This window comes from Lolium perenne, chromosome 7, assembly GCF_019359855.2.
Source record: "Lolium perenne isolate Kyuss_39 chromosome 7, Kyuss_2.0, whole genome shotgun sequence".
NCBI classification, from domain to species: domain Eukaryota; kingdom Viridiplantae; phylum Streptophyta; class Magnoliopsida; order Poales; family Poaceae; genus Lolium; species Lolium perenne.
This window is the reverse complement of record NC_067250.2, coordinates 133,721,072-133,792,521: the sequence shown is the minus strand read 5'-3', so window position 1 is coordinate 133,792,521 and position 71,450 is coordinate 133,721,072. Positions and strand designations below refer to the sequence as shown.

Genomic DNA, 71,450 nt, shown 5'->3' with positions numbered 1-71,450 from the left:
ACATGGAGTAATAACCAGAGTAATAGAATTATGAGCAGAATTGATAGGATTTTTTGTAATACTGGTTTTGAGGCTCTGTTTCCTTTAGGGAATGCAAGAGCTCTACCTAGATTGGGTAGTGATCATACTCCCATAATCTGGGATTCTGGAGAAAGTGTAGTTCCTAAGAAGAGTAGCTTTAAATTTGAGAAATGGTGGAGTACTAGAGTAGATTTTCAAGAAGTATTTATTAAAGCTTGGTCCATCCAGGTATATAGTAGTAATCCTCTTGATATTTGGCAAGCCAAAGTAAGATGTTTTAGGAGCTCTGCTAAAGGGTGGAGTGCAAACATAGATGCTAAGATTAGGAAGAAAAAGAAATACCTTATGGAGGAATATGATAGGTTAGATATTAAAGCTGAAACTCAAGAACTTTTAGATGAGGAGGCTGAAAGATTTAAACAAATCCTTGAAGAGCTGAGTTCATTTAGGCTCATTGAGGAAATAAAAGCTAAACATCGTTCTAGAGATAAAGATGTGTGTGAAGGGGATAGGAATACTGCTTATTTTCATGCTTTAGCTAATCAAAGAAGAAGGAAGAAAATGATTCCTGTGTTAGATGGTCCTGATGGTCCTGTTACTGAAACAAAAGATATGTTAGAGATTGCTAAACAATATTATAAGGATTTATTTGGTGCTGAAGAGAGACCTGACATTAGGCTGCTAGATAATTTTTTCCTTCCTGAAGAAAAAGTGACTGTAGAAGAAAATGATATGTTAGGGAGTCGTTTTACTCTAGAAGAGGTAAAAGAGGCTGTTTTTGGCTCTTATGCTGATGGTGCACCTGGGCCTGATGGCTTATCTTTCTTCTTTTATCAAAAGTATTGGGATATTATTGCTCAAGATCTGATGAATCTCTTTGATGCTTGGTTTGAAGATAATCTAGATATTTTTAGGCTAAATTTTGCTATGATTACTTTGATACCAAAAGAAAATGATACTAGGACTATGAAGAAGTTTAGACCTATAAGTTTACTGAACTATAGCTTTAAGATTTTCTGTAAAGTCTTGACAAATAGGTTGGCTAAGATAATAGGAAGGCTGATCTCCCATAATCAATCTGCTTTTATTAAAGGTAGGTATATTTTAGAGAGTGTTGTCACTGCACATGAAATTGTGCATGAGGTGCATAGGAGGAAAAAAGAGGGGTTTGTCTTTAAAATTTACTATGAAAAAGCCTATGATAGGGTTAACTTAGATTTCCTTTATGAGGTCTTGCATCTTAGAAGTTTTAGTCCTTTCTGGATTAGGCTGATTAAACAGTTAACTACTGGTGGATCAGTGGGTGTGAAGATTAATGAGGTTGAAAGTGATTTTTTCCTTACTGGCAAAGGTTTAAGGCAAGGGGACCCCTTGTCTCCTGGTCTTTTTAATTTTGTAGTGGATGTCTTTTCAAAAATCTCCTCAAAGGGGGTAATGAGGGGCTGGTTAGAGGGCTTTGCCCTGAATTTGTTCCTGGAGGAGTTGTGTGCCTTCAATATGCTGATGATACTCTACTTTTCTTAGAAAAGAGCAATAGAATTGCAACTAATCTGAAGTGGATTTTAACTTGCTTTGAACAAATCTCTGGGATGCGTATCAGTTATCATAAGAGTGAGCTGATTCCTATCAATGTTGAGATAGAAGAATGCAATTCTTTCCTGGAAACCTTTGGGTGTGTTTTGGGATCTTTTCCAATTAAGTACTTAGGGATTCCTTTGCATTATGACAAACTAAAAAGGGAGGATCTGTTATCACCAGAATTTGACCGGATCAGAGGTGGGCCGCGATCAAGATTGGGCTTGAAGAATATACACGGAAAATATACGTGAATCGGCCTTGGACACGAAGTTTGGGCTAGTTTGCCCGTGTATCTGTAAATATAGTAGGATACGTGTCGGTTAGTTAGAATTTGGCTCGTGCACGGTTGGGATTATTCCCACGTTAGAAAGTCTACGGACTATAAATATGTATCTAGGGTTATTGAGAAAGACAACAATCACGTTCATCACAAACCAATCTAGACGCATCGCCAACCCCTTGTTTCGAGGGTTTCTTCCGGGTAAGCATCATGCTGCCTAGATCGCATCTTGCGATCTAGGCAGTACACGTTTATTCGTTGTTCATGCGTTGCTCGTGCTGAAGCCTTGTTGATGGCGAGCAACGTAGTTATCATAGATGTGTTAGGGTTAGCATTGTTTCATCATGTCACATGCTTTTGTCCATGCAACCCTTAGACGTCTAGCCGCCCTTACACCTATCTTAGGTGTAGGGGCGGCACCTTGCTTGATTGTTATTTAGTAGATCTGATCCGTTATGATTGCTCCTTGTTCTTCAAGGATTAGTTTAATATCTGCATAGTTAGGCCTTGCAAACGGGTTGAAGGATCCAGTAGCACGTAGGGTGTAGTTTGCTAGCCCTAGATAAGATGTTCCGGGGATCAACTTCATGTTGGTTTTTAGGCCTTGTCTAGGGTTGGTTTATTATCACCGTGCGTGGCTGCCAGGCTCAATCACGCGTAGGATGTTCCGATTATGTGGTGAAAACCCTAAATCGTCGTAGGTCGCTTTAGCTTTATATCGATCAAGCAGGACCACCATGTGATCGTAGACCTCATATGAACCATGGGTGGATCGGCTCCTTGAGCCGATTCACAGGATAACCTGAGAGCCGATCGAGGCTCGTATTTAATGTTTACGTGTATGCCATGCAGGAAACTAAGCGAAGCAAATCCATCACCTTCCTGACCAGGTATAGGTCAGGTGGCACGCCCTTGCACCAGCATCGGGACGTTCGTACCGGGGAGCTTTGCGGGCCGTCGCTCGGAGGGACCAGGGCCAGCCGCAGCTCTAGGTTGTTCCCGGCTCTTCGTGTTGCCAGCCGTTGCTCGCCGGTGGGTTTCGGACGCCAACACATTCTGGCATGCCCGGTGGGACAGTCTTCGACATCCACTGCATCGCCATCTACATCTGAGATGGCGGAAGGTACTCCAGTCACGTACGAGGATCTGACCGAGGAGCTCAAGAAGAAGTATGACGAGGTCAAAGCTATCCTCGAAGCCGACCTCATCGGCTCGTTCCAGAGGACCCGCTCACACGGCATCAGGTGGAAAGGGTTCTCGCCTGAAGGCGCGCTCGATGGAGTGGACCTGTCTACCCCTTCAGAAGAACGCACCAGGTCTCTGCGTCAGAAGATTAATTTCATGGTAGCGCATTCGCTACACCGCCATTCTGAGAACCTGGTGAACACTTTGGAGCGTGTCGCCCTTCGGGTGATCCAGGAAATCATGAAGCATCAGTACTCTCCGTCAGGACCTGCTCTAGGGACTCACCAAGGAGAGATACCACTCCAGTCCCGACCACCGCTGCCGTTCGCGCTGGCAGCACCAGAAGTGCCGAGTTCACCGGCATTTGTCGTCCACAAGATCGGTGGGGACCCTAGTGATTACCAGTTCCTGTATGAGGCGCCTAAGGAGATCCCTCACGGATACACGTGCACATACGTGCCAGACTGCAGTAATTGGGCACTCACGAATCAGACTACAACAGCAGGGACTTCTGGAACAACAGGGGGAGCTTCTGGCTCAGATCTTGAGAAGCAGACATGGCTAGCTAAGTATGCCACTCCGACGAACCTCCAGAACTCAACTCCTGCAGCTGGCTCAGATCGTGAGAAGCAGACGTGGCTAGCTAAGTATGCCACTCCAACAAACCTCCAAAGCTCAACTCCTGCAGTTGGCTCAGAGCTTGAGAAGCAAGCGTGGCTGGCTAAATACGCCACTCCAGCGAATCTTCAGAGCTCGACTCCTGCAGCCAGCACCGCGGATCAGATCAGTACAATCTTGAGAGACCAGTTCGGCATGGTGCCGAAAAGGAGGGCAATCGGCTATTCCAAGCCGTACCCCAACGAGTACGATTTGATCCCACTACCACCCAAATATCGGCTCCCTGAATTCTCCAAGTTTAGTGGGTCAGATGGCTCCAGTTCAATCGAGCATGTGAGCCGATATTTGGCGCAGCTGGGCACGATCTCAGCATCAGATGAACTACGTGTGAGGTTCTTCGCACAGTCCCTCACAGGATCGGCTTTCGGTTGGTACACCTCGCTGCCACCAGATTCAATCCGGACTTGGAAGCAGATGGAAGAGTAGTTCCACATGCAGTATCACTCAGAGGCTTCCGAGGCTGGCATTGCCGATCTAGCACAAGTACGGCAGAAGCGCAGAGAAACAGTGTCAGAATACATCCAGCGCTTCAGGGCCATCAGGAACCGATGCTATTCGGCTCGTTTGACTGAAAAAGAAGCAGTCGAGTTGGCGGTGGTGGGTCTCGCATCGCCGATCAAGGACATGGCTTCCCAAGCAGATTACCCTTCACTGGCGCATATGGTTCAGAAACTGTCATTATATGAACAGCGCCACCCAGAGTTGTACCAGGACAAATTCAAACGTGCGGTAGTCCTGGTTGAGACAGAAGAAGATGAAGGCTCTGCGGGAGATCAAGAGGTAGCAGTGGCTGAATGGACTCGGGGGGCAAGCCCCGTGTCCTGCAAGTGGGTTAAGCCACAAGGGCCTCCAAGAGGGTTTGACTTCGACGTGACCAAAGCTGAGCAAATTTTCGACCTCTTGCTCAAGGAGAAGCTGCTAAAGTTACCCGAAGGCCTCAAAATCCCCACAGCACAAGAGTTGAACGGAAAGCCATACTGCAAATGGCATAACACGTTCACCCATACCACCAACGACTGCAGGGTGTGGCGTCAGCAGATCCAAATGGCGATAGAGCAAGGGCGTCTAATCTTTAACCAGTACGCCATGAAAGTCGACACGCACCCCTTCCCCGCCGTTAACATGGTGGAGTGCACTTACCCTGGGAGGTGCCAGCCAGGTTTCTCGTTCAGCATCAACATGGTAGAACCTGGGCACTACTCTGGTAAGGACAGACACGAGGGCAGCCACTCCCGTAGCAAGGACAAAGAGGAAGCTGGTCCACACGATCGGCTCCGACACGATGGCAAGCGCTACATCACAGAGGGAGAAGTGAATAATGTGCGATATCAACGACCTCTCTCTGATCATCTCCTCAACAAATATGTGAGTCAGTACGACCAGCGCCGACGATACGACGACAGTGACGAAAGAGGTCGTCTGACTAGCAGGGACGCCAGGAGACATCGTCGGCACGATCGAGACGAGGAAAGATATGAGCGCCATGCCAAGGACAAGTCAAGAGAGCAAGACGACGTGGACAAGCACTGGGACTGTCCCTTCTTCAAACACTGCTGGGATTCAGGAATGAGCCGATTGCCTACAATCGGCAACTGCCCAGAATGTAGACCGAAGAAGAAGGGTGCAGGAGACGTGTCAGTGTTCAAACGTCTAGGGCCTCTCCCATCTCGGAACAAGCAGGCTGAGTCCTTTCGAGTGGAAGATCTCGAGGAGTTAGAAGATGACGGTGAAGAAGAAGAATATAGATACCACCGGCCAAGGTGGTGCCCTGATGGACTCAGCCGTTCCCAAAATCGTAGGGTTCAGCGACTACGCGGCCTGGAGGAAGCCGAAAGGTTATACCTGCACACGTTAAGGAAGGCGCGGCCCGATCTGGCCGCGAAAATTCAGCGAACCCTGGACGAAGAGGGTCGACCACAAAAGATGGAGTGGCGCCTCAAGCAAAGGAAAGCCAATGATGAGACATCGGCTGGTACAAACATGGTGTTCATCCTTCCAGCGGAGTTTTGTGCTCCAGGATTAGACGAAGCACCTGTGGCACAACTTGACTGCGGCCCACGGCCAGTTATCTTCGAGAAGCCACGAGAAAGAAGCTACAGGCACCTGAAGGCCCTGTACGTACGAGGTTACATCAATGGGCAGCCTGTCAACAAGATGTTGGTGGACACCGGAGCGGCAGTCAACATCATGCCATACTCCATGCTACGTCGGTTGGGACGCTCTAGCTCGGATCTGATCAAGACCAATGTTACACTGAGCGATTTCAACGGCCAAGCGTCTGAAGCATAAGGTGTTCTGAACGTGGATCTGACCGTAGGGAGGAAAACCATCCCTACGACATTCTTCATTGTCGATAGCAAGAGCACCTATGCTGTCCTGCTAGGGAGAGATTGGATCCACGCCAACTGTTGCATTCCATCCACGATGCATCAATGCTTAATACAATGGGATGGAGATGAAGTAGAGGTCGTCCACGCAGATGACTCAGCCGAGATTTCAATGGCTGGCATGAACGTTTGGGAGACGGCAGGCCAAGAGCCACTCTCAGGCATCACTTTGGATGACTGCGAGCGCATCGACGTGACAAAAAACGGGGTGAGGCTGGTCTTATCCACCGGCCTGACCGTGTAACAAGAGCAAAGGCTAAGGATGTACGTGGCAAGGCCGATCCTTGTGATCGGCCCCCAAAAATAAAAAGTGATGATCTTGTCTCAAGCATGTCACGTAGTCATAGTAAGGCACGAACACGATGTAAACCTTCATTGAGCAATGCAATCAAAATGGGGGCCGATTCCAGCAATCGGCCCGTATTATCCTTACCACACGTTTTCCCTGTGTTCAGTGACGATCTAACAGGTGACGGAAAGCTAGGGTATGGGTTTACATCGGCTGATGAGCTAGAAGAAGTCGACATTGGTCCTGGGGATAAGCCACGACCAACTTTCATCAGCAAAAAGTTAGATCCACATCTCAGGAGCCAGATGATAGCTCTGTTAAAAGAGTACTCGGATTGCTTTGCATGGGATTACACAGAGATGCCTGGGTTAGACAGGAGCATCATTGAGCATCGGCTCCCGCTCAAGAAGGGATTTCGGCCATTCCAACAACGAGCACGTCAGATGAAGGCCGAAATTCTGGAAGAAGTCAAGAAGGAGATCGAGAAAATGTTGGCCGCCGGGTTCATCAGGCCATGCAGGTATGCTGAATGGATCTCCAGTATCGTACCTGTAGAGAAAAAGGACGGCCGATGCCGTGTGGCCATAGATTTCCGAGATCTCAACAGAGCCACTCCAAAGGATGAATACCCAATGCCTGTGGCAGAAACATTGATCAATGCAGCTGCTGGCCACAAGGTGTTGAGTTTCATGGATGGCAATGCCGGCTACAACCAGATCTTCATGGCTCCAGAAGATATACACAAGACTGCATTCAGAGTACCAGGGTCAGTGGGCTTGTTTGAATATGTGGTCATGACTTTTGGGCTGAAGAATGCCGGTGCAACGTACCAACGAGCTATGAATTATATTTTTCATGATCTGGTCGACAAGTTGGTGGAAATCTACATCGATGACGTGGTGGTCAAGTCTGTCTCCATGGAGGGACACTTGGATGATCTGCGACGCATCCTAGACCGAACTCGGAAATTCGGACTGAGAATGAATCCAAAGAAGTGTGCCTTTGGTGTGACGGTCGGTCAGTTCCTAGGTTTTTTGGTTCATGAACGAGGAATTGATATCGGCCTGAAAAGTCAAGAGGCGGTACGTACCATGCAGCCGCCTACCACAAAGAAGGAGCTCCAACGTCTTATCGGCAAGATTAACTTCGTCCGACGATTCATCTCTAACCTGTCAGGACGAATCGAGCCATTCATGGCGTTGGTGAAGATTAAATCTGATGACGAGTTTCACTGGGGGGCAGAACAGCAGCAGGCGTTTGACGAGATTAAGCGGTATCTGACAACGCCGCCTGTGCTAGTTCCACCTCAGCAAGACATGCCATTCTATATCTACTTATCAGTAGCTGACACGTCCATTGCTTCAGTGGTGGTGCAACTCTACGAGGGTGTTGAGAAGGTCGTATTCTACCTCAGCCGGAGGATGTTGGATGCAGAGACAAGGTATCCTGAGGTCGAGAAGTTGTGCCTCTGCCTGTTCTTCACCTGCACCAAGCTTCATCACATCCTTTTGACGGCAGAAATCATCGTCATATGCAAGTCAGACGTTGTCAAGCACATGCTGTCGGCTCCTGTTTTAAAAGGCCGACTTGGTAAGTGGATGTTTGCGTTATCAGAATTCGATCTCCGGTATCAGCCTGCGAAAGCAGTCAAGGGACAGGCGTTGGCCGATCTCATAGCTGAGCGGATTAATACTAATATAGCAGCACTATCTGTATGTGCATGGGCTATGTTCTTCGATGGATCGGCTTGTGACGACGGTTGTGGCATCGGCATTTTGCTCGTGTCGCCTCGGGGGGCAAATTATTCTTTCTCCATCAGGCTATCTACCCCTTGCACTAACAATGTCGCTGAGTATGAGGCAGTACGCAAGGGAATGGAGTTTCTTTTGGAAGCCGGGGCAGAAGCGGTGGAACTTTTTGGAGACTCGAAGTTGGTGATCTCCCAGCTCACGGATGAGTACAAGTGCGAGAGTGAGTCACTCTTCCCATATTGGATGGAATGCCGCGAGCTGATGACACAATTTCGGTACATCAACTTCAATTGGGTCCCAAGATCTCAAAATACCGAGGCCAACGATCTCGCACAGATGGCGTCAGGCTACAAGGACATACCAGACGGGTCAGAAGTTCAGGTGCAGTTCCTAGAACAGGATGACTGGAGAGCCGATATCTTCAATTACTTGAAGGATTCGGCTCGGGGGGCACCTAAACGGATAAGATACAAGGCCATGAAATATGTCCTTATAGGAGATGACATGTTCTACAGGACGTTGGAAGGGTTACTGCTCAAGTGCATGGGACCAACTGAGTCTAATCGGCTCCTACATGAGGTGCATGAAGGCGCCTGTGGAACTCACCAATCGGCAAAATTGGACAAGAAGACAAAATTAATAGAGGAATATTTTCTTCATTAATAAGAGGATTTCTTACAAAGAAAGAGCCGATTGCTCAAGGGAGGAAGAACAAAAGGAAGGTCTATTGACCAATCTGCTACTACTACTAGGCCTATACTAGTCGGTCCTAGTCTACGGGCCGTCGCTGCCCTCGTCATCGTCATCGGAGCTCTCGTCGGCGCTGCTGCCGGCGGGCTCCTCGTCACTGCTCCAGCGGCCCCCATTGGGGGCTTCCTCATCTTCGTCATCGTCGTCGTCGTCGTCGTCTGACCCGGCGCGGAACCGCTTCGCCGGCGGGTAATCCTCGAGGGAGTCGTCGTCGTCGTCTTCCTCCTCCTCTTCCTCGGAGGAGGTGTAATCGTCCCAGGAGAACGAGTCGTCCTCGCTCTCCGATTCCAGTTCCCCATCGGCGAGGGACTGGAGTTCTTCTTCTCCGCTGGTCAAGGACTTGTCGTCCTCGGACCAGACGGAGGAGGCGTGGTCCTCCTGGTCCCACTCCTTTGGGGCGCGCTCGTCGTGCGCCGACATCTGAGCCGCCATCGGATCCCACTCTGGCGTGGGTTCGCGGGAGGAGGAGGAGGAGGAGAAGGACTGGGAGGAGAGATCCGACGAGGCGGAGGAGGAAGAGGAGGAAGACATGGCTCTGAGATTGGGGTTTTTTGGTGCCGATGGCCAGAACAGAGCAAGGGGGTGAAGTGGCGAAATTGTTTGGAGTGGTTAAATAAAAGGGGATATAGTGGAGATTCAATGCCACAGCAGTTTCCGAGGAAGTGGTGTCCAAAGAAGAAAAAAAAACAACGGTCAAATCACGCGGAGAAGTTGAGAAGGCAAGGCATCATGATGAAGGATACTGCGACGGTTTTGCCCTGCCACGACATGACCCGACGAAGAAAAAGCAGAGTGATTTTGGAATTATCAATTCCAAAACCAGGGGGCATGTGTTATCCCCAGAATTTGACCGGATCAGAGGTGGGCCGCGATCAAGATTGGGCTTGAAGAATATACACGGAAAATATACGTGAATCGGCCTTGGACACGAAGTTTGGGCTAGTTTGCCCGTGTATCTGTAAATATAGTAGGATACGTGTCGGTTAGTTAGAATTTGGCTCGTGCACGGTTGGGATTATTCCCACGTTAGAAGGTCTACGGACTATAAATATGTATCTAGGGTTATTGAGAAAGACAACAATCACGTTCATCACAAACCAATCTAGGCGCATCGCCAACCCCTTGTTTCGAGGGTTTCTTCCGGGTAAGCATCATGCTGCCTAGATCGCATCTTGCGATCTAGGCAGTACACGATTATTCGTTGTTCATGCGTTGCTCGTGCTGAAGTCTTGTTGATGGCGAGCAACGTAGTTATCATAGATGTGTTAGGGTTAGCATTGTTTCATCGTGTCACATGCTTTTGTCCATGCAACCCTTAGACGTCTAGCCGCCCTTACACCTATCTTAGGTGTAGGGGCGGCACCTTGCTTGATCATTATTTAGTAGATCCGATCCGTTATGATTGCTCCTTGTTCTTCAAGGATTAGTTTAATATCTGCATAGTTAGGCCTTGCAAACGGGTTGAAGGATCCAGTAGCACGTAGGGTGTAGTTTGCTAGCCCTAGATAAGATGTTCCGGGGATCAACTTCATGTTGGTTTTTAGGCCTTGTCTAGGGTTGGTTTATTATCACCGTGCGTGGCTGCCAGGCTCAATCACGCGTAGGATGTTCCGATTATGTGGTGAAAACCCTAAATCGTCGTAGGTCGCTTTAGCTTTATATCGATCAAGCAGGACCACCATGTGATCGTAGACCTCATACGAACCATGGGTGGCTCGGCTCCTTGAGCCGATTCACAGGATAACCTGAGAGCCGATCGAGGCTCGTATTTAATGTTTACGTATATGCCATGCAGGAAACTAAGCGAAGCAAATCCATCACCTTCCTGACCAGGTATAGGTCAGGTGGCACGCCCTTGCACCAGCATCGGGACGTGTGTACCAGGAGCTTTGCGGGCCGTCGCTCGGAGGGACCAGGGCCAGCCGCAGCTCTAGGTTGTTCCCGGCTCTTCGTGTTGCCAGCCGTTGCTCGCCGGTGGGTTTCGGACGCCAACAGGATCTACAACCCTTAATTGATTCTCTCTTGAGTAGATTAGCAGGTTGGAGGGGAAAACTTCTGTCCTCTGCAGCCAAAAGGGAACTAGTTAGGTCAGTTTTAGCTAGCATTCCCATTTATTTGCTCTCTTTCTTCAAATTCCCTAAATGGGCTCTGAAACTGATAAATACACAATTGGCTAATTGCATGTGGAATGATGAGGAGTGAAATAATAAAATTCATCTAGCAAATTGTTCCTCTGTGTGTATGAGAAAATAGTTTGGTGGCATGGGTATTCCAAATTTGCAGGATCTAAATCTATGCCTCCTAGGGTCTTGGATTAAGAGGTATATACAAGGGGAAGGAACTTTGTGGAGGAAAGTTGTTGATAGTAAATATAATACTAGAGATCCAAACATCCTCTGTTGCCATGATGCTCATCCTTCTACCTTCTGGAAAGGGGTAATGGGGGCTGCAGAGGCTGTTAGGTTTGGATATAAGTGGAAAATAGGGAATGGTAGGAGTGTTAGGTTTTGGGAAGACATTTGGTTTGGTAATTCTAACCTAGCTACCCAATTTTGGGACATTTATTTTGTGTGTAATCAACAAACTAAAACTGATAGAGATGTATGGGATGGTGCAAATTTGAGATGTGATTTTAGGAGGACTTTCTCTGATGACATGATGTCCCAATGGCAAGAAGTGCTAGCCATTGCTGAGACTATAGTGCTTAGTGAGGATGAGGATCAACTGATATGGTCCTATGAAACTAATGGGGTCTACTCTTCAAAATCTATGTATGCTATAGTTAATTTTAGGGGAGTGACTCCAATCTACTTGCCTGCTGTTTGGGAACTAAAAATTCCTCCAAGAATACAGATCTTCCTTTGGTTGTTGTCACAAAATAAAATCATGACTAGAGATAATCTGAGAAAGAGAGGTATTCCAAAACCTATAGAATGCTCTTTCTGTAAAGAGTTTGAAAATGTTCATCGTCTCTTTTTTGATTGTATTGTGGCAAAACAAATCTGGGGTCTGGTTGAGTAGGTTTTTAGATATGAAGTGAAAGAATGCTTAGACATTGCTAGTAAATGGCTTTGCAATAAGAAATTTCTGCAATTTCATTTCATTTCCTCTGCTATTCTTTGGGGGATTTGGAATTCTAGGAATAGCTTAGTTTTCAATAGACTTACTTGGTTGAATTTAAAGCAGGTGTGGAGTGTGATCCTGTCTTACCTAAGGAATTGGAAGGTTCCTTTCAAGGATCAGGTGTGGAAAGAAGTGGATCTGTTCATGGATCTCTTGGTGAGCAAAATCAAGGCTCCGCTGAGGCTTACACAAACCTGAAGTGTTCTTCCTTCGACTGGATTACTTCCTGGGCTCCTGCTTCCAAGCTGTCACATGGAGGGAGAGCCTCGCTTGAATACCTGAAGGAGCATCCGGAGGAAGAAGCTTCGGTGCATGTGGTGCTGTGAAAAATCGCCAAGGCATGCAGTGTTGTTGGTGTAGGACGTGGTGGTTTCTCTTGGCTGTTGCTGAGCTTTTGCTGTGTAGTTAGAAACGGTGGTAGATTTTGTGGTTGTGCTTTTGTCTGCGCTGAGCTGTAAGTTGGTTCGGCTGCTCCTGGAGGGAGGTGATGTCTGTGTGTTCCAAAACTTGTTTTCTGCTTAGGTTGTAAGCAGTAGTATTTTGGGTGCGTTTTTCGTTTCTCTGTAACCTGAAGACATTGGTTTCATTTTGAATGAATGGAACCGGGGAGGATGTCTCCCTGAGAATCTAAAAAAAATAGTCGGGACGGCAGTGACGCCTGCGTCGACGAGGCCTTTGACGCCAGCCTAGGTCTCGTCGAAGGCCAAGAGCTCTTGGAAACGATCCAACTCAGAGGCCATTGGAATCACAACGCTAGTACAACGCTGAGTGCTAGCTGCTTGTAACGGCCCCGGGTAGTACCCCTATTAGATTTGTTTGTTCTTTTCTTTTTGTGCATCATCATGGCATCATGCATATATTTTCAACCTCATAAATATTTTATTAAACCCTATTTTATTTTTATTATAACCCCTTCTCTTAGTTCAAACTATACCTCTTCTTTCTCTGTTTATTTTTCATTGCTAAAACCTATTTAGAAATGGTTTTGAAATAAACAGGAAACAAATAAAAGAAAACAGTTTTAAATAAAAAAAGGGAGAAGACCTCCCACCGGCCAGGCCAAAAACCAGGCCCAGCCTGCTCTCCTTCCCCCCGGCCACCAAGCCCACCGAGCCCACCCAGGGCAAACCCTAACCGACCCTAGCCCTTTTGCAGAAACCCGCTCCCGCCGCCGTTCTTTTACGCCATCAGGTCCTCCCACCTCTCTCCTCTCGCTCCCGCACGCGAGCCACCGCCTGGTTCGTCCCGACCCCGAGCCGCTTCCACTCCCTCGAGCCCGAGCCCCACGCCTCCCCTCGCTCCCTCTCCGCGCAAGCGTAGAGCCGGCCGCCGCGCCCGTCCCCGGCCACGCCGGCAACCACCGCACGCGCCGCTGCAGCCGCCCCATCCTGCCGCCTCTCGTCGTCACGAACGCCGCCGCTGCGAGCACGCGCCCGCGGCCTCCTCCCTCCTCTCCGCGTCCCGGCTCGGCCCCGTCGCGCCCTGCCTTTTTTCTGCTGCAGACCGTCGTGCCTACCGCACTGCTCCTCCTTGATACGTCTCCGACGTATCGATAATTTCTTATGTTCCATGCCACATTATTGATGATATCTACATGTTTTATGCACACTTTATGTCATATTCGTGCATTTTCTGGAACTAACCTATTAACAAGATGCCGAAGTGCCAGTTGCTGTTTTCTGCTGTTTTTGGTTTCAGAAATCCTAGTAAAGAAATATTCTCGGAATTGGACGAAATCAACGCCCAGGGTCCTATTTTGCCACGAAGCTTCCAGAAGACCGAAGAGGAGACGAAGTGGGGCCACGAGGCAGCCAGAGCATAGGGCGGCGCGGCCCAAGCCCTGGCCGCGCCGACCTATGGTGTGGGCCCCTCGTGACGCCCCTTGACCTGCCCTTCCGCCTACAAATAGCCTTCGTCGCGAAACCCCCAGTACCGAGAGCCACGATACGGAAAACCTTACTGAGACGACGCCGCCGCCGCCAATCCCATCTCGGGGGATTCAGGAGATCGCCTCCGGCACCCTGCCGGAGAGGGGAATCATCTCCCGGAGGACTCTACGCCGCCATGGTCGCCTCCGGAGTGATGTGTGAGTAGTCTACCCCTGGACTATGGGTCCATAGCAGTAGCTAGATGGTTGTCTTCTCCCCATTATGCTTAATTGTCGGGTCTTGTGAGCTGCCGAATATGATCAAGATCATCTATCTGTAATTCTATATGTTGTGTTTGTTGGGATCCGATGAATAGAGAATACTATGTTATGTTGATTATCAATTTATATCTATGTGTTGTTTATGATCTTGCATGCTCTCCGTTACTAGTAGATGCTCTGGCCAAGTAGATGCTTGTAACTCCAAGAGGGAGTATTTATGCTCGATAGTGGGTTCATGTCTCCGTGAATCTGGGGGAGTGATAGAAACCTCTAAGATTATGGATGTGCTGTTGCCACTAGGGATAAAACATTGGTGCTATGTTGGAGGATGTAGTTACTGATTACATTACGCGCAATACTTAATGCAATTGTCTGTTGTTAGCAACTTAATACTGGAGGGGGTTCGGATGATAACCTGAAGGTGGACTTTTTAGGCATATATGCATGCTGGATAGCGGTCTATGTACTTTGTCGTAATGCCCAATTAAATCTCACTATACTCATCATAATATGTATGTGCATGGTCATGCCCTCTTTATTTGTCAATTGCCCAACTGTAATTTGTTCACCCAACATGTTGTTTATCTTATGGGAGAGACACCTCTAGTGAACTGTGGACCCCGGTCCAATTCTCTATACTGAAATACAATTGTCGTGGTATCATCACGGCATATGCCATAGGGTGGCTAACGAAGGTGGTTCCTAAGAGATCTCAAGGCGGTATCCGGATGCGGGTATGGGGACGAGCGACACGGCGACGTACCCAGGTTCGAGGCCCTCCAATGGAGGTAACACCTCTACTCCTGCTAGAGTGTATATGATGATCACACAATACAAGGTTGCTCCTTGAGCTGTGTCCGGCTGCTCCTGGGGGGCTAAGGAAGACAAGAGTCTCTCTCTCAGGGCAGCGCTAAGGGTGGAAATGAAGTGAGAATGATCGATCCCCTGCACGAGAGGGGGTAGTGCGGCTTATATAGGCACCGGCACTTTACATATAAGACCCTATAGTCTACTGGCCGGCTTGGCCGGCTCCGTCTTCCGCTCCTTCCCGAGGTAATGACGTCAGGAGCCGTTGAGGCCTCATGGCCTGTCCCATCCGGCTGCCAAGGTCAGCGGTATGGAGAGGAGGTGTCCCTGTCGCCATCAGCCACTGTAGCCAGTACGGATCGACGTAGACCATGATGGCCTGTCCGGCGCGTGGCACTATTGCTCCACAGTGCTCCGCGCTTTACGGAGGATGAAGTCAGCGTGGACTTTGGGAACCCGGACCACCAACCCGGTTCCTTCTAGTGCAAGACTCGCCAGCCTCGAGTCGGTCTGAGGTACAAACCCCCAGTCGGATATGGCTTGTAGAAGCCGGCCCAGCTACAGCATTGGCGGCCGTAGCTAAGCCGACTAGGACCTAGAGCCAGCCGGCTTCCGGACCAGCCGGCCACGGCGCCAGCCGGCTGCTCCTCAGCCGGCCTTTGCCGCGAGCCGGCCAGTGGCCAGCCGGCTGCTCCGCGTCCATTGCCCTACCCGGGGTCTTCCCCCCGACATTAGCCCCCGAAGCTGGCAAGGTCCTGCGTTTAGAAGGACCTAGGCAGGTTTTCCTGGCTTCTTGAACATACCTGACGGCACTTGGAGGGGCCGACTGAGAATTTCCATTCAGCCGGCTGCGCCCTCACCCGGCTCGTTGCCGACTGAGAATTTCCATTCAGCCGGCTGCGCCCTCACCCGGCTCGTTCCGGCCGGCTGCTCCTAGCCGGCCACTATTTATACTTATGCAGCTTTTGCTTTCTCGCAAATTTTGGTGATGTCTCCGCCTTGCTGGATAAATTTTGGGCCGAGGTGAACTTAATGTCCGGCTCCGGCTTGTGGCGCGCCGGAGTCTCCGCCGCCTCGGGTCCTGCACCCGACTTGACCGGTCTGACATCAGGGCTCTGCCGCCGGTTCGTCTGGTCACATCACTGTCTCCTCCGGATCCGGTGCAGCTGTGGGCGACGTGGTGTGGCAGTTTCCGGTAACCGCAGCGATCGTGGGGGGAGTTACTGCGCAGAAGATCCGGGCGACGTGGCCACGTACGCCACTTGGAGCCCAACCGTCCGCCCCGGGCGGCCATAAATGCTGCACGGGGGGGATCGAGGCGGCACGCCCACACTTCATCTTCTTCCTCGCGCCCGCGCCCTGCTCCGCTGCGCTCGAGCTCTTCGTTGTTTTCTTCGCGCCCTCGCTCCTTGCGGTTCCGGCGAAGGTTCTCACTGGCGAGCTCCGGCGAACGCGTCTCCGTCAAGCCGCCGCCGCCACTCCGTCGAGCCGGCGCCACGGGGCCCCGAGTTTCAACCGTGCGCCCTCCGCCGCCGTCATCGCCGCCGCCGTCGCGAGGTTCCTCCTCTCCGTTCCATCTCTCGTGGTCCTCTTCTTCTTCTTCTTCGTCGATGGCCTCCGCCAGCGGATCTTGGAGGGGGTCGTACATGAGGGACGATGACATCGAGCGGCTGGTGCGCCTCCGCCGGATCCCGTCGACGGTGGCCACGAGGGCGCCCGGCGCTGAGGTGGAGCCCAATCCGGAGCCCGGCGAGCGCGTCGTCTTCGGCGCGCACCTCGACCGCGGGTTGGGCCTGCCGGCGTCCAACTTCTTCCGCCAATTCCTCGACTATTTCGGCTTGCAGCCGCACCACCTGCCGGCCAACGCCTGTGTCCTCCTCAGCTGCTACGTGGCCTTCATGGAGGCGTGTGCCGGCTTGTGGCCAGACATAGATTTCTGGAGCCGGCTCTTCTACCTCAAGGCGCAGACCACCGACGGCCACCTGCGGACCTGCGGCGCCGCCTCGATCTACACTCGACCGGGTACGCCCTTCCCCAAGATTCCAACCGTTGACTCGGTGAAGAATTGGCAGATGTCATTCTTCTACGTGTGCAACGAGGGCCAGCTGGTCGACCGGATCAATCTGCCGGAGTTCAACCCGGCTCCTCCAGTCAGCCGGACCAACTGGGGCTACAACGCCCGCACGACGGACCCGGATGCGGAGGTGAGCCAACTCTGGGATTTCCTGGGGGCGGCCGTCGAGAACGGGCTGACCGCCGAGGACCTCCTCTGCACCATCGCCGAGCGCCGGGTGCTGCCGCTCCAAATGCGCACCCACAAGATTGGGCACATGTCCGGCCGGTTCGACCCGAACCGGACGTCCAAGGCGCTGCTCTCCAAGGCCCAGGTGGCCCGCCGGGTGAATAACATCACCAAGGCGAACATGCCGGACGAGTGGAACTACGGGCTGGCGCCCCGCAACAGGGACCTGCCGCCCGAGCTGGTAAGCTTTATGTTCTGGCCGACTTCCAGCTTGCGGCTGCGAGGCCGACTTCCCTTTCTTTCTGCCGACTTCCGGCTTGCTGTTTGCTCATGTCTTCTGTTTTTCTAGCTCTTCGACCGCCAGAACGTCCAGGACGGCGACCTGGCGACAAGGAGGTGGACGCCGGATCACGCCGATCCGGCTGACCAAGCCGGCGACCAGGCCGGCGACGATGACCTGCTGCAGGCGCTTGACCTAGGCGGCCAGGGGGAGCACAATCCGCCCCCTTCACCGGAGCAGCAGGAGGACGAGGAGCCGGCGACGTCCGCCACGGGGCCAATCCCCGCCGTGCCCCTGCGCGCGAGGCCGCCAAGCGCCACGGCGACTTCGGCGCCCAAGGGGAAGAAGCGGGTCGGCGACCCCCGCTCCACCGTCGCCTTGGAGGCGAAGGCGAAAAAGCTCCACCGGCAGCAGCCGAAGAAGGTTCCGGAGCAGGCCGGGTGAGCTCTCTTTTTCTCTTGTTTGATTCCTTTTCTTTCCTTACTCTTTGTGTTTATCTTTTTCTTATTTGTTCGGCTAGGGCCCCCATCAAGTTCGCTCAGGGCGGCGGCTCCCGGCAAGCCCCGCGTGTCGTGTCGCCGTTTCCGCGATAGAGGAGGGAGTCGACGCCACAACCTCCGTCGCGCGCGCCTACGCCGCCGCCGCCTGCGGGTACTCCGCCTCCCGCAGGGGCGCCTTCCTTCGCTGTGCCACTGGCTTCAGCGCCAGGCCGCGGCACGCGGGCCGAGCCGACGCGCCGGCCGACGCCGGACGACATGTTCCCGCGCCGTGCTCGTCTTCTAGACCCAGCCGCTGGGCCGGCCGGGGCATGCCGCCTTCGGCGGAGCCGGAGCCAGCAGGGCTGCGCCACCCGCGACCGGAGCCGGAGCCGGGCCAAGCGTGGTGGTGTTGGTGGAGAGCCCGAAGGGGGCGCCTCCAGCGCCGGAGATGGCTGCGCCGACTGGGCCAGCTGCTTCGCCCGGAGCGCCGCCACCGCCGGAGCTGACAAGGGAGGAGCCGGCCAGGCGGGAGCCGGCAAGGGATGAGCCGGCGCGCATGGAGGACGCCGACTCGCGCGCGCTGGTGAGGACGGAAGCCCCGTCGGCGCCGCAGCAGGGCCTGCACGTGGCCAAGGGCGCTCGGCTTCTGCATGTGCCGTCCGCCTCCGACTCCAGCCTTGGCTCGGCTGGCACTATGGAGCAGGCGTGGCTCCGCGCGGACTCCTACGAGGTGACCAGCCGGGAGGGGAACCCAGGCCAAGCGTCGGTGGAGATGTTCTTCTCCGGCTTGCAGGCCAACCTCAAGGCCAGGGCTGCCGAGGCCGCGGCCAACGTCGCCAAGGTGGAGGAAGCCAGCAAGGTAAGCGCTTCATCTGTTTTTTAGTTTGGTTATTATCCTGGTAGCCCTCCGAGGCATGGGCCGGCTGCTCGAAGCCGGTCCGGGTTTCGTCTAGTTGGCTGATTTTCTTTCTCCTTAGGCTGTGGCGGAGCGGCGCACCAACTTGTACAACCGCGCCGTGACCCACTACCACAAGGCCAAGCTGGACCGGGCCGACTTGGCTCGCGAGCTAGAGGCCGTCAAGGGTAAGATCTTTTTCCTTCCGACCCGATGTCTTCTTTCTTTTTAGTCTTGGTTTGCTGACGCTTCTTTCCGGCTGCCTTGCAGCTGAAGCCGCCAAAGTCCCGCGGCTGGAGGCGGATCTTCGGGCTGCTCGCGCTCAGTGTGCCGAGAGCGAGGAGGCGGGCCGATCTGCCGCCGCCAAGCTCAAGGTGGCTGAGCTGGAGCTAACGCGGCTGCGCCGGCTTGAGGAGAACCACCTCAAGGAGCTTGCCCTCCTCAGGACGGCTGAGAAGGAGAAGGTGGAGGACCTGAGCCGGCGGCTGACCGAGGTGGAGAAGCAACGGCTTGCGCTTCAGGAGGAGGTCACCACCAAGACCACGGAGCTGTCGGCCACCGCCAAGCGCTGGGTGGACGAGATTGGCGCGCTCGACCGTGGCTTGTCGGGTGAGTGCATTTCTTTGTTCCTTTCCCTTTGCCGGCTTTCGGCTGTCGGCTGCCGGCTTTCGTTGGCAGCCGGCGGCAGAAACTCTGATTTTTTCGCTATCTCCATCTTCGGGCTGGGGGCAGTCGGTTCTTGCCGGCTGCCGCCAGGCTTTTCCTTTTATCCTTCGGAATTTCCATCTTCGGACTGGGGGCAATCGGCTCTTGCCGGCTGCCGCCTGGCCTACTTTAGGACTTCAAAAATTTGCATTTTTCAGCTTATTTCGGCTTTGACGATTTCTGACGTGCTTCTTCTTGCAGCGGCCTTCCTGGAAACGCAGGATGCGGCATTAGCAGCCGTTGGCGTTGCGCGCGAGACTAGGAGGCGGGCGACTGGCGAGGGCAGCTCGGAGTACTTCACCATGGAGGATTATATGGCATCCATGGCTGCCCGCGTCGAGCCCATCACCAAGCTTGGCTGGGAGCTCCGGAAGGCGGCTGAGGAGCTGGTCCCGATGCTGTGGCCCGCGGAGGCGGTGCCGCAAGATATCTCCAACCTCATCTCCTTGATGGAGCGGGCGCCGGATCGCTTCCTCAACTGGAAGGAGTCTGCCACGCGCGCTGGAGCCGACATGGCGCTGTCCTTTGTCCTCTCCTGGTACAACGAGGTGGACCTGGGGCAGCTCGAGTACCGGCGAGCCGGCGTGGAGGACAAGCTCCCGGCCGAACACAAGACTGCCCGGCTTGCCCGAGCCAGCGCCATCGCCGACTTCGTCGACAAGGGCCTCTTCATCGCGGACCCGAACCCTCAGTCTGAGGATGAGTACGAGATGGAAGATGAGGAGGCGGAAGACGCGCCTGAAGACGACCCGGCAGCCGGCTCCGCTGACGCTCCTTCGGCTGGTCCTCCTCCAGCCGGTGCTTAGTTTACCTGTCTTTGTTGTTGCTTTTGCCAAGACAATTTGTTAAATCCCCGGGATGCCGGGTGCATATGTATGAATATTATCGTCCTTTTATTATGTCACACTTTAATGTGTTTGTTAATCATTTATGTGCCGAGTTGCTTTCTTTCGACTTGTTCGCTTTTTCCCATCCGCCTCACTCTTTGGCTGTGCTCTTGCCGGTCGTACGTCCGACTTGCGATCCGTCGCCGGATCAAGAGCGGGCCGCTAGGTGAGGCCGACAGTATTTCAGTCGAACGAGCCGAGTTCGGCAATCCGGCACTTTTATGAAAAGTTGCAAGTCAACTCGCTTTTACTCTTTCCCTTAGTCTTCTTTCGCGTGCCGGCTCCCTAGGCCTTACTCCCGCCAGCCGGACAGCCGGGTTGCGGTCTGTAGCTGGATCAGAAGCCGGCTGTCGGAAACCGGATCACGTTACTGAGCCGGCCGCGTGAGAGGGTTTAAGCCAATTGGCGAAACGAAGTAGAGTACGCGAAAAACTTGTCGGAAACGGTGCTCTTGGCGCATGCTTTTTCATAGCTTACAAAAGGGATACAAGGGATACATACATTCCTGATCTCAAGTGTAAAATGGGCGGAGCAAGTTGACATTCCAGGGACGTTTAGTCTCCTCGTCAGCCTTGTCCGGCTTGTTTTCTCTAGCCTCTTGGGCATCTATGAGATAGTAGAAATCATTGCCTACTGCCTTGCTCACGATGAAGGGACCCTCCCATGGGGATGACAGTTTATGCTGTCCGGCTGTCCGCTGGATCAGCCAGAGCACTAGGTCTCCTTCTCGGAATGCTAAGGGCTGGACCTTCCGGCTGTGATAGCGTCGGAGGCTCTGCTGGTAGATAGTGGACCTGGACGCGGCCAGCAGCCGGGCCTCTTCGACCAGGTCGACTCCATCTTCGCGAGCTTCTTTGGCTTCGGCTTCAGTGTAGAGCTTGATCCTTGGCGCGTCGTGCTCGATATCAGTCGGCAGGACGGCTTCGGCCCCGTATACGAGGAAGAAAGGTGTGAAGCCGACTGAGCGGTTTGTCGTTGTGCGCAGGCTCCACAGCACATTGGGCAGCTCTTCAATCCAGCAGCCGGCTGCTCGCTCGAGCGGCTCCACCAGCCGGGGCCGGATGCCGGCTAGGACCAAGCCGTTAGCCTTCTCCACTTGTCCGTTGGACTCCGGGTGCGCCACAGAGGCTAGGGCCATCCGGATCCCCATTTCCCCGCAATAGCGAGAGAAGATGCCTTGGGAGAAATTGCTGCCGTTGTCGGTGATGATGCTGTGAGGGTAGCCGAACCTCACGATGATTTCCTTGAGGAATGTGACGGCTGTGGAGCCGTCCAGCTTCTTGATTGGCTTGGCTTCGATCCACTTGGTGAATTTGTCAATCATCACCAAGAGATGTGTCATGCCGCCTCGCGCTGTTCTGAACGGGCCCACCATATCCAAACCCCATACGGCGAACGGCCATGTGATGGGGATGGTTTTCAAGGCGGAAGCCGGCTGGTGTCTCTTCTTTGCAAAGCGCTGACAGCCGTTGCACTTCTTCACCAATTCTTCTGCGTCTCTGAGCGCAGTCGGCCAGTAAAAACCATGCCAGAAAGCTTTGGCCACTATGGCTCTAGATGAGGCGTGATGTCCGCACTCTCCTTGATGGATTTCCCGTAGGAGTTCAATCCCTTCAGCCGGCTCGACGCACCGCTGGAACACCCCACTTACGCTGCGTTTGTACAGCTGGTGGTTGATGATTGTATAGGCCTTGGCCCTTCTCTCAATCTGCCTGGCCTGGACTCTATCATCAGGCAACACACCGTCGGTGAGGTAGGAGAGGAATTCTTGTGCCCATGAAGGTACGCATCTTATCTCGAATACGCTGACCAACAGGGCCTCCTACGTGGGAGCTTCCGGATTCGACTGCATGGTCGCCGGGTTCGGCTTGCTAGCCGGCGGGTTCGGCTTGCTAGCCCCCGAGTTTGGCGATGAAGCCCCTGGGTTGGACTGAGAAGTCCCCGGGTTCGGCGTGGAAGCCGGCGGGTTTAGCTTGTTAGCCCCCGACTTGGGCGATGAAGCCCCCGGGATCGGCTGAGCAGCCCCCGGGTCAGCCGGCACGAATATTGAATCCGAGTCCGGTGACGGTATGATGGATGGCTTCTTGAGAACTGCCAAGGCGATGCCCGGCGGAATGGCTTGCCGGGTTGAGCCAATCTTGGACAAGGCGTCAGCCGCCTCGTTGTTTGCTCGTGGCACATGGTGGAATTCGCAGCCGTCGAAGAAGCCGGATATCTGCTGGACATGGAAGCGGTATGAGGCCATGTTGGCGTCCTTCGCGTCCCAGTCGCCAGATGCTTGTTGTATGACCAAGTCGGAGTCGCCGAAGCAGAGTATGCGACGCACGCCAATCTCCTTGGCCAGCTTCAGCCCATGAATGAGCGCTTCATACTCCGCCACATTGTTTGATGCGGCGAAGTGGATCTGCAGGACGTAGTCCAGCCGGTCTCCCTTGGGAGAGGTGATGACGATGCCGGCTCCCAAGCCGTTGCGCATCTTCGAGCCGTCAAAGTGCATCTTCCAATGCGTGGAATCCGGCACAGGCGGCAGGTACTGCATCTCGGCCCAGTCGATGAAGAAGTCCGCGAGGATCTGCGACTTGATGGCTGTGCGCGGCTCGTAGAGGATGGTGTGGGCGGCTAGCTCCAGAGCCCACTTGGCAACCCGGCCGTTGGCGTCTTTGCTGCCAATGATTTCTGCCAAGGGCGCTGTGGCAACCACCTTGATGGGGTGCTCTTGGAAGTAATGCTTGAGCTTCTTGGCCGCCATGTATACGCCGTAGGTGACCTTCTGGTAGTGGGGGCAGTTTTGCTTCGACTGGGAGAGCACTTCGCTGAGGTAGTAGACTGGGCGCTGGACCAGCTGCTCCCTGCCGGCTTCTTTGCGCTCCACCACCAGGACAACGCTAACCACTCGATTGGTGGCTGCGATGTACAACAGCATCGGCTCCATTGAAGCCGGCATTGCGAGGATTGGCGCGGTTGAGAGCACGCGCTTCAAGTCACGGAAGGCTTCATCCGCCTGCGGTAACCAGACGAACTTGTCCGCCTTCTTCATCAATTGGTATAGGGGCAGTGCCTTCTCCCCCAGCAGGCTGACGAAGCGACTCAAGGAGGCCAGGCAGCCAGCGAACTTCTGGACGTCCTTGAGGCACTGCGGCAGTTCCATCTTCTCCAGGGCACGGATCTTCTCCGGGTTGGCTTCGATCCCTCGCTGAGAAACGAGGTAGCCAAGGAGCTGGCCAGACGGCACGCCGAATGTGCACTTGGCCGGGTTGAGCTTCATCCGGAATCTTCTCAGATTGGTGAAGGTTTCTCTCAGGTCATCAAGGAGGGTAGTCGTCTCCTTGTTCTTTACAACGACATCATCCACATATGCGTGAACGTTTCTGCCGATTTGATCCTGCAAGCATTTTTGCATGCACCTTTGGTAGGTGGCGCCTGCATTTTTCAAGCCAAACGGCATAGTCGTGTAGCAATAAGCCCCGTACGGGGTAATGAACGAAGTCTTTATTTGATCATCTGGATTCAAAGGAATCTGGTGGTAGCCTGAATAGGCATCTAGAAAAGACAACAGTTCACAGCCGGCAGTCGAGTCTATGACTTGATCTATGCGCGGCAGGGGGAAGGGATCCTTCGGGCACGCCTTGTTCAGGCTGGTGTAGTTGATACACATGCGCCAGGAGCCGTTCTTCTTCAAAACCAGGACCGGGTTCGCCAACCAGTCCGGGTGCAGCACTTCCATGATGAAGCCGGCTGCCAGCAGCCGGGCGATTTCTTCACCGATGGCCTTCCTTCTTTCTTCGGCGAAGCGCCTGAGAGGCTGCTTCACCGGCTTGGCTTCAGGCCGGACGTGGAGGTGGTGCTCAGCCAACTCCCTCGGCACACCCGGCATGTCTCTTGGAGTCCATGCGAAGATGTCCCGATTCTCACGGAGGAAGCTGGTGAGCTCGCTTTCCTATTTCCTGCTCAAGCCGGCACCGATGGTGACGTACTTGTCCAGCTGCGCCGGGTCCAGCAGGATCTTCTTGGTGTTGTCGGCCGGCTGGAAGTGAGTCATCCCAGCCAGGTTGCCTGCAGCCGGCATGTCTGTCTGCGCAGCCTTGGCGAGGGCGACGGCGTCGTGGATGAGCTGCTTCTCGGTGGCGATGACCAGCGTCTGGGCCATCTTGGAGCTCTGCGTGGCGCAGTCCATGGAGCGACGATAGTCGCTGGCTAGGGTGATGACCCCTTGGGGCCAGGCAGCTTCATCTTCAGGTACCCATAGTGGGGCACCGCCATGAACTTGGTCAGGGCCGGCCTGCCCAGGAGCGCGTGGTAGGGACTCACGAGGTCCACCACCTCGAACTCGATCTTCTCGGTGCGGAAGTGATCCGGCTTCCCGAACATCACCTCCAGCGTGATCCGGCCAATCGGCTGGCAGCAATGGCCCGGCACGATGCCATGGAAGACGGTGGGGGTGGGACGCAGCTCGGCTTCCTGGATGCCTAGCTTGCGGGCGGTGTCGCGGTAGAGGATGTTGATGCTGCTGCCGCCATCGATGAGGACGCGCGAAAAATGCACGCTGCGCCGAGTCGTGCCAATGGTGGGGTCAAGGACCATGGCGTAGCTGCCCGGCTTCGGCAGGACAGCCGGTGTGTCGCGGCGATCAAAGGTGATGGCCTGCTCTGACCAGTTTAGGTACTGGGGGACCGGCGGTATGACCACGTTGACCTCGAGGGAACGGCTCAGCTGGCTCGTCTTGTCCTCGGGCTCGGAGGTGAAGATGATGTAGGTAGCATCTTCGGCCAGATATCGGCCATGGTGCACTTGGTTAGCCTCGTGGTGCTCGAGGTTGGCGTTCTCCGCGCCGGCTGCGCCACCCGGCCCGCCGGCTGGAGGTGGCGGGGGTGGAGGCGGGAGAGGTTCACCGCTTGTTAGCCGCTTCATGAAGTGGCAGTCGCGGGTGGTGTGGTTGGAGGGGTTCTTGCCGCTGTGGTACTTGCACGGCGAGTCGAGCATCTGCTCGAAGGTGTACTTCGGCTTCCACTGCCGGTCTTGCTTCTGGCGGCGGCTGCCGCCTGCCGCGTTGTCTGCCACGGCGGCTACGTGGGCGGAGCCATACCGGCGGTCCGGCTGGTCGCTGTGACGCTTGCCGCGGTAGTTGTCCCGCCGGCTGCCATGAGAGGCGCCGTCTGCCGGCTTGTGCTCAGCCGACTTGTGGTGGTCCCGCCTGGAGGGAGCCGGCGCTGGGTCAGCCATCGCCTTGCCGGCTTCTTCAGCCAGTGCGTACTTGCGGCAATGGCCATGAGGGCGGCCATGGACTTGGGCTCGCTGCGGCGCAGCTTGTGCCACAGCATGGTGTTGGGCCGGCAGCCGCCCATGAAGAAGCTGATGGCCTGGATCTCGTGCACACCCTCGCAGGAGTTGCGCATCTCGCACCAGCGCGTCAGGTACGCGCGATCCGTCTCGTCCGGGCCCTGCTTGCACATCTCGAGCTGTTGGGGGCGACCCGGCCGGCGATAGGTGCCGGTGAAGTTGCTGATGAAGGCCTCCTCGAAATCAAGCCAGCCATTGATGCTGCCGGCTGGCAAGTTGTTGAGCCAGGTGCGGGCGGAGCCGACCAGCATCAGGGGGGAGTAGCGCACCGCCCAGCGCTTGTTGCCTCTGGAGATGCCGACTGCGGTGGAGTAGTCCTGCAGCCAGTCCTCCGGCTTGGCGGTGCCGTCGTACTTGGGCGTGTCGCGGGGGAGCTGGAAGCCGTCGAGCATGGGCTCGTTGGCGATGCGGGGCCCGAAGCACTTGGGGCAAGCCGGCGCCTCCTCTTCCGCGATGCGAGATTCGACCAGCCGATCGAGGCGGTCTCTGGCGTCGACGGGCTCGATGCGGGGGCCCAGCCGAGAACGTGCCGGCTGCCGGGTGCCGGTTCGCTCTGGAGCCGGCCTGTGTTGGCGCCTTGGCGCCGCCAGCTCGGAGTCATGCTCCTCGTTCCGGTTTGGTGGCGGGCGGCTGCGGCCGCTGTGGCCGCCGTCCAGCCGGCTTGTCCGGCTTGAACCTGCGCGGGTGTCGCGGGAGTCTCTGTGCCGGCTTGGTGCGGGCGAGGCGGACTCGGTCGTGTCTCTGTGGGGGTCCTTGCTGGTGCCTGCAGCAGCGCGGACGGGAGGAGCTTTCGAAGCACCATACATGGGGTCCTTGGTCTGCTCAGCTGCAGCCCGGCACAGGTCAGCTACGCGCTGCGTCTGGCGGCGCAGCTCTTCTCCTTCGAGGAGGGCTAGCTCCTTCGAAGCCGCTTCGGCTGCGAGGATGTTCTTGTCGGGGGTGTTGTAGACGGGCAGCTCCGCGGACGGAGCCGGCGCTTCCGCGCCGTCGCGGTCGATCTCAGCGCCTAAGCCGCCCCCGCGCTTGCGGATCATGCCGGCTCGGCTGGGGTTGTTGCCGCCTGGCGTGAAGCCGTGGGCGTGCTCGAACTCACGCTGGGTGATGGCCAGCTGGCGCTTGGCCGCATCCAGCTCTTCGGCCTGCTGGAGGAGGAGCTAGCGATGTGCCTCCAGGTCCGCCTCGACGGAGGCGGCGTCGCCGCCTGCGGTGAGCGGGGAGCTCAACTTCGTCCGGACTTCGTCCAGCCGGGATGGAGGTGGAGGCGCCTTTGGGCCCGAGCCGGAGGCGTTGGGGTCGACGTTGCGCTCCAGGTTGGGGCCGCGGGTGCGCGGGTTCTTGGTGGGGAGCTCCTCGCCAGCCATCATGACTTGCACGACGGCGGGGCTGGCGGGAGCGCTGCTGCCGGCTCGCGGAGGAGGGCTTGCGCAGCGCAGCACCTGCCGCGGGTAGCGCGGCGGTGCGACGGTGGCGACGTAGACGTCGTGGCCGCCGAAGGAGATGACGCTGCCGCCGGCTGGGAAGGGCCGGTCGGCGAAGCAGCCAGCGTTGTCGCTGACGCAGTCGAGGGAGCCGAATCTCCAGATCAAGCCTGAAGCGACTCGCTCGCCGGTGGTGATGGTGAGGCCCGTCCGGATGAAGACACCGGCCGAGGATGCTGAAGGCCCCACGGTGGGCGCCAAATGTCGTGGTATCGTCACGGCATATGCCATAGGGTGGCTAACGAAGGTGGTTCCTAAGAGATCTCAAGGCGGTATCCGGATGCGGGTATGGGGACGAGCGACACGGCGACGTACCCAGGTTCGAGGCCCTCCAATGGAGGTAACACCTCTACTCCTGCTAGAGTGTATATGATGATCACACAATACAAGGTTGCTCCTTGAGCTGTGTCCGGCTGCTCCTGGGGGGCTAAGGAAGACAAGAGTCTCTCTCTCAGGGCAGCGCTAAGGGTGGAAATGAAGTGAGAATGATCGATCCCCTGCACGAGAGGGGGTAGTGCGGCTTATATAGGCACCGACACTTTACATATAAGACCCTATAGTCTACTGGCCGGCTTGGCCGGCTCCGTCTTCTGCTCCTTCCCGAGGTAATGACGTCAGGAGCCGTTGAGGCCTCATGGCCTGTCCCATCCGGCTGCCAAGGTCAGCGGTATGGAGAGGAGGTGTCCCTGTCGCCATCAGCCACTGTAGCCAGTACGGATCGACGTAGACCATGATGGCCTATCCGGCGCGTGGCACTATTGCTCCACAGTGCTCTGCGCTTTACGGAGGATGAAGTCAGCGTGGACTTTGGGAACCCGGACCACCAACCCGGTTCCTTCTAGTGCAAGACTCGCCAGCCTCGAGTCGGTCTGAGGTACAAACCCCCAGTCGGATATGGCTTGTAGAAGCCGGCCCAGCTACAGCATTGGCGGCCGTAGCTAAGCCGACTAGGACCTAGAGCCAGCCGGCTTCCGGACCAGCCGGCCACGGCGCCAGCCGGCTGCTCCTCAGCCGGCCTTTGCCGCGAGCCGGCCAGTGGCCAGCCGGCTGCTCCGCGTCCATTGCCCTACCCGGGGTCTTCCCCCCGACAACAATCTACTGCAATATTGCTCTACTGTTTTCTGCAAACAATCATCATCCACACTATACATCTAATCCTTTGTTACAGCAAGCCGGTGAGATTGACAACCTCGCTGTTTCGTTGGGGCAAAGTACTTGGTTTGTGTTGTGCAGGTTCCACGTTGGCGCCGGAATCCCTGGTGTTGCGCCGCACTACATCTCGCCGCCATCAACCTTCAACGTGCTTCTTGACTCCTACTGGTTCGATAAACCTTGGTTTCTAACTGAGGGAAACTTACTGCTGTACGCATCACACCTTCCACTTGGGGTTCCCAACGGTCGCGTGCTGTACGCGTGTCAAGCTAAATTTCTGGCGCCGTTGCCGGGGAGATCAAGACACGCTGCAAGGGGAGTCTCCACATCCCAATCTCTTTACTTTGTTTTTGTCTTGCTTAGTTTTATTTACTACTTTGTTTGCTGCACTATATCAAAATACAAAAAAAATAGTTGCTAGTTTTACTTTATTCGCTATCTTGTTTGCTATATCAAAAACACAAAAAAATTAGTTACTTGCATTTACTTTATCTAGTTTGCCTTATTTACTACTGCTAAAATGGGTACTCCTGAAAATACTAAGTTGTGTGACTTCACAACCACAAATAATAATGATTTCTTATGCACACCTATTGCTCCACCTGCTACTACAGCAGAATTCTTTGAAATTAAACCTGCTTTACTGAATCTTGTTATGCGAGAGCAATTTCTGGTGTTAGTTCTGATGATGCTGCTGCCCATCTCAATAATTTTGTTGAATTGTGTGAAATGCAAAAATATAAAGATGTAGATGGTGACATTATAAAATTAAAATTGTTCCCTTTCTCATTAAGAGGAAGAGCTAAAGATTGGTTGCTATCTCTGCCTAAGAATAGTATTGATTAATGGACTAAATGCAAGGATGCTTTTATTGGTAGATATTATCCCCCTGCTAAAATTATATCTTTGAGGAGTAGCATAATGAATTTTAAACAATTGGATACTGAGCATGTTGCACAAGCATGGGAAAGAATGAAATCTTTGGTTAAAAATTGCCCAACCCATGGACTGACTACTTGGATGATCATCCAAACCTTTTATGCAGGACTGAATTTTTCTTCGCGGAACCTATTGGATTCAGCTGCTGGAGGTACCTTTATGTCCATCACTCTTGGTGAAGCAACAAAACTTCTTGATAATATGATGATCAACTACTCTGAATGGCACACGGAAAGAGCTTCACAAGGTAAGAAGGTAAATTCTGTCGAAGAAACCTCTTCCTTGAGTGATAAGATTGATACTATTATGTCTATGCTTGTAAATGATAGGACAAATGTTGATCCTAATAATGTTCCGTTAGCTTCATTGGTTGCACAAGAAGAACATGTTGATGTAAACTTCATTAAAAATAATAATTTCAACAACAATGCTTACCGGAACAATTCTAGTAACAACTATAGGCCATATCCTTATAATAATGGCAACGGCTATGGTAATTCTTATGGGAATTCTTACAACAATAATAGGAACACACCCCCTGGACTTGAAGCCATGCTTAAAGAATTTATTAGTACACAAACTGCTTTTAACAAATCTGTTGAAGAAAAGCTTGGGAAAATTGATATACTTGCTTCTAAAGTCGATAGTCTTGCTGTTGATGTTGATCTCTTGAAATCGAAAGTTATGCCTAATGAAAATCTTAGTAATAAAATTGTTACTACAGCAAATGCCATCCAAGTTAGAATTAATGAGAATATAAGATTGATGGCCGAATTGCGTGCTAGGTGGGAAAGAGAAGAAAATGAAAAAGAAGATAATATAGCTAAAGTTTGGACTATTACCACCACTAGTAATGCTAATGCTACACAAGTTGCTGCACCTCCTACTATTAATGGTAAAGTAATTGGTGTTGGCAATGTTTCCACTTCTAATGCAAAGCGCGAAAAACTGCCTAAAACTGCTAAAACTGCTGAAACTGCCTGTGATAAAACTGCTGAAATTTTTTCCAACATTGGGGATGATGATCCCATTGCTTTAGATTATAATGGTTTGAATTTTGATGATTGCCACATCTCTGAAGTTATAAAGTTCTTACAAAAGCTTGCTAAAAGTCCTAATGCTAGTGCTATAAATTTGGCTTTCACGCAACATATTACAAATGCTCTCATAAAAGCTAGAGAAGAGAAACTAGAGCGCGAAGCCTCCATTCCTAGAAAGTTAGAGGATGGTTGGGAGCCCATCATTAAGATGAAGGTTAAAGATTTTGATTGTAATGCTTTATGTGATCTTGGTGCAAGTATTTCTGTTATGCCTAAGAAAATTTATAATATGCTTGACTTGCCACCGCTGAAAAATTGTTATTTGGATGTTAATCTTGCTGATCATTCTACAAAGAAACCTTTGGGGAAAGTTGATAATGTTCGCATTACCGTTAACAATAACCTTGTCCCCGTTGATTTTGTTGTCTTGGATATTGAATGCAATGCATCTTGTCCCATCATATTGGGAAGACCTTTTCTTCGAATTGTTGGTGCTATCATTGATATGAAGGAAGGTAATATAAAATATCAATTTCCTCTCAAGAAAGGTATGGAACACTTCCCTAGAAAGAGAATGAAGTTACCTTTTGATTCTATTATTAGAACAAATTATGATGTTGACACTTCGTCTCTTGATAATACTTGATGCACACTTTCTGCGCCTAGCTGAAAGGCGTTAAAGAAAAGCGCTTATGGGAGACAACCCATGTTTTTTTTACTACAGTACTTTGTTTTTATTTTGTGTCTTGGAAGTTGTTTACTACTGTAGCAACCTCTCCTTATCTTAGTTTAGTGTTTTATTGTGCCAAGTAAAGTCGTTGATAGAAAAGTTCATACTAGATTTGGATTACTGCGCAGAAACAGATTTCTTTGCTGTCACGAATCTGGGCAAAATTCTCTGTAGGTAACTCAGAAAACTATGCCAATTTACGTGAGAGATCCTCAGATATGTACGCAACTTTCATTCAATTTGAGCATTTTCATTTGAGCAAGTCTGGTGCCTCGATAAAATTCGTCAATACGAACTGTTCTGTTTTGACAGATTCTGCCTTTTATTTCGCATTGCCAGTTTTGTTATGTTCGATGGATATTTCGATTCCATTGACTTTCAGTAGCTTTGTGCAATGTCCAGAAGTGTTAATAATGATTATGTCACCTCTGAACATGTATATTTTGATTGTGCACTAACCCTCTAATGAGTTGTTCTAAGTTTGGTGTGGAGGAAGTTTTCAAGGATCAAGAGAGGGAGATGATACAACATGATCAAGGAGAGTGAAAGCTCTAAGCTTGGGGATGCCCCGGTGGTTCATCCCTGCATATATCAAGAAGACTCAAGCGTCTAAGCTTGGGGATGCCCAAGGCATCCCCTTCTTCATCGACAACATTATCAGGTTCCTCCCCTGAAACTATATTTTTATTCCATCACATCTTATGTGCTTTTCTTGGAGCGTCGGTTTGTTTTTGTTTTTTTGTTTTGTTTGAATAAAATGGATCCTAGCATTCACTTTGTGGGAGAGAGACACGCTCCGCTGTAGCATATGGACAAATATGTCCTTAGGCTTTACTCATAATATTCATGGCAAAGTTTCTTCTTCGTTAAATTGTTGTATGGTTGGAAACGGGAAATGTTGCATGTGGTAATATATAATAAAATACTTGTAGAACATTGAGCTTTGATAACTTGATTCTTTGCAAATGTTTTGAGATATTTAGATGGTAAGGCTTGCTGGATAAATAAGTTAAAATTAGTAGTGGATTGTTGTCTTTAAGCTTGTACCGTACTACAAACTCTATTTAAATAGTTGAAGGCGTAGTTGGACTTGATAGCTTTCCATGTCTGAGAGTTCATCGTAATAACTAAGTTGTGTTGAAGGTCGAGGAAGCTAGCGGGGTACTTGTGCCACCGTGAACGGCCCTCCTTGGAGTAAAATTTTAATCATGCTCTTAATGATGAACCTGCTAGTTGTTTGCAATAAGCTTGTGAGTTCTTTTTGACTAATGTTAAGCTACGGTTTTTGGCACTTCCACCATCCAAATTTGCTAGCCTCCTCGGTACTGTGCATTGCTTTTGCTCACATTGAGAATTGTGCATACTTCGCCGGTACATCCAAACCCGTGGGAGAACTTTCTCTTGTTCTCCTACACATAAGCCCATACATCTCCTCAAAACAGCCACCATACCTACCTACCACAGCATTTCCATAGCTGTTCCGAGATATATTGCCATGCAACATCCATTTTTACATTAATGGCCATGTTGTCATTTATTATTTATATATTGCTTTGCATGATCATATACAGCTGATGTGTGGTTTACCCATGTTACGCTAGATCATTGCACATCCTGCTACACTGGCAGAGGCATACAGTTTCATACATCATGTTTCATTCATTATGAGTTATTTGTACCAAAAAGTGTGTTGTCATATTAGGATGTTGCCCCTAAAAATGAAAAGAGCCGTGGAGGCCATCAAAAAGAAAAAAAAGAGAAGAAAGAAAAAAAATGAAAAGAAAGAAAAAAAAAGAGGAAGAGAAAAAGAAAAAGAAAAAAAAAGAGAATAAAGAAAAAGGGGGCAGCATTACTATCTTTTATCCACACTTGTGCTCATGTTTTAGCACCCGCATTATTCATAGTCATCATTTGTGCTCATGTTCAGCACCTACATTCATATGAGAGAGTTTTCATGTTTTACTAGTATAACTATGTGGGGAATTTACACTATAGAACTTGGGTTGTATATTCCAATGATGAGCCTCCTCAAAAGTGCTCTAGGTCTTCGTGAGCAACCAAGTTGGATGCACCCCCACTAGTTCCATTGGAGAGCTTTCATACACATATAGCTCTATGTGCATCCGTTGCATGGCAATCACTACTCCTTGCATAGCTTCGATCATAAGGCTTCCTCTTGTCTAATGGTCATTTACAGCTTTGCAAGCCTTTCTTCCATTTGGCCTTCCAAACCCCCATTAACGTTCTTTATGCCATAACATCCTGGTGCTAATACCAAATGCTTGCGCTCACCGGTTGAGTAGACTTCGAAACAGTTGATTCATGACGTTCATGTTTATGTTTACTTGACTGAATCCTTCTTATGTTGTGAAAATTTACTTGATGCTTGGAATGAAGGATAGAACTTCTATGCTGAATACTTAATACATCTTTAATGAACTTTGTACGGTTGCATGTCTTTAAAGCAATAGTTCATGAAAACTTCTAGCTTGTCTAACTCTTGCATTATCATCTCTTATGTCAATATAGATACTTGCTTTGAATGATTTGATCTCAGCTCATATGCTTTACAAATAGTATGATCAAGGTTATGATGGCATGTCACTCCAGAAATTATCTTTGTTTATTGTTTACCTGCTCGGGACGAGCAGGAACTAAGCTTGGGGATGCTGATACGTCTCCGACGTATCGATAATTTCTTATGTTCCATGCCACATTATTGATGATATCTACATGTTTTATGCACACTTTATGTCATATTCGTGCATTTTCTGGAACTAACCTATTAACAAGATGCCGAAGTGCCGTTGCTTTTCTGCTGTTTTTGGTTTCAGAAATCCTAGTAAAGAAATATTCTCGGAATTGGACGAAATCAACGCCCAGGGTCCTATTTTGCCACGAAGCTTCCAGAAGACCGAAGAGGAGATGAAGTGGGGCCACGAGGCAGCCAGAGCATAGGGCGGCGCGGCCCAAGCCCTGGCCGCGCCGACCTATGGTGTGGGCCCCTCGTGACGCCCCTTGACCTGCCCTTCCGCCTACAAATAGCCTTCGTCGCGAAACCCCCGATCGAGAGCCACGATACGGAAAACCTTGCGAGACGCCGCCGCCGCCAATCCCATCTCGGGGGATTCAGGAGATCGCCTCCGGCACCCTGCCGGAGAGGGGAATCATCTCCCGGAGGACTCTACGCCGCCATGGTCACCTCCGGAGTGATGTGTGAGTAGTCTACCCCTGGACTATGGGTCCATAGCAGTAGCTAGATGGTTGTCTTCTCCCCATTATGCTTAATTGTCGGGTCTTGTGAGCTGCCGAACATGATCAAGATCATCTATCTGTAATTCTATATGTTGTGTTTGTTGGGATCCGATGAATAGAGAATACTATGTTATGTTGATTATCAATTTATATCTATGTGTTGTTTATGATCTTGCATGCTCTCCGTTACTAGTAGATGCTCTGGCCAAGTAGATGCTTGTAACTCCAAGAGGGAGTATTTATGCTCGATAGTGGGTTCATGTCTCCGTGAACTGGGGAGTGTGAGAAACCTCTAAGATTATGGATGTGCTGTTGCCACTAGGGATAAAACATTGGTGCTATGTTCGAGGATGTAGTTACTGATTACATTACGCGCAATACTTAATGCAATTGTCTGTTGTTAGCAACTTAATACTGGAGGGGGTTCGGATGATAACCTGAAGGTGGACTTTTTAGGCATAGATGCATGCTGGATAGCGGTCTATGTACTTTGTCGTAATGCCCAATTAAATCTCACTATACTCATCATAATATGTATGTGCATGGTCATGCCCTCTTTATTTGTCAATTGCCCAACTGTAATTTGTTCACCCAACATGCTGTTTATCTTATGGGAGAGACACCTCTAGTGAACTGTGGACCCCGGTCCAATTCTCTATACTGAAATACAATCTACTGCAATAATGTTCTCTTTTCTCGCAAACAATCATCATCCACACTATACATCTAATCCTTTGTTACAGCAAGCCGGTGAGATTGACAACCTCGCTGTTTCGTTGGGGCAAAGTACTTGGTTTGTGTTGTGCAGGTTCCACGTTGGCGCCGGAATCCCTGGTGTTGCGCCGCACTACATCTCGCCGCCATCAACCTTCAACGTGCTTCTTGACTCCTACTGGTTCGATAAACCTTGGTTTCTAACTGAGGGAAACTTACTGCTGTACGCATCACACCTTCCACTTGGGGTTCCCAACGGTCGCGTGCTGTACGCGTGTCACTCCTCCTGCAGACCCTCTCTGCCTCGCGCGCGCGGCCGCGCGTGCCCTTCTTCCGGCCGCCGCCACGAGCTCTAGCCGCCGTCGCCCTGTCTCGAGCACCCTCTGCCTGCAGCAACGCCGCGCCGCCAAGACCTGGTCCGCCTTGCCTCCCCAAGGTCTCAGTGCTGCTGCTGTTCCTGGACCCTGTTCTCAATCGTCAACCTTTGCTCCCGGTGGTCCTCGTTGATGTCGCATTCGGTCCGCTGAAGTTGTTTTTCGTTGCAGGCCAATCTTTCGGAACATCTAGCTACATGCGCATGTATCCGTTGAACCTTCAGTGCTTGGACAAGTTCTGCTCCACCACCATCCATCCAAGCACAGTTTTCCGTCCACGCGATAAAGTTGTTTGATGTGCTACCCGATACGGCGCAAAATGATCATCCTCGGGCTCTTCCTCGCGAAACCAGGGTCATCAACCTCGGTTTCAATTCCAAGTTCACCGGTGCCACTCCAAGTCCGCCATCCAACATCGAAGACGGACCTCAAGTTCTCCTTCCCGGTTTCGAAGACCGTTCACGGATCCGACTTCATCTCCTTCTCTCCGAACCCGATTCGGCGACCATCTTTGTTTCGATACCGTGAGACCCCGACCCTAAGCCAACCCTATTTTATAAATGTGCCATCTATAACTTGTTGCATCTCCTATCATATTGCATCGCATCGTGCATCTTGTGGGTTTGGGTGAATAGGGATAGACCTAATATTAAATATGGAATTGTGCGGGATTGTTATTTTATCCCGGTTCCATTTAAATTTGCGTAGCTCACCCATGCCATGTCTTGCCATGCTAACCAACATTTAATATGCGGGGTAGATAAATAACTTGAACCATATAATTGTGTGTCGGAATCTTGATTCCGCTTAAATTTGATAAGTTGCATTGCACCATATCTGCCATGTCATGCATATCATCTTGATCATGCCGGTTCTTATTCCGTAGTTGTAAGTTTTGCATCCGTTGTTTGTTGTAGCATTTGCTTCTTCCCGGATAGGATCGCGAAGTGGTGCTGTGAGATACGACAAGTTCTTCGGATGTTCCTCGGCAATCTTTAACAGGCAAGCATTTCCCTTATACTCCTGCCCCTGCAGAAGTCGCTCACCTATTTTATTTTGCCTTCTCCCTCATGCTATCCTTAAGTTGCGTTCTTGCCACGTGTCCTTTCCACTTGTTACCTCAAGCAGCCCATATTGCCACCACCACCTCCTACGGCTATTGTTTGGTTATCGGGTCTGCCTTGCGAGTCGTAGTGCATGCTAGTGCTGTCTTATCTCGTTACCGTTATTGTTATCTTATCGGGTTATATGTTGGGAAGAATCATGGTTACTTTAGTTGCTGACAATTGTTTAGCGGAGGCATCGGTGGGTCAGCTGCTCGTTTTGTGACGGCTCACTTGTGTTTCCTAAATATCTTAGGACCCCGAGTTCTTGTTATCTGTTCCGAGACTGAGCGCTCTAACCACACGTGGGTATGCTTACCGGGTCTCCCCTCGACCACTGCCGGAATCTACATCTTTGTCCAGTGTCCACAACTAGTTTGGATGTTTGTTTTGTTTCTCCCGGGCGTGCAAGCTTATTTCTTTGTGGTCAGATGATATGATGTTACTTTTGGGGAAGCCAAGTTGCCTTGTAACCCCGTTGTCTCTTGCACGCTCGTAGGTTGCGGTACGTATTGTTAAGAGGGCATCCTCTAGTGGGCTCTGATCCTCTTAGCCGTAGACGCAAACAGCTAAGTCCGCTTCGGAGCACGGCCGGACTTCGATACGGGTTAACTTAGTTAGGTGGCTTCCTGGACATTGTTGTAGTGAAGGAGAGTGCGTGTCGTGATATCCACCTGTCGTAAGTGGGTTGAGCGTGCGTGTGGGCACATTTGGGCACCCCTGCAGGGTTACAATCTTATCGATAAGCCGCGTCCGCGGTTATGGACGACTTGGAGCTGTATGACTCGACCATAGACAACTTACACCTGTTGTTTATTAATAAAAACTTGCTTAGTAAGTTAGCACAACTTCACTAATAAATGGTTAAAATTTGACAACCGTGTGAGTGCCTTTGTAAGTACCTCCTGGCGAGGGGGGAACACATCGGTTGGGTTATGTTTGCAGAGTATAGAACTGTTAGTTACGCTCTCTCGCCTTCTCTGATAGACGACTATTGTAGAGTGTCTCTATAGGTTTTTAGTGCTTTCGCGCTGCCGCTTTACCCCACCATATTGCCTATGACGTTTCTCTTGCGTCCTCTAAGTCCCCTGCGTGCCTCAAGTACAAAGGACGACTGGTTGACGAATGCTTATACGTCTTGAAATCTTGTTAAGTACGAACCCGTACTTATTGCTGCTTCTACGGGATATAACCGGGCAGGTATGAAGATATGTTCGATGAAGACGACGTTAGCAAGGTTACCTTTCCGGCTTGGCCTGGGCAGGGTTATGGACGTCACTGGTTATCTTCAGGACTCTTAGTCCAATTTGTATCTTGTCCGTACTCGGACGTAATCGATCTTCTGTATGATTTGGATCTTTGTATTGTATATTTGTATCTTGACTCATCAGAGTCGTTGTTGTAATATATATGTATCTTGTGGGCTCTATTGTAAACCTGTTGTAATGTTACTACTCGTGGTAATTCCTCTGGCATCACGTGTGCTTTGTCGCGCACGTCGTGTCGGAGGGCGTCTCTGGATCGATATCGTGCGGATTTCGGCGGGATCGCTGGAATCCTCATGGTACCGGTCCCGGGGCGTCACACTGCTTCTGTTATAAAAACGACAAGCAAATAACGAAGAACGAAACAAGAACACACGCATGGGACACAAGATTTAACGTGGAAAACCCCTTCCAACACAGAAGCGGAAAAAATCATTTGTGCCAGCCAGCAAAACTTCACTATATCGGGGAGTGTTTACAAACGCCGTGGGTTATCTTATAATCTGATAAACCCTAGCTGGCGGCTTACAAGATGTATATATAGGTGGTGCCAACGATCCGTACCGTAGTGATAAGAGAGCGACCCACTGGATCCTCCTTAGTTGATGCCTGATCTTTCACAACGAGAACCTGGGGTAGAGAATCCTCCCAACAACGCAATGAACGCAGCCTGGAGAAGAGGGAACGAATCCAGCAACCAACGGATCGATGAACGATACGCCTCAAACCAAGAGCTAGACAATCCTTGATGAACACAAGAACCTTCGCAGCGGATATAATAGATAACGGCAGCGCCGTACCCCCGGAGGGATGATACACGTGATCACACGCGATAGGGAAACCCTAATCTTTTGACTAAACTTGTTCTCCTCTAAACCCTAGCCGTGCCATCTCCTTATATGAGGGAGAGCTGGCCGGTCGGCCCCCTTATTGGGCCTAACCTAGTTCGACTTGGACAGGCCCAAGTCAAACAGACTCTATTAAAACCCTAGATGGCCCACAGCATGACCTGGCTACATCATTATCTCCTAATAACAAGATTATAATAAACTACTGGTACAACCTTAGACCCAAATATCATATCAATGGCTGTCCTAGAGTACCATGCCCGGATATCCATATCATAACGTCTCAAAATAATTTGTAAAGCTTATTTTATTTGTTAAAAATAAATCGAAAAGAAAAAAAAAAGAACAGTTGCCGGGAGGCGGCTAGGCCACTAGTGGCATGGTAAATTGGGCCATGCCACTAGCGGTCCACTGACAACACACGCCTCCAGCTGGCCCACCAAGGTGCATCTATGAAAAATTCCCAACACACTCTCTCGTCCTCGCCATCCCCTTCTTTTCCCCACACACACGCGATCTCGCACCGCCACCGTTCCGCTTTTGGACCACCACAACCCCACGTCCATTTCGCCACTGCCAACCCCACCGCTAATCCTTGCTGTATCGAAGAGTCGCGCCGCCCACACCCCTACATTGAACTATTTTTTTGTATAATTTATTTTATTTTATGTGGTACATATTGTGTAAGTTAGTGTAGTAATTGTAGTAAATTATTGAAGTAATTTAGAGTTTAATTTTTAGTAGAAATTCTAGTAACTTAGTGTAGAATTGGTAGTAAATATTGGTGCAAAATTGCGTAGTATATAATGTATTATAAATTTGATAGTATAATGGATATAATTGAGGGATGTAAAAAAAAACAAGAGCGAAAGAAAATGCAAGTGAAAAAGAATTGTGCCCTTCTTTCCTAAAAGCGGTGGAGTGGATATGTATTTGTTGTTCTAGTTGATTAGGAGTTACTTGTGTAGTATATAATGGAGTATATGAATTGTGAATAAAAATTGTGTAGTAGATACACCCTCCAATCTAAATTCATTTGTGTAACACCATATAAATATTTGTGTAGAATTGTTTTAATTACCAAACTTATATAATGCATCAACTATGGAATCAAATCCTCCGTACCCTCGTTGCAGTCACAACATGTGCAATAACATTAAGATTATCATTAAGCTTCCTGAAAACATATACACCCTGAGGATATGTATATAATTGTGTCAAAATATCTATCGTACACTAGTAGGAAACTGTATATATGTATGCCAAAAATATGTGTCCTCTAATAATTGATTTCTTATGTTTTTGTCTTAAGGCACACCTTGAACAATCTAAACAGAGATGGATTCTTTGAGGTGATTCTAGTTGAGTGATCTCAGCCTTCTTTGAAAGAGTTTAGGGTGCAGTTCATCAATGAGGTAAATCGAACCTATATTGGTTGTCCTGCTTGGGAAGCATTCATAGAACAATACGAGATGGATTCTGAGAGAAAGTTCATCTTGTATCTTGACAATATCTTTCAGGCTGCTTATTTTCAGTACACACACAAAGAAGACATCCTATTCTAACTGTAAAGAGCTCCCTCCCAGAGCTGCTAGTGACGCTATGTGTCTCTCTGAGGTCATAGTCATATAAATGTAGACATACAATCGATGTAATGGAGAACTTGTATAACTATGTCTAGTAGATTTAGTAATGAAAACTTCTCGATGATGTTATCTTCTATATATTATGTTTGTTATGCTGCTGGGATATGACCAATATTGTTAGCAATTCAATAGTAGTCTTTTTTAATTCCAAAAAATCAGTTACTAGCGTGGCAAGGACACGCCATAGGTACAAAACACCTGTGGCTCTTTCTGGCTCGCCACATGTGTGTCAAAACTTGTGGCGTGCAAGTGAACATGACACATATACAAATACCAGTGATGCGACAGCAGTAACATGTTAAATCCACATCACTAAGGGTGATTTTGACGCGTCACTGTAAAGCTTTTCTCTATAGTGAAGTGTATGAATTACGATGTAAATCTGACTGCATGACTCAACCAGCAAAACCCGATCTTTAAAACATTAAACATGTAGTACTTAGCTGTCTCCTCGTCCTCGTATTCTGGGTAGGATGATTCTTAGCCTGTACGCCATTGAAATAGTGCGCATCGTTTTCCAAGTAGTCATGTGAAATCCAAGTCTGTCTAGCACGGGGTACATTTGTCCAGAGGAATATATATTGGTGGATCCACTTTTTCAATCTTTGACCATCGACAAACCGTTGAGATCACGGCCGGTTTTTGTGCTGCGTCCAGCTGAAATCTCCAAAACAGAACAACGAAAAAAACAGATCGCCGTGCATGCATCAGAGATGAGATGAAACATTCATGGCCAGGAAACAATGATCCTGACATCACGGGTAAGCTGATTTGACCTCGCATCTGGCAAAAAAAATCTCATGGGGTAATTCTTGTTCCTTGCCACAATTCAACACCCCTTCCGCTTTGTTTTCTCTGCACCAACATCATTCATGGCACCAGGTTATTCTTCAGACGATTATGTGGATCGACTGAATCAGCAGTCGCCAGGTGATTCTTGAGAATCTTTAGTGAGATCGAGTTTCTCTGGTTCATTCGTGGATGATTTAACCGTATTCTGGCGGTAAAACTCTGGCCTGCCTTCCTTCCTTCCTTCGGCGTGCTATTCCCTTGGATGGTGGTGGAGAGGAAGATGCAGCCTTTGCCCCCACCGGAGCACAGGAGGGTGTTCCGCTTCGTCACCTTCCTGGCCCTCATCCTTCTGGCCTTCTCCTGCTGGGCTCTCGTCAACTCCCGGATCAACAATGCAATCCTGATAGCCGACGCCAACAAGACGCCATTGCTCACCGGCGATGAGGATAACAGACCGCATAACAATGACGGTGACCATCAGACGTCCATCCCGGCATCTGTGCCGGTCAACAGTGATCCGACGGTGAGTGCTGTCAGGATGAGCGGTCCGATGGTCCGAGAGACGCCGTTGGCCGCAGCGGGAGGAGGAGAAGGGAGCGAGGGATCATGCGACGCGGAGAGCGCGCAGCTCAGGGTTTACATGTACGACCTGCCCCCGGAGTTCCACTTCGGCATGCTCGGGTGGGACGGGAAGACGGCGTGGCCAGACGTCCGGGACGCCCGCGCCGTGCCGCACTACCCCGGCGGGCTGAATCTGCAGCACAGCGTCGCGTACTGGCTCACGCTTGACATACTGTCCTCCACCCTGCCCGGCAATCTGAGCAGCAGCAGGCCGTGCGTCGCCGTCAGGGTGACTAACGCCAGCCTCGCCGACGTCTTCTTCGTGCCCTTCTTCGCGTCGCTGAGCTACAACCGGCACTCAAAGCTCCGGGGAAGGGAGAGGGTGAGCATGAACAGGGTCCTGCAGGCCGAGCTGGTGAAGTACCTGATGCGGCAGGAGGAATGGAGGAGGTGGGGCGGCAAGGACCACCTCGTCGTCCCGCACCACCCCAACAGCATGATGGAGGCCAGGAAGAAGCTCAGCGCCGCCATGTACGTACTCTCCGACTTCGGGAGGTACCCGCCGGACATCGCGAACCTGAAGAAGGACATCATCGCTCCGTACAAGCACGTGGTTCGGTCTCTCGGAGACCACGACTCGCCGGCGTTCCACCAACGGCCACTCCTGGCTTACTTCCAAGGCGCAATTCACAGGAAAGATGTGAGTGGCGTTCCTCTGCTTCTCTTCTATGTGCTCTGTCATGGTGAGCTGCTACTGTATTAACATTTTGGCGATTGCAGGGTGGGAAGGTTCGTCAGAAGCTGTACCAGCTTCTCAAGGACGAGAGAGACGTCCACTTCACCTACGGCAGCGTCCGGCAGAACGGGATCAGGCGCGCCACCAAGGGCATGGCCTCCTCCAAGTTCTGCCTCAACATCGCCGGCGACACCCCTTCCTCCAACCGCCTCTTCGATGCCATCGTCAGCCACTGCGTCCCCGTCATAATCAGCGACGACATCGAGCTCCCCTTCGAGGACGTCCTCGACTACTCCGAGTTCTGCGTCTTCGTCCGCGCCTCCGACGCCGTCAGGAAGGGATTCCTGCTGCGCGTGCTCCGAAATGTAACTCGGGACCAGTGGAACGCCATGTCCAGAAGGCTCAAGGAGGTGGCTCATCACTTCGAGTATCAGTACCCTTCGCGGCCAGATGACGCTGTTCAGATGATCTGGGGAGCCGTGGCTCGCAAGATGCATTCTCTCAAGCTGCAGCTTCACAAAAGCGGTAGGTTTCAAAGAACACATTCAGAATCATGAATGAAGTACTCTAGCTATTCAGAGCTACCTTGTGATACTGTTCATGGTCTGGGGAGCGGTGGCTCCCAAGATGCATTCTCTCAAGCTGCAGCTTCACAAGAGCGGTAGGTTTCACATATCGCATTCAGAATCATGAAGTTCTAGATTTTCAGAGCTGCCTTGCAATTCTGATCCTAAGGCAGAGTTAGCAAAGCCTCATCATTAGATAAATAACACACTTTGACCAGTGTGGGTGGTAGGGTTTTATGTTCATTTTGCAATCCAGGTTCCAAAGACATGTGCTACTGATCTTTTGAGTTTTTATCAAATGTACCAATGATAGGTGAGTTCCCGTTATGTCCTACAATGGAAATCGATCCCACTGTGGTGGGTTTAGCGTGAAAAAAAAAACAATGACAGGTGAGTAGTTGCCAAGGTTTTGGCTAATTATAATGTTTCAGTTCTTTTAGAGGTGCTTCTCTAGCTCTTTTGTATTCGAAAAGAGGAACAGTCTTTATTTAAGTGTTGTAGAATGTCAAATTGAGGACATCTTTTGGGATCATAGCCCCTGCTGAAAGGTAAAAACAAACAGAAGTAACAACGATACCTGTAGCCTAATTGTGTTTTTCCCTCAAGTTTAAAAAAGTAAGTAGAACCACTTCAGATGATCTGGGGAGCGTTGGCTCGCAAAAAGGACGAGTACCCTTCGCAGCCAGATGATACTGTTCAGATGATCTAGGGAGCAGTCGCTCGTAAAATATATGCATTCTCTCAAGTTGCAGCTTCACAAGAGCGGTAGGCTTCACAGAACACATTCAGAACCGAAATAAGAGCATCTCCACCGATGCGCCCCATAGCGGCTCCGATAGCGTTTTGGGGGTCGGGTGCGAAAATAGGCTCACACCGGCACGCCCCAAATAGCGCCGGTGCTTTTTCGATCCCATAGAAGTGCCGGCAACCCCGTGCCGACCCCTTCGTGAAGGGCGTGAATCAGGTGCGCCGGCGCCTCGCAACACGAAATTTTTTGGGCGTGGGAACCGCCGTGACGCCAGGGCGCCGTGCAGGAGATTTACCGCCACGACGCCAGGTTGAAAACTCTCCCGCCACGGCGCCACGCGGGAGGTTTCCCGCCTCGCCACCGGTCTATATTATCCCTCCCCCCCCCCCCCCCCGCCTCATTGGTGCAAAAATCTAAACCCTAAAAAACACCATAATGTTCGATGCGTGGGAGGAGGCGGCGCTAGAGGCAGACGTACAAGTCGTGGAGGAGGACCCGCAGCTCGCAGAGTACGAGGCATGGGAGGAGGCGACGCTAGCGGCGACCGTAGATGCATACGAGCGGTCGGCGGTTGATGCAGAGCGGCGTCACCAGGAGGCAGAGCGGTAGCGCCGGTGGGAGGTGCGCCAGCAGCTGGGGTGGGAGCAGCTTGCGTTGTGGCGGTTGATGCGGGAGGAGCAGCAGCGTCGGGATGAAATCTACGAGCGGCGGCGTTTGGTAGAGATGTAGCTGCAGCTACGGAGGCAGGAGGTGGAGCACCGTCAGTGGTGGGAGGAGCTGGAGCAGCAGTTACGTCAGGAGGCGGTGGCCGCGGATAGAGCCGCCTACTTGACGTTCGTGGCGGAGAGAGCAGCAGGAGATCGACGACGGAGGAGCAGGGGAGAGAGCATCGGAGAGAGCAGCGGGCGATCGTCCACCTCCATAGAGCCAGGTGACCAGTAGGTAGTAGGCTAGAAATGAAGCAGGTTTCACATGTCATCGGGGATCGATGAGTGAATAATGTTTTACTTGGATTTGTCCTAAAACATTATTCAATCCTCGATCCTGAATGACATGAAAATGAAACTACAAGAAAATATTTAGTTTATCTTAAAAAAACTCCTATCGGGACCGCCAGTTTGGGGGCGCCGGTGTGGGAACAGCACCCCAAATAGAGGATGCAGTGCCGGCGGCTCCCCATACGGCAGTGCCGCTCCTCTGCCGGCGACTATTTGGGGAGGCACCGGTGGAGATGCTCTAAGTGGGAGTTAGCAAGCGCCTCATTACATAAATAACACACGTTGACATGTGAGGGTGGTAGGGTTTAACGTTCATTTTGCAATCCAAGTTGCAAAGACATGTGCCGCTGATCTTTTTCAGTTCTTATTAAATGTAGCAATGACAGGTGAGTAGCGGTCAAGGTTTTGGCTAATTATCATGTTTCAGTTCTTTTAGAGGTATTTTCTCTTCCACATTTGAAAAAACGAACAATGTTATGTGAGGCTTATAAAATGTCAAATTGAAGACATCTTGTCCGATCTCACACCCTGTTAGCAAGTAGAAACAAACAGAAGTTACAATGATAAGTGGGTTGTCTTGATTTCTAAATTTTTAGCAGCCCTTACTATTTCCCTCGAGTTTCAAGAAGTAAAACCACTTTGAGATGACGTTGTACAGATGGTCTGCGGAGCTGTGGCTTGCAATTGCAAGATGCATTCCCCCAAGATGCCTGCTTCACAAGAACGGTAGGTTTCAGAGAACGCGTTCATAATCATGAAGTTCCTAGATTTTTAGAGCTAGCTTTGCAGTTTTGATCCTAAGGCGGAGTTGGCAAGCTCAGCATTAGATAAATAACACGTGTTAACCCATGTGGGCGTGGTAGGATTTTCCGTTCATTTTGCAATCCAAGGTACAAATCTTGTGACTTTTTATCAAATGTAGCAATGACAGGTGAGTAGCAGTCAAGGTTTTGGCTAATTATAATGTTTCAGTTCTTTTGGAGGTATTTTCTAGCTCTTTCACATTCGAAAAGACAAACACTGTTATATGAGGTTATAAATGTCAAATTGCACACATCATGTGGGATCTCCGCCCTTGCTAACAAGTGAAAACAAACAGAAAGAACAAGGGATGTAGCCTAATTGTCTCAAATTCTAAATTTTTATCAGCCCTTACTATTTCCATCAAGTTTCAAAAAGTAAGTAAAACCTTGAACTTCCTGATGACTCGACGAACTTTCAACACATGTTTGGTAGCGGAGCAGAACCCCTCCGACCTCTTCTTTCACTCATCCTATTTGGATCAATTGTGATGGAAAGAGAGGTTGGCAATATTACTTTCAGCAATCATCCATGGCATATTCTCAAGTATCTCATCCTTTTTGTTGCCTCCTGGGGATGATACTACGAGCGGAATACTTTTTCCAGTCATCATGCTTGTCTTTCTTCATTCCATGGATTTAAAATCTGCGCCCAAGTTTCAAAAATCTGAGTCCACATGGCCACATCAAATCGTCATTTCTCCATTCAGTTTTAATCTGTTTTATTTAGCAACGTGGAACACTTTCCTCAGCATGCCACAGTTGTGAACAATAACTCACACTGCTCTCTAACATGCACCACCACGACAATAGACAGAGTTGAGATACATCATAGCTACAACCTGTACCCTGCCTCCTATGAGGATTGTAAAACAACTCTATCTTTTCAATGCAATGAAACACAAAAGTTTTTTGCGTTTTCTCGAAAAAAACAACTTTGGAGTTCAGGCAGTCAAAAATATCTTTCAGGACCAAGTTTCATCTCAGCATCACATGATCGTCAACTATCATACTGGTAATCATGGTGGTAGCACAACAGCAAAAGAGTATCTTCATCAACTTGATTACGCAACACAGACGAGTAGTGTCAGTGGAAGTCTGGCTGGCCTGTGGACGTGAGGCAACGATGTAACATCCTGCTGTTAGGGTTCACACGCTTCGGTGCTGTTATGACTTCTGTGATCGGAAGGTAGACATAGTGATTGTTGCAGATGCAGGAGGTGATACCACTGAAGCCAGCAAATGCTGCATGGACCTGCAGGCAAGGCAAAATCACATTTTTTTCATATAACCAGACTGTGGCAGTTCAAAAAGATGCACAGCTAGGTCATTCAGGAAAAGAAGTGTTAAACTTACAGCGTTTTGTCCAAGTACGGTGCACAAAATTGCATCAGATGCATTGGCACGACATGCCCGTACCATGTACGTTGGATCAATGTATTTTACATCAGCATGAACGCCGATGCCCTTGAAATGCATCTTAATCTGTGGAGTGTAATCAATGTTACTAAATTATGGCGTAAGAATGACAACCTCTATAATGGAAGTGAGTAACAGTTAGATAGAAGTACAAGATAATGCAGTTTACAGACCTCTAACAAGCAAATGGAAATGCTAGTATAAAAGAAAACGGAATGGGTCACGTTACAGCAAAATTCAGTGTCATCGCCATCATTTAAACTTCTACTTTATGACAGAACAGCCTGTAAATTATGACATCCATGCCAAATACAAACCTTTTGTTGCATGTGAACACCAATGTCACTAAGTATTAAATTCCCTGATGCATCAGTTGCACCTGAGTTTTGCAATAATTCCTGTAATAAAAAGTAAGAGATGTAAACCTTCGGTTCTCATTTACAGTAGTTTGCCATCGTTTTATGGAATTAAAAAGAGCCAAAGGCTAAAGACCACAGTGAATTTTAGCTTACTTGTCCTGCAGCTTCCGCAACACAAACCACACAGAATCCCTTGGTCTTCAATAAATGCTCAAGGTGCTGTAAGACACCACATTCTCCATCTAGTGTGAAAGGGACCTTTATTCATACAGTAAACTTCTGTTGGACATCCGTGAATGAGAAGAACTGGTAGATTAAACATCAGTGCAACGTTTTACAAACCTCTGGTATTAAGCAGACATCAACCTGCCCACTTGAAAGGGAAGCATGCATTGCAATGAAGCCGCTGCTTCTTCCCATTAATTTGACCAAACCAATACCATGGTATGCACTACGTGCCTAAAAACAGTAGTGATTCATAAAGTGAAACGAGAGTATTCAGATGTAGGATCTTTCGCTCCACTTTTCAGCTCTTAATCATTAGCTATTTTAAAACAGCCTAGCACTAACAATCAAGGAGGAGGAGGAGAAAATTCCTTTCGGTTATGATGTAATAATATGTTTTTGATCTTTCCTGCATTTGCACCTTTCTAGTTTCTACTGTACCATGTACAAATCCCTGTATTAATATAATATATACTGCAGAATGGTTCGCCCAGAAAAATAATAGAAAAACATCACCAGTCTACCTCTATATAGGCGGAGTTAACGGCCCGTTGAGCTTCTTCAACAGCTGTATCAAAACCAAATGTTTTATCCATCAAAGGTATATCATTGTCAATGGTCTTTGGAACTGCTACAACTGAAACTTTTAGCTTTCTCTTACGGCACTGCAATTGTAGGGTGAAATGGAATAAAGTGAGCGTGAAGAAGACACATAGTAAGCAACTTTCGGTGTGATGAATCTTGTGGGTAAGATGAAACAGAATGAATGGTGGGGGGTTTCTAGTTTCTACATATGTGCATGTGCACTTATCTTGATTCGAACGTAGGCAAGGTTCCTCTTTTTCCACAAAGGTTCATGGGCTAATATGATATCAAATGAACGAATGAAAGTTGAAAAGAAATGTGAAGACATAAGAACCTCATCATGTATAGCATTCGCTCCTGCATGGGTACCATTTCCACCAAGCACAAAAAGCATATCAATTCTTCTGGCCTACACAAAACAGTAATTGTTTTTAAAGTGACCTATGATTATTTTAACATAACCATGAAGATAATCAGATTGCTTACCTGTATACTATCTACAATCTCACTAGTTTTAGCTCCTCCACGGGAGACTCCTAGAAAACTTCCACCAGCAAGATTAATATTCTCCACTATACGACGTGAAAGCTGGATGTGGATGGTGTTACAAAAAATTAAATCTGAGAACATCATGAACGGTAAATTTTTTATGGGTTTACAAGACGAGCGTTCTTACAGGCATTTCTTTTAGGCCCTTCTCAAAAAACCCACGATAACCAAATGGAATTCCAACAATATTCTTAACTCCATATGTCTCTAAGGTGAATACTACCTGCAAATTACAGAAAATATTTGCTAAACTGCATCAACATTTCAAGTTAGATTTTTAACGCTCAGATCGTATTCAGGATAAGGTGACACATATAAGTACAATATCAATCTTATGTGGTGATGAAACTAGGCCCGCTTTTACCGGTTTACATTAGAAAAAATTAGTGTTGCACACGTAATAACTTGTGCATCAAATTTAATGAGCAAGTTTTTATTTTGTGTGGCTAAATGGAGAAATTCTAGGATACGCAAATCTTCACAAGTGGGTTTTCCTGGGAAAACCCTAATGCTAAAGTGTTTCATAACTGATTAACCTTATTCAAGTTAAAGTTCGCAATGAATACCAGATTCAAGTAGCAAAAGGATAGGCAGAAATGTTAGCAATATGGAATTGTTTGAACAATGGTACAAGACAAGGACCTGTCTGATGACATCATTCAAACCAGGGCAGAGACCTCCACAAGTAACTATAGCAGCTTTTACTTCCACTGGCTCATAGTATATGTCTTTACGAGGTCCTGCACGATGCACCCTACAAGAAGCTAGTTATCACTGCCCCACGCTCATAGTAACAGTTCGTCCGTTGTTGAAAAACAAGGCTAAAGTCAACTAGCATAACATAAACACACATGTGAAGAATGATGGTATCCTTATGGCACTGAGAACTAATAAACTCACAAGCTAGGACTAGAAGATACTATACCATTGCTCCACCCAGCTACAATCAGGATCAATGCACTCAGCTCCAGCAGAAGTAGGGGAGGAATAATTTATCACCTAAGGTAGCAATGGTATGTTGTAAGTTCTCAGCATACCAGGAAACAAATAAAGCTGTTTTTACCGAACTGCATGTTTCTTTAGGTGCTAACATGTAGTCATGATGTGCATCACAAAAGTTAGTTGGTGAGTAAGCAAGTGTAGTCCATTACATACATCACATTAACATAACAAAACTTATAATTATCTCCATTACAGAATAAATGTTCTAAAACAAGTGCAGCAAACCTTTTAAACTTTGATGACTAAGATACAGAAGTATATAGATTCACCATACGAGAATAGAAGTAGTTGTCTTCCATGAAACATTATTTGTAAACTTTTTTTTTTACAACTTTCAATAGTTATTATCATAAATTTAACATTCAATGCTATGCATGGCATTTGCTCCAATGATACCGAGACCCAGCTGCTGCAACGGGACTAATTGAATTCAACCATCTTAGTGATTTCTCTAAGCCGTGAGATGTTAAATATCAAATTAACTATTAAGTATTCCTATGATGCACCAGCAAAGGATTTCTGCAGAGTACTAACCTTCATAAGTGCTCGGTCATCATTGTTCACGTAACCATTCCACATGTCCATAGGTGTACTACTTTCGTCACGTGTAGGAGTTCTGCCAGAGTAATATCAGACAGCGTTGCATAAGAAAATGGCATGCTACTAATTTATTAGTTTAGAAGAAAGAGACCAAAGAAGAGGGGCGCACAAAACCTTTTTTTATTGAGTGAGAATGTAGTTGTCCTTGGTTTCAAGTCATATATATCAGTAATATGTGGCAGATTAAAACGCTCATCCCAGTCTTTCTGAAACTTCTGTTTCCAAGATGGATCACTGAAATCTAGCTCCGCTTTCGTGGAAGTAGCTTTAACACATAATGGAACAGGCCTTTTTGTATTCTTGCTTTTACATTCTTTGGTATTTGAATGAGAATAACCATATAAAAACTGATCCCTTGTCGGATGCAGCCACTGCTGCAGTGTATTACAAAATGTGCCACTTGTCTTTAAAGCAGCAGCCATCCAAATTCCCAACTAAGGACAGCCAGTTCACAGTGGTCCTACAGGTGCTCTGCAGATCAAATTCCAGATTTACATTTGCATATGCAGAGAATGCCCACAAAAAAAAAGTTATAAACAAGCTGAACAGTTCGATCCAATGCTGGAAAGTAATAACCAACACTATACACATAGTTTATTGCATTGTAAACTAAGGAAGGGAGAAGACACATAATAGGAAAATCACGGTGTACATGTTGTTTCAGAAAGAATTCAAGCTTCCAATCCACCTCGACCCCAACTCACTCATACTGGTGAGTACTCGCACTCAACCTTTAGAGAGGCCTAACAGGTACCAGATAGTTCAGGAAGCCATGTCTGTACTCTTACTGTATCCACACAACACATTCCTAACGATTGAGGAGTGTACATCTCGATTCCTTGAGATAAACCTCCCGCAAGAAAAGGTTCCTTGAGATAAATTATAAACCATGGATCGTGTCAAAATTTTCATTAAATGCCGCAACGAAACATCATCTGGCAGCACTAAAAGAGTACGAACCAGTGGCAACTTTTCAATGTGGTGTGATATGTGAAGCAAACTCAAACATGTAGATCTTAGCTGACTAATAATACGGTCACCTACACAAATCGAACTCCAAGTCACAGCCACCAAGTAACAATCCGGCAGAACCTCACAAGTTCAATAATATATACTTCGGCTTACATAGCCAATCCTCAATAACTTCTCGAAAGCAGACTATCTGTCTCGCCTCCCTTAATGTGGTGGCCTACTTAATATGGGTTAGGTGCTTTGGAACCATCCAATCAGGAAATCGATGGACCAGATCCCTGATCCATCACAGCAGATACCGCAAATACCAGTGTGCATACATGCATGGAATGAAGCAAGGTGGAGGAGAATGGGGTAGATAGTTAAGACTCCATTGGAACTATACAGCCCTAGCGTTTCCCGATCGGAATCCTGGTCCTCAGAAGTCAGAAGCAAGTACAGCGCTCCTAACTTAGCCAAATCGAGACCTCACTAGTCCCCGTCGGGGAAGGTTAACTCATGCTATATACCGCAGCCGCTTCCACACAGCCGTGGACTGAAATCGATGGAGCAAGCACGGTTTGGGTTCTTGAATCTTAGCAGAGAAAGTGAGGCCTGACACCAAGCTCGACCGCGAGGAACCACACCGGCCGGCGATTTGGGCCGGAGAGATTCAGCAATGCAGCAGTAGGAGGGAGGGGAGGGGAGGAGACGAGCACGCACGCACCTGCCCTGCTGCTGCGATTCCGAGGGAGCGGCGAAAAACCAGGAAGAGAGAAAGGGCGGTGTCCTTTCTGCCCCCTCTTTCTTTGCTACCCTTTCTGGTTAGTTTTTTCCTCGGTTTCGGGCGCGGCGGAAACTGACAGATGCGACCGGTACATCCGCTAGAGATGCGAATGCGATGCAGTGCCGTTGGCCGTTGGGCTTTATTTTTTCTTCTGATACCACTGCTATCGAGATATTTTAGGAGCAGTTTTCCTTCTTTAACCGTGAAATATATCATCCGGGGTCTGTGGAGGTGGACCATTGCCTACAGCTCTCTTCGCTGCTCCTCCATCGTTGATCTCCCACTGCTCTCTCCGCCACGAACTTCAAGTAGGCGGATCTATCCGCGGCCACCGCTTCCTGACACAGTTGCTGCTCCAGCTCCTCCCGTCACTGACGGTGATCCAACTCCTAACTCTGTAGCCGGAGCTGCATCTACGCCAAACGCCGCCGCTCGTAGACTTCATCCTGACGCTGCTCCTCCTCCCGCATCAAACGCCGCAGCGCAAGCTACTCTCACCCCTGCTATCGGGGCCCAAAACGCTATCGAGGTCGCTATGAGGCGCGTCAGTGGAGATGCTCTAACTCGCGGTGAACGCCTTACTCCACAAGCTCAGAAAAATGCACTCAATTAACTCAGATTTGTTTTGTTTGTGCCAAAAATAAGTCCACCAATCTATTGATAATCATTTATAGTAAGTACAAATAACTTCGAAAGTAATAAAAAAAATATAAAGTAGTCTTTAGAACAGCTAGTGTACATTCACTAGCGCGAGCCGAAGCGCACCGTAGTTCTCGCCCTTACATTACTAGAGCCGGACAAAACTTATTGTAGTACAGTGTTTGGATAATGAGTTTGTAGAGAACTCCTTTGGGAAGGGGCACCCCAAAGGGAACACAAGTCGCAGCGCTAGCATCCCCAAGTTGCAGCACCACCACCGCCTGAAACCCTAGCTACGCCGCAGCCCTGCGTCACCGTTGCCGCGCGTCATAGTCGTGACATCGCCCTCGTCTCGCCGACGCTCCATCAACGTCGACCAAAAATTTAGAGCATGACAACCCTTGGTGATCCTCCCTCTCTCTCTCTCTCTCTCTCTTGGACGCGGAAGCGCTACCGAATCTCTACCCGCCATCTAGATCCAGTCTAATCGATGATCGCGGAAGCGCTACCGGATCTTCATCGACACGTTCCCCACTTCGACGGTGTGCCTGATCAAACTTTGACACGGGTGTCGCTTATCCCATATATGTGGTTACCGTGGGGGTGTTGCACGTGCGACACTTGGATCGTGGAGCCATTCGCGGGATAATACATCTCCTCGCGACTAGACTAGTCGCAGGGATCGACTCGATATTCATCAACCTCGCCATCGAACACTTCCGCTAGTTCGATCTACGGGGTACGTTCCGTTACCTCCGCTCTTGCATAAAATCTTGGTTTTATGGGTAGGAATGTTTTGTTTTTACTATACACGTTCCCCAACAGAAGGCACACATGGGAGCACCGCTGTTGGCTTTTCGAGGAGCACCTCGCAATCATCATCGGCGTACTACACCGAGAGGTACGCCCAGCAATCACTCTTGCAAATGTGGTTCTCCTCCCCAAGATAGGCGAGAGCGAGGCACCCGCCGATCCCAACGCCCCCTTTTCGCATGTCATAGTGCCTTGATGCTAGGATCTCGACTTGACCTCAACCACTCCTACACCGGCTCGCCTGCCTTACCCGTAGCCTGTTTGATCCCAGCGAATTGACGCCCGCCATATGTTTGAGCATATGTCGGGGGTGAGCTATCAACTGCGATGAGGTACTAGTCCACCACAATATCATTGTGAATGTGCATAATTCAGGCATGTGTTTGAGTATTTGCATTTGTGTGCATAAGCCATGGTCGCCAAAAGTCTTAAGCAACATGATCCATGGCTGTGGTTACCACCACGCCGAGCTCGTCCACGATACTCAAGATGGTTATGAGGACAAAAGGTGGAGATCGACTTGGTTGATGTTGAGACTGATGCCGCCACTGGCAAGAAGAAGAGGAATGAGAGACGTGGTTCGAAGTGGAAGATTTGGTTGCACGTGGTGGTGGCCGGAACTTGCATTTTTCGTATTAGGATGAGTAAGACTTTGAATTTCTATCCCTATTGTGACTTCAAATTTATTTTTTAGGTCTACAATATGTATTGGGGTCGGCCATATTAGGAGTACCGGTGTGGGCTGCCCCTTCCAATACAAACTCATCATTCTCTACAGCCTCCGATATTGTTATGACGATGTTTCTGAAATTAATATTATCAGCTTTCGAGCACTTATCAGGCTTCTGCTTTGGTGAGTGATGACCCACAAGTATAGGGGATCGCAACAGTCTTCGCGGGAAGTAAAACTCAATTTATTGATTCGACACAAGGGGAGCCAAAGAATATTTGTAAGCCTTAACAGCGAAGTTGTCAATTCAATTTGCACACTGAAACAGACTTGCTCGCAAGAGTTTATCAGTAGTAACAGTTTTATAGCAGTAGCAGTAGTGAAATATCAGTAGCAGTGTAACAAAGACAGCAGTAGTGATTATAGTAAACAGCAAGATTAAAATATTGTAGGCACAGGGATGGATGAATGGGCGTTGCATGGATGAGAGAAACTCATGTAACAATCAAAGTAGGGCATTCGCAGATAGTAATAAAATAGTATCTAAGTACTAAACAATCCATAGGCATGTGTTCCATAATTAGTCGTACGTGCTCGCAATGAGAAACTTGCACAACATCTTTTGTCCTACCAGCCGGTGGCAGCCAGGCCTCTAGGGAATCTACTGGAAATTAAGGTACTCCTTTTAATAGAGCACCGGAGCAAAGCATTAACACTCCGTGAACACATGTGATCCTCATATCACCGCCTTCCCCTCCGGTTGTCCCAATTTCTGTCACTTTGGGGCCTCGGGTTCCGGACAGCAATATGTGTATACAACTTGCAGGTAAGATCATAAAGCAATGAATATCATCATGAATTGATAACATGTTTAGATCTGAGATCATGGCACTCGGGCCCTAGTGACAAGCATTAAGCATAACAAGTTGCAACAATATCATAAAAGTACCAATTACGGACACTAGGCACTATGCCCTAACAATCTTATGCTATTACATGACCAATCTCATCCAATCCCTACCATCCCCTTCAGCCTACAGCGGGGGAATTACTCACACATGGATGGGGAAACATGGCTGGTCGATGGAGAGGCGTCGGTGGTGATGATGGCGATGATCTCCTCCAATTTCCCGTCCCGGCGGAGTGCCAGAACGGAGTTTCTGGTCCCGAGACGGAGTTTCGCGATGGCGGCGGTGTTCTGGATGTCTTCTGGCGATTTTGTCTAACCCCCGTGCGTTTTTAGGTCGAAGCGCTTAAGTAGTCCAGAGGGGGGCACCTGGGGCTGCCCGAGGCGTCGCCACCATAGGGCGGCGCGGCCCAGGGGCCCACCGCGCCGCCTTATGGGGTTGGCGCCTCGTGGCCCCCCTCCTTCTGGTCTTCTGGCTCCGTCCCTCTTCTATGAAATAGGCCCATTGGAATTAATCCCGGGGATTTTCCTGAAAGTTGAGTTTCTGCACAAAAACGAGACACCAGGGCAATTCTGCTGAAAACAGCGTTAGTCCGTGTTAGTTGTATCCAAAATACACAAATTAGAGGCAAAACAATAGCAAAAGTGTTCGGGAAAGTAGATACGTTTTGGACGTATCAACTCCCCCCAAGCTTAGCTTATTGCTTGTCCTCAAGCAATTCAGTTAACAACTGAGTGCGATAAAAGAACTTTCGCGAACACATTTGTTCATATGATGTAAATATTCTCATGATATGGACAAGTACTTAGGCAATTCATAATAAGATACATGCAAATAAAGTCATCTAATAGCTATGTCAATCATGGAAAAGGTACCAACAAATTAATAATAAGCATCATGAATCATGTCTATTAGCAAGATTGCAATGTTCATAAAAGGATATGATAAAGTGGTATCTCGCTTGCCCGTATTTGTACAGCAAAACATAAATGCTCGGGCACCTTTGAAGTTCATGGAAAGACTGGAAGTAGAGATTGTCAAAGATAAAAGCATCAAAGTTGTACCACAGTTAATCACATTTTGGGAAAAGCATATTATACTAAGAATAGCAGTTGTGCTCTCAAGAAAGTACTCAAAGAAAGGATGGTGACTCAATGTAAAAGTAAAAGATTGACCCTTCGCAGAGGGAAGCAGGGATTAACATGCGCTAGAGCTTTTCATTTTTAAAACAGGAGTAAAATTATTTTGAGAGGTGTTTGTTGTTGTCAACGAATGGTAGTGGGCACTCCAACTACCTCGTCAACCAGACTTTCAAGAGAGGCTCCCATGAAGGACGTTATCTCTACCAGCAAGGTAGATCATCCCTCTTCTCTTTTGTTTACACACGTACTTTAGTTTTATTATGGATGACACTCCCCCCAACCTTTGCTTACACGAGCCATGGCTAACCGAATCCTCGGGTGCCTTCCAACATTGGAGGAGTGTCTATTTGCAAATTAAGTTGCTTACTGATAAATTAGGGCAAAACATGTGAAGAGAATTATTGATGAAAGTTAATTAATTGGGGCTGGGAACCCCGTTGCCAGCTCTTTTTGCAAAATTATTGGATAAGCGGATGTGCCACTAGTCCATTATGAAAGTCTGTCAGGAGTAAATGACAAGGTTGAAAGATAAACACCACATACTTCCTCATGAGCTATAAAATATCGACATAAATTGAGAAGCATTTTGAAGGTTTAAAGGTAGCGCATGAGAATTTACTTGGAATGGTTTGAAATGCCATGCATAGGTATTTATGGTGGACACTTTGGAATAACTTGGTTTTCAGGGGTTTGGAAGCACGAGCAGCGTTCCCGCTCAGTACAAGTGAAGGCTAGCAATAGACTGGAAAGCGACAATCAAGAGAGCAGTAACTGTCATAATCATGTTTGCGGCAAAATAAATTAACGAAGGCATAAAAGTGATACAAGAACTCTGAGGTAAAGTAAATCATCGAGCCTTAATTGAATTTTTGTTCAGTCATATGCATGCATGAGCATGTGCCAAGTCGATTCAAGTGAATTATTCAGAGGAGGATACCACAATGTCATACCTATTTATGAATAAAACAATGCAAGCAAATATCTATGACATGCTACTCATATTAATAAATTGGAGCTAAACATGAGAGATCATGAACTACTAGACTTTCTTAAATGACATATACCTCCCATGAACCAACTAATCATGCTCACATGGATGAGTATATGTACAAAAATGAAAACAAATAGTGTTCATACCAGCCTCTCACCACAGTCGAATTGTCGTAGATCGTCATTATTGCCTTTCACTTGTGTAGCTTGAATAATATGGAATGAAAACCAAGCTCCAGCCACCGAAGACCGCTGAACTCCATAATGAAATTTACAAAACCAAAGAAGAACAACAAATATTTTTGGTGTTTTCAAATTGGAAACAAGAACAAAAGGAAACAAGCAAACAAAGCAAAATCTTTTTGGATTTTCTTATAGCAAACCAACGATAGAAAATTAAGCAAAACAAGAGCAAGAAACCAAAATAAACTAATGGTAAAGAGAAACAACAGAAATATTTTTGGTCTTTTTGTGTTTTAGGAAAGAAACAAAGAAAAAACAAGAAAATGAAAACTAAAAGAGTCACATAAACACAAAGCAGCGGAAATTCGTCAAACTTGACGGCAGTACAGTAATCGATTTTTAAGAAAATCTTCTGCTGCTCAACTCGAAAAGTGTTCAACTAATGAAAGTTAGATAACAACCGGGGGAACATGCACAAAAATTGGCTTCGCAAAATAACGTTCTGGCTGTTTTTGAGAATTTTTTTGGTATCAGTTCAGAATCTGTTTTCAATCAGCACATCCCCAAATATCATCTCCCTCTTATTAGAAAACCACTTTAAGAAGCTAAACAAGTATGTACAAGTATCCAGCAACTGTAATATGCAATGAATGAGTGATGCCGGTATACCTCCCCCAAGCTTAGGCTTTTGGCCTAAGTGGAGTTCAATCCCATGGTGCCCATGAAGTGGCACCTCCGTAGTACGACAAAGATGGATCCTGTTCTGGATATGTGCTGGAAGACGCACCAGGATACGTGACGGTGTAGCCGTAGAAGGGCTCGGCGTCCTCGGAGTCATGCTGATGGTGGAACCCATGTATCCTCAGCTGCTCATCCACCTCCTCCTTAGAGCGCGACCACGGTCTCCTGTAAATATCGAACAAATCTGTCTGCGGCAAAGGGATTTCCTTCTCGTCCCCGTCAATAAACAACATCTTATAGACAATATTATCTAAACTAGAGTCAATTGTAACAAATTGGTGACTCTTCATAGCAGCAATATCAAGCCTTATAGGAGTTAATTTCACATCAGTAGGGTCAAGAGGAAGATCTAGATATGCCAAAATACGTGAGGCAACAATTTCTCCAAAAATAGGCCCCTTGTTAGACAAACGACGAGCAACAAGAGCACCAAGATGATAAGGTCTCTTTCCAGTAAGTGCAGCAACTAGGAAAGCAAGATGATAACTAGAAATATTGCTAGTGTTCTCCCTACCAAGAATGCTAGTAGCAAGATAGTAAGCGAAATATCTAATGGCAGGGAGTTGAATGTTTCTTATCTTGCTACGCTGAATGGTGCGGCTATCATCATTGGTAACTTCTCGATAGAGCTCCAGCAAAGCCTTGAAATTATTCTCGATCTTCTTCGCTGTACCTACAGGGGCAATATCCAATGCAGCACACAAATCTTTCAACTTCATAGTGATAGGCCTATCATAAATCCTAAATGTAACTGATGGTTGGTAGTGCTTGTTGTTGAACTGAAAGCTTTCAACAAAGATTTTAGTTAGCATGTAGTATTGATCCCTCTCATCTTCCATATAGGTGGATAAGCCCACATTATTGATGAGGACCAAGAAATCATCGAGCAGCCCTGCATTGCGCAAAAAGTTATAACATGGAAAAGATGAAGCATTAGGGACTCCATTGTCCTCTTCAACTTCGAAGCTCGGTGCGATGACATTCTCATTATAGGATCGTATAAATCGAGTGGCTTCCCTTGAGGGCCTCCCCGTGCTTGTCGTCTCTCTTTCGAACACTTCTCCAAAGTTATATTTATCCATCTTCTTTTTCTGAAATTTTTCAACAAACGTTATAAAAGTTGATTTGGAGACATATAATTGAGGGAAACTACTATAGGAACTTGGTAGAGTACTAAACATGCATCAAAACTACTTTTTACAACTTAGAACAAGCATGCAAGCTCACTAAACATGTTACCTACAGCAGAAAAATATTCAAGATATACTCAACCAAACAAAATTCTATTTGGATAATCGAAGGAGTCACATACCGGAGAGCAAATGTGCTAAATTTCAGACAGAAATCTGGGCTGAGCAAACAGATCGAGAAATCCTGAGCTCTTGAGCAAAAACGCGAGTAAGAGAAAGTTGGTACGAGTTTTTTCGGGAGAGAGAGTGAGATGGGAGGAAGAGATGAGTTAGTGGGGCAAGGAGGGGCCCACACCATAGGGTGGCGCGCCCCCCTCCTTGGCCGCGCCGGCACATGGGGGGTAGCCCTGGGGTGCCCCACTGGTCAGCCCCAGGTGCTCCCAGGTAGCTCTTCGAAAAATAAGACCAACAGTATAATTTTTGTAAATTTTTGAAAACTTTGAAAAATGCACATTTCTGGGTGTCAAAATTATTATTACTGGGCAGAAAAAGATTTTGAAATCTCTAAACAGCTAAAGATCCTTGCAAAACAATTGGTGCTACAGCAAGTAGAACAAGTGGAGGAAGAAAACATGTTGTTTAGTTCCTCTATGCATATAAAATGTATTTGTTAACAAGGTTGATCAAGTCTTGCCACCAAATAAATTTTACATAACATAAGAAGAATTAAACCTCAAATCAATCATGTTACCTTGTATTGTATTGATATGGATCCAATCATAATATTTTGATATCCTTCTTTAGGCTCATATATAGGACAATCAATAGCTCCCACTTTGATAGTTCTCACATTAGAAATTGTATTAACTCCACATACTTTATCAATCCTCTTGGGAAAATAAACAGTATGCTCCTTGTAATCAACATTGAAAGTAACTTTTCCTTTATTGCAATCAATAACAGCCCCTGCGGTGTTAAGAAAAGGTCTCCCAAGAATAATAGACATATTATCATCTTCAGACATTTCCAACACAACAAAATCAGTTAATATTAAGCAATTATTAGTAACTTGAACAGGAACATCCTCACATATACCAACAGGAATAGCAGTAGATTTATCAGCCATTTGCAAAGATATATCAGTTGGTATCAACTTATCTAAATAGAGTATCTTATAAAGAGAAAAAGGCATAACACTAACACCTGCTCCCAAATCACATAGAGCAGTTCTAACATAATTATTCTTGATGGAACAAGGAATAGTCGGTATACCTGGGTCGCCCAGCTTCTTTGGAACTTTGTCATTGAAAGAGTAATTAGCAAGCATAGTGGAAATCTCCTCATTTAGAATTTTCCTTTTGTTAGAGACAATATCTTTCATATACTTTTAATAAGGAGGCAATTTAATAGCATCAGTCAAACGGATTTGCAAGAACAAAGGTTTCATCCAATCACAAAATTTATTATAGTGTTCTTCTTCCTTTGATTTTAGTTTCTTAGCAGGAAAAGGCATTTGCTTTTGAACCCAAGGTTCCCTTTCATTACCATGTTTCTTAGCAATAAAATCTTCTTTAGTATACTTTTTATTTTTAGCATGCTTTTCAGGTTCATCTTCAACCTCTTCTTTATCAGAAGCATCATTCTTATCATTATCTTTATCATGTTCATTACCATTTTCAGTTTCAGCATCAGAAATAGAAATACTATTAGGATCATTAACAGGCTCAGAGGATTCTACAACAGTTTTATGTTTCTTTTTCTTTTTCTTAGAAGGAGCACTAGTTTCAGTTCGTTGAGAATCTTGTTCAACTCTTTTGGGATGCCCCTCAGGATATAGAGGATCCTGAGTAGAAACACCGCCTCTAGTTGTTACTTCATAACCATGTTTTTCTTTAGAACTATTTTTTAACAAGTCATTTTGCACTTTAGTGAGTTGATCAATTTGAGTTTGAATCATATGAAAATGTTTAACAAGCATCTTAACATCATTGGAGGTTCTCTCCATAATATCATGCAAATTACTAATAGCTTGAGAATTTTCCATTAAATGGTTCTCTACTCTCATATTAAAATTATCTTGCTTAACAATATAATTATCAAACTCATCTAAGCATTGAGCAGGATGTTTTGAATAAGGAATATCTTCCCTACTAAAGCGTTGAAGAGAATGTACCTCAATCATGGATGAAGGGGGAGTTATCTTACATAAATCTTCAATGGGAGGTAAATTCTTCACATCTTCAGATTTAATATCTTTCTCCTTAAGAGATTTCTTGGCTTCCCTCATATCTTCATCATTTAATTTAATCATACCCCTCTTCTTCAATATTGGCGTCGGGGTTGGTTCAGGTGTAGTCCAATCATCGTGATTCCGGCCTATTCTAACCAATAATTCTTCAGCTTCGTCCGGAGTTCTTTTCCTGAAAACACAACCAGCACAACTATCCAGGTATGCCCTAGACTCAATGGTTAGTCCACTATAAAATATATCAAGTAAATCATGCTTTTCCAGATCATGTCCAGGTCGAGCTCTGATAAGAGAGCAAAATCTTGCCCAAGCTTCAGGCAATTTCTCTCCATCTTCCTGGTCAAAACTATAAATTTTCTGCAAAGCAATATGTTGAGCACTAGCAGGAAAGTATTTCCGAAAGAAAACATCAAGCAAACCACTTGGACTATCAATAGAATCAGGAGGCAAACTATTATACCAAGATTTAGCATCATCCTTTAATGAGAAAGGAAAAAATTTAGCAACAAAATAAGTACGCTCCTTGATATTATCAGAAAACAAGCTACTCAAAGTTGAAAGCTCATTCATGTGTTCTACAACACTTTCTTTTTCAGTACCACAAAAAGGTGTTTTCTCAACAATAGATATATGAGATAAATCAAGAGAAAAATCATAATCCTTATCCTTAATGTTTATAGGAGATGTGGCAAATTTAGGATCAGGAGACAGCTTATATCTAACAGTATGTTGTGCAAGAAGCTTTTTAATATTACTTGTACCAGTAGTAGCATTGCATTTATCAATGAAATCATCATCAAGTTCCACATAATCTTCATCAAGATCATCACTAGAGTATTCAACAGACTCATGTGAATTAACAGGTGTAACAATATTTTCATTAGGAGTTTCAGTATTTTCAATTTGTCTAGACCTAGCAATTGTAGCATCTAGAAAAGATCCTAATGAACCACTACCATCAAGCACAACAGAAGCATCATCAATATTATAAGAATTTTCAGATTCAGCAGAAGTACCAGCATGTGAAGCTTGTGGTGGTGAAACAAGTTGACTTATCACAGATGGTGAATCAAGAGCAGCAGAGATACTCAGAGTTGTACCTTTTCTTGTAGTGGATGGTAATATGGCGACTTTAGTATCGCGAGGTTTACCCATGATGGAGAATTTGCAGCGAACAATATCAATCCAAGTGAACTTGCAAATAAAGCTATGCTCCCCGGCAACGGCGCCAGAAAATAGTCTTGTTGACCCACAAGTATAGGGGATCGCAACAGTCTTCGCGGGAAGTAAAACTCAATTTATTGATTCGACACAAGGGGAGCCAAAGAATATTTGTAAGCCTTAACAGCGGAGTTGTCAATTCAGTTGCACCTGGAAACAGACTTGCTCGCAAGAGTTTATCAGTAGTAACAGTTTTATAGCAGTAGCAGTAGTGAAATATTAGCAGCAGTGTAACAAAGACAGCAGTAGTGATTATAGTAAACAGCAGGATTAAAATACTGTAGGCATAGGGATGGATGAACGGGCGTTGCATGAATGAGAGAAACTCATGTAACAATCAAAGTAGGGCATTCGCAGATAGTAATAAAATAGTATCCAAGTACTAAACAATCCATAGGCATGTGTTCCATATTTAGTCGTACGTGCTCGCAATGAGAAACTTGCACAACATCTTTTGTCCTACCAGCCGGTGGCAGCCGGGCCTCTAGGGAATCTACTGGAAATTAAGGTACTCCTTTTAATAGAGCACCGGAGCAAAGCATTAACACTCAGTGAACACATGTGATCCTCATATCACCGCCTTCCCCTCCGGTTGTCCCAATTTCTGTCACTTTGGGGCCTCGGGTTCCGGACAGCAATATGTGTATACAACTTGCAGGTAAGATCATAAAGTAATGAATATCATCATGAATTGATAACTAATACGTCGCAAACGTATCTATAATTTTTGATGTTCCATGCTTGTTTTACACCAATTACTATATGTTTTAAGGGACTAACCTATTAATAGTTGCAAAAGTGCACAAGTTCTTGGTTTCAACTTTGTTGTGCAGGAAATAGGCAAATATGGAAGGAAATAGCTCATTATGGTGAAATTTGGAATTTCCCGGAATCTGTCTCTGCTGAACACTTTTTAAAGATCGCTTCGAAACTCTATCAAAACGACGTCCAATGGAAAAGTCGTAAACTACAAAGTTGTAGAGAATTTCAAGCCGAACAATTTGGATATCTTATTCGTCCAGAACGGACAACGGATGCAGCCGGCAGAGCAGAATTACTGCGGAGGTTCGTGCAGTCTCGGGACTCCGAAAGTTGGTGACGTATTTGACACAAACTCTTTTCATACCTGGATATTTCGGCCCAGCCACGAGTTGTGAGGCTCATGAAGGACAGAGGGGAGTCCTAGGAAGGTTCTAGAGGTGCCCAAGAGCCCTTGGATCAAAGGGGCATCCATCCCATGGCCTAGATTGCATCTCCAACACTATATATTGATGGGAAACCCTATTTTTGGAGGCCCCCAAGCATTGTCACGAAAATCCTCCTCCTTGGCAGCAGCCAAGGAGGGGGAAACACTCATCTACACCAGCACCAACTCAAGGAAGAAGAAGGCTAAGGGGCGGCGCTCCCCCATGATGCCGGCGGCGGGGAAGGAGTCCCCCGTGCCGCCGCCGGCGCCGCCCACGCCTCCGCCTCCCGGCACTCCTCGCTGATCCCTCCAACGTCTTCACCGCCATCTCCATCACCAACTCCTCATTGTATTCAGTGGTCCATCCTCTCACAAACCTCTGTACCACCCTATGTAAACATGGTGTTTGATGCTATAAGTTATAATCCTATGATCTATGTCATGTTGCCATACTTTATTTGTTCTTTGATTGATTGGTTGTTTCTCTTTGGTTCATTAGAGTTGTATGTTGATATGTTACCGTCCTTGGTGCCCATTATATTTGTGCGCGCATGGATCAAGCACCATAGGGTTGGTACTACTTGTATACTAGAAGGGGGAAGTTCTGCCGGAGTGATAGAAACCTAAGGACGCGAACCGGATAGTTGCATGTATGGGACTAAGAGGACCATTTACTTAAGGCTATGGTTGGGGAAACTTTAATGCTTGCTAGTATTTACGGATGTTTGCTAGCAAGCCAATCATATAGTACTTGTAATCCCGAAGGGAGAGCATGTATATTTAGCCTCTCCTACATAGAAAGCTGCATCGAAGACATTGAACCCAAGATCTTCACTAATTGATCTTGGACAAAGCCACCACTATTACCACCGCCTTTCCATACTCATGGTACTGTTAGTTTAGTTTTTTTATTGCTGCAGCACTAACATGTATTCCGTGTATTTTATTGTTCTGCAAAGTCACCTCTCATACCCGTTATCGCTCTAGTTTTATTTCCTAGATATTGCAAACGCTTAGTGTGCGTAGAGTTGTATCAGTGGTTGATAGAACTTGAGAGAATGTTTATCCTACCTTTAGCTCCTCGTTGGGTTCGACACTCTTACTTATCGAAAAGGCTACACGCGATCCCCTATACTTGTGGGTTATCAAGACCTTTTTTGGCGTCGTTGCCGGGGAGCCATAGCGTAGGTGAATATTTTCGTGTGCACTTGTTTGCTTTATCTCTAAGTAGTTTTACTTCCTGTACCTAGTTGTTCTCTATCTCTTGTATGGATAGGGAATGCGAATTACAAAAAAAAATTAGTTGTACTTCTTATATAAAAAATAAAAAATGTTTTCAGAAAAAAAAAGTGATTGGAAAGATGAGTAATGGTGAAGTGGGGGTCGACCTTGAACACTTGTGTTCATGCCTGCGAAACCAAAACAATTCTTTCCATGGAAGCTTTTCATTAAAAACTTGTAAATAGTGTATATAGTGTATATAGTGTACATATCCCGCTGTAAATAGAATGTATAGATAACCCCTAGTTTGTTATGCAAGTTTGTCACTATGCTGCCTAGAAAACAGATTTCCTGTGCTCCACTTTAGAAAATTTTAAAAATCACCAGAACGTGATCTTGATCTGAAATTTCTTGAGTGCATAGTACTGTTTGCTATCTAACTTTCGTTAGTTCCGACTTTTATGATTTGAGGTACGTAGACAGATATAATAATTCAATCTTACGGACTGATTCTGTTAAGACAGATTTCCTGTGCTGTGCTGCAAAAATTCGTGAAAAATCTCAGTATGGAATTTTGATCTGAAATTTTTTGTGCATAGACCGGAGGTTATGATCTTTCTTTCATTAATCATGAGTTTTTCGATTTGAGCAACGTAACTATCTCATTGAGTGACATCTTTACAGAGTGTTCAGTTTTGACAGATTTCTATTCTCTTTGTTTAAATATTGTACTTAGGATTCAAAAGTTTCCTTCGTTTTCGACGTACGATTGAAATAATAAGAAACCTCGGTATTACAGTGGCTAAATATTTGATAGATTTTATAGAAATTAAGGATACTTGAACACTTGTGTATTTTATTTAATGAGTACTAACCTACTAATGAGTTTTGTGAAGCTTTATGTGGATGCAGTTTTTAAGTTCCAATCCATATGGTGATATGAGATGAGCAAGAGGATGCAAGAGCTCAAGTTTTGGGATGTGTAGATGGATCTCAAGAATATTCAAGAAGATGCAAATATCTAAGCTGGGCATCCCCCTATTCATCAACCAACATGAGGTTGTCTCCTTCAAACTCAATATTACCCATCCACATGTAAGCATTGTATATAGTTGCTTTTATTATCTTTGGTTTTATCCTATTTAGTTTTATTAGGTTCTTTATTTGGTTCTTGTTTCTTTGTCGGTTTCACTTATAATTGGAAAACAACAACAAAAAAGGGGGTTTGAGAGCTCCATCAAATAATCATGCCCATCTTAAATGGCTATAAAGAAAAAACTTTATGGGAGATAACCCAATATGTTTATATTTCTGTTATTTAATGCTTTGTTGAGTCTTGGAAGTCATTACTACTGTAATTACCTCTCCTTATCATGTTTGTTTTGTTTTTGTGCCAAGAATTGCCTCTAATGGTAAGAAAGTGGTATTTGCGGGATTTGCAATCTTGTTTACTATTTCTGGTTCGTTACGAGCAAAATCGCCAAAAATCACCAGAACGTAAGTTTGAGCTTCCAATTTACGAGAATCTTCCCCAGGTATTTATCTAACTTTCATTAGTTCAGAGTTTTTCTAGTTACGCAGCGTAACTATTTTTCCAAAATCAATTTTTACGAACTGTTCTGTTTTGACAGATTCTTGCACTGTTTTGCATTTGCATCTTTTTGCCCACCTTTTTGAGTTCTCTTGTCAAAGAACCTTATTGAAGTTGTGATACAGTAGCTAATGCTTATTAAAATGCTTTTCATATCGGAAATTCAATTCGGCTCCCGGGTGCGTATGCTCCCTCTTCCAAAAAATCATATTTTGAAATGTTGAAAAATTTGGACAAAAAATTCTACATGTATATCTCCAAAAGATACGTGCGTTCGTCAAGTTTCACGAAAAACTAATATTTTGTGTGGTCTATATAAAAAAGAGAAAGTTTATCTTGTGAAAAGCATTATTTTTAGCACTGAATTTTGTGTTTTTTACAAACGTCACATGATAAGTCGATTTTTTATGAAACAACTTTGTGAGCACGTAGCACGTGAAGATGTACGTGCGAACTTTTAGTTTCAATTTTTTTTAAAAAATAAAATGTATGTAAGATGCATTTCAAAATATAGGGAGCATATGCACCCATGTTCCAAAACAGCGCTCCCTTTTCATATGTCATATTGAACTTTCTAGATTTGATTAATATTATCATTGCACTAACGCTGCTAATGAGATTTGTGATGAGTTTTGTATGAAGGAAGTTTTCAAGTGTAGGAAAGAAGAATGATGAGATGAGATGAAGAATGGACAAAAGCTCAAGCTTGGGGATGCCCATGTCACCCCAAGATATATTCAAGAAGTACAAGCGTCAAAGCTTGGGGATGCCCAAGGCATCCCCTTCTTCATCAATAAAAATATCAGGTCCTGTTTCTGTTCACTATATTTTTATTGTTTCATATACTATGTGTTATTCTTGGATCATCTTTATTTTCTGTTGTGTATTTTATTTTCAATAAAGTGGGCACCATCATACCATGTTTGTTTGGGAGAGAGACACGCTCCGTTTTAATTGTATGAACAATCTAGTTTTCACTCTTATTGTTCAACGAGCGTTTTATTTTTGTTAGTACTGCGTTTAGCTCTGGTTTTTCACTCCTATTTTGTTCAGAGCATGTTAGTATGCTTCACTTATATATGATTAGCTCTCCGATCTTTAATGAATATTATAAATGAGAGTTGTTTCAAATAAGTTGATTGGTGTTGGGTACGAGTAAAAAGGTTTCATATTAATAGTGATGCAAATGGAAGATCTCCTCTGATGTTTCAATTGGGTTGAATTGATCATTTAGTTTAGACTTTTAATATCACCATATGCTTTAATCAATAAGTTTTGTCGATATGCCTTCATTCTGTACTGAGTATGATCTCTACTCGTGCATCCAACCACCAAAAACCAAAATATGCCAAAAGTGTCCACCATACCTACCTATATGTGGTATTTCACCTCCACTCCAAGTAAATTTACATGTGCTACCTTTAAAATCTTCAAAATAATTCCTTGTTTTTGCAATACATAGCTCATGGGAAAGTAGCCTAAAAACTATTGTGGCAATGAATATGTCGCTTAATTATGTATCTTAGTTCTTATAAGTTGCTTGTTGAGCGGTAACCATGTTTCTGGGGACGCCATCAACCTGTTACACCTTTGTTGAATATCATGTGAGTTGTTATGCATGTCCGTCTTGTCTGAAGTAAGGGAGATTTCTCATGATTAAATGGTTTGAGTATGCATATTGTTAGAGAAGAACATTGGGCCGCCAACCAAAGCCATGTATCATGGTGGAAGTTTCAGTTTGGACATTAATCCTCAAATCTCTTATGAGAATATTATCTGTTGTTGAAAACTTTAAGCTTAAAGAGGAGTTCATTTGTCTATTGTCCATGGTGTCCCGGTATGGAAGTCTAAGTTGAGAATAATCAAAAGCGAGAAATCCAATGCGAACTTTCTCCTTAGACCTTTGTACAGGTAGCATGGAGGTACCCCTTTGTGAAACTTGGTTGAAACATATGTAATGCGATGATAATCCATGGAAATCCGAGCTAATTAGGACGAGGTGCGGGCACTATTAGTATTCGATGCATGAGGCTTGCAACTTATAGGAAGTTTTATACATAACCTATATTACTTATTGCTACCGTTGACACAATTGCCTCTCTTAAAATTTTATATCTCTATGTTTTCAAAATAAAAAGCTCTAGTACATGTTTAATCTCTGATTCCCTCTGCGAAGGGCCATTCTTTTACTTTTATGTTGAGTCTTCATCTTCTAAGTTATATGCACCGTCTTATGAGAGCATAGTTGTCATTCTTAGTTCTATGTGCATAGTCCCAAAATTATTATTGATTGAATCATGAATGTGTTATTAATTATTCTTAAATTATTTGTATCTAGTCATCCTTTGAACTTTGAAGGTGCATGTCACCTCAAAAATTATTCTTTTTATCACATACCTACTCGAGGACGAGCAGGAGTTAAGCTTGGGGATGTTGATACGTCGCAAACGTATCTATAATTTTTGATGTTCCATGCTTGTTTTACACCAATTACTATATGTTTTAAGGGACTAACCTATTAATAGTTGCAAAAGTGCACAAGTTCTTGGTTTTAACTTTGTTGTGCAGGAAATAGGCAAATATGGAAGGAAATAGCTCATTATGGTGAAATCTGGAATTTCCCGGAATCTGTCCCTGCTGAACACTTTTGAAAGATCGCTTCGAAACTGCATCAAAACGATGTCCAATGGAAAAGTCGTAAACTACAAAGTTGTAGATAATTTCAAGTCGAACAATTTGGATATCTTATTCGTCCAGAACGGACAACGGTTGCAGCCGGCAGAGCAGAATTACTGCGGAGGTTCGTGCAGTCTCGGGACTCCGAAAGTTGGTGACGTATTTGACACAAACTCTTTTCATACCTGGATATTTCGGCCCAGCCACGAGTTGTGAGGCTCATGAAGGACAGAGGGGAGTCCTAGGAAGGTTCTAGAGGTGCCCAAGAGCCCTTGGATCAAAGGGGCATCCATCCCATGGCCTAGATTGCATCTCCAACACTATATATTGATGGAAACCCCTATTTTTGGAGGCCCCCAAGCATTGTCACGAAAATCCTCCTCCTTGGCAGCAGCCAAGGAGGGGGAAACACTCATCTACACCAGCACCAACTCAAGGAAGAAGAAGGCTAAGGGGCGGCGCTCCCCCATGATGCCGGCGGCGGGGAAGGTGTCCCCCGCGCCGGCGACGCCCACGCCTCCGCCTCCCGGCGCTCCTCGCTGAGCCCTCCAACATCTTCACCGCCATCTCCATCACCAACTCCTCATTGTATTCAGTGGTCCATCCTCTCACAAACCTCTGTACCGCCCTATGTAAACATGGTGTTTGATGCTATAAGTTATAATCCTATGATCTATGTCATGTTGCTATAGTTTATTTGTTCTTTGATTGATTGGTTGTTTCTCTTTGGTTCATTAGAGTTGTATGTTGATATGTTACCGTCCTTGGTGCCCATTATATTTGTGCGCGCATGGATCAAGCACCATAGTGTTGGTACTACTTGTATACTAGAAGGGGGAAGTTCTGCCGGAGTGACAGAAACCTAAGGACGTGAACCGGATAGTTGCATGTATGGGACTAAGAGAACCATTTACTTAAGGCTATGGTTGGAGAAACCTTATGCTTGCTAGTATTTACGGATGTTTGCTAGCAAGCCAATCATATAGTACTTGTAATCCCGGAGGGAGAGCATGTATATTTAGCCTCTCCTACATAGAAAGCTGCATCGAAGACATTGAACCCAAGATGTTCACTAATTGATCTTGGACAAAGCCACCACTATTACCACCGCCTTTCCACACTCATGGTACTGTTAGTTTAGTTTTTTTTATTGCTGCAGCACTAACATTTATTCCATGTATTTTATTGTTCTGCAAAGTCACCTCTCATACCCGTTATCGCTCTAGTTTTATTTCCTAGATATTGCAAACGCTTAGTGTGCGTAGAGTTGTATCAGTGGTTGATAGAACTTGAGAGGATGTTTATCCTACATTTAGCTCCTCGTTGGGTTCAACACTCTTACTTATCGAAAAGGCTACACGCGATCCCCTATACTTGTGGGTTATCAATAACATGTTCAGATTTGAGATCATGGCACTCGGGCCCTAGTGACAAGCATTAAGCATAACAAGTTGCAAAAATATCATAAAAGTACCAATTACGGACACTAGGCACTATGCCCTAACAATCTTATGCTATTACATGACCAATCTCATCCAATCCCTTCCATCCCCTTCAGCCTACAGCGGGGGAATTACTCACACATGGATGGAGGAAACATGGCTGGTCGATGGATAGGCGTTGGTGGTGATGATGGCGATGATCTCCTCCAATTCCCCGTCCCGGCGGAGTGCCAGAACGGAGTTTCTAGTCCCGAGACGGAGTTTCGCGATGGCGGCGGTGTTCTGGATGTCTTCTGGCGATTTCGTCTAACCCCCGTGCATTTTTAGGTCGAAGCCCTTAAGTAGTCCAGAGGGGGGCACCTGGGGCTGCCCGAGGCGTCGCCACCATAGGGCGGCGCGGCCCAGGGGCCCACCGCGCCGCCTTATGGGGTTGGCGCCTCGTGGCCCCCCTGCTTCTGGTCTTCTGGCTCCGTCCCTCTTCTATGAAAATAGGCCCATTGGAATTAATCCCGGGGATTTTCCTGAAAGTTGAGTTTCTGCACAAAAACGAGACACCAGGGCAATTCTGCTAAAAATAGCGTTAGTCCGTGTTAGTTGTATCCAA

At 47.3% G+C, this 71,450-nt stretch overlaps 2 protein-coding genes across 3 annotated transcripts; one reads left to right on the top strand and one right to left on the bottom strand.

Annotated features, from left to right (window-relative positions):
• The first annotated feature begins 40,965 nt into the window (after positions 1–40,965).
• Positions 40,966–43,461, top strand: LOC127301681 (probable arabinosyltransferase ARAD1). 2 transcript variants are annotated; one of them, XM_051331952.2, is made up of 3 exons: positions 40,966–41,128; positions 41,250–42,420; positions 42,501–43,461. In XM_051331952.2, exons 2-3 carry the CDS (start codon positions 41,422–41,424, stop codon positions 43,011–43,013), a joined length of 1,512 nt encoding a protein of 503 aa, XP_051187912.1. In that variant the 5' UTR covers positions 40,966–41,128; positions 41,250–41,421; the 3' UTR covers positions 43,014–43,461. The 2 variants fall into 2 exon arrangements, with proteins under 2 accessions (XP_051187912.1, XP_051187913.1); XM_051331953.1 differs by having other exon boundaries at positions 40,966–41,172.
• A 2,785-nt stretch (positions 43,462–46,246) lies between these two features.
• LOC127301680 (ATP-dependent 6-phosphofructokinase 5, chloroplastic) lies at positions 46,247–52,140 on the bottom strand. The gene is made up of 14 exons (XM_051331951.2): positions 51,986–52,140; positions 50,422–50,778; positions 50,242–50,323; positions 49,631–49,704; positions 49,348–49,459; positions 48,833–48,928; positions 48,643–48,744; positions 48,491–48,565; positions 48,096–48,236; positions 47,689–47,805; positions 47,500–47,604; positions 47,305–47,385; positions 46,925–47,053; positions 46,247–46,823 (listed from the first exon to the last, which is right to left on the bottom strand). The coding sequence occupies exons 2-14, from the start codon at positions 50,727–50,729 to the stop codon at positions 46,656–46,658; spliced, it is 1,590 nt and encodes a 529-aa protein (XP_051187911.1). The 5' UTR covers positions 50,730–50,778; positions 51,986–52,140; the 3' UTR covers positions 46,247–46,655.
• Positions 52,141–71,450: the final 19,310 nt, after the last annotated feature.

Excerpts from the sequence above, each read along its gene's own strand:
- LOC127301680 (XM_051331951.2), bottom strand. The coding sequence starts at position 50,729 with ATGGCTGCTGCTTTAAAGACAAGTGGCACATTTTGTAATACACTGCAG. Across the intron at positions 49,705-50,241 it reads ATGACCGAGCACTTATGAAG|GTGATAAATTATTCCTCCCC; the intron begins GTTAGTACTCTG and ends TTGCTACCTTAG. Across the intron at positions 48,237-48,490 it reads CGAATGCTATACATGATGAG|TGCCGTAAGAGAAAGCTAAA; the intron begins GTTCTTATGTCT and ends CTACAATTGCAG.
- LOC127301681 (XM_051331952.2), top strand. The coding sequence starts at position 41,422 with ATGGTGGTGGAGAGGAAGATGCAGCCTTTGCCCCCACCGGAGCACAGG. Across the intron at positions 42,421-42,500 it reads GCGCAATTCACAGGAAAGAT|GGTGGGAAGGTTCGTCAGAA; the intron begins GTGAGTGGCGTT and ends TGGCGATTGCAG.